At 44.0% G+C, this 72,089-nt stretch overlaps 1 protein-coding gene across 2 annotated transcripts; it reads right to left on the bottom strand.

The window, feature by feature from the left end:
- Window positions 1–6,588: 6,588 nt before the first annotated feature.
- On the bottom strand, window positions 6,589–57,189 carry OLFM1 (olfactomedin 1). 2 transcript variants are annotated; one of them, XM_050926756.1, is made up of 6 exons: window positions 56,663–57,189; window positions 35,394–35,543; window positions 30,321–30,476; window positions 27,140–27,359; window positions 14,815–14,921; window positions 6,589–8,279 (listed from the first exon to the last, which is right to left on the bottom strand). In XM_050926756.1, the coding sequence occupies exons 1-6, from the start codon at window positions 56,756–56,758 to the stop codon at window positions 7,605–7,607; spliced, it is 1,404 nt and encodes a 467-aa protein (XP_050782713.1). In that variant the 5' UTR covers window positions 56,759–57,189; the 3' UTR covers window positions 6,589–7,604. The 2 variants fall into 2 exon arrangements, with proteins under 2 accessions (XP_050782713.1, XP_050782712.1); XM_050926755.1 differs by lacking the exon at window positions 56,663–57,189 and adding an exon at window positions 38,790–39,294.
- Between the last annotated feature and the right edge of the window lie 14,900 nt (window positions 57,190–72,089).

Genomic DNA, 72,089 nt, shown 5'->3' on the forward strand with positions numbered 1-72,089 from the left:
CTTTCACCAGGGACCAGAATTTTCCAGCTGTCTGGAAGAGGAGCCAAGCTGATTTCTGGTCTGGCATCAGCATACATGTTTTCCTAATGTATGTGTGTCCTTGAAAGCTCCTTTATTTACAGTCCCGGGGAGAACCAGATTGCACTGCCTGTGCTGAGAGCAATGCTGTACTAATGATATGGGAAATTCTGCCAATAGCCTCCTTTCCTTTCTTTGATGGGGGAGGCCCCCAGCAAGTGTGATGGAACCTGTTGACTGTTTGAGACCTGACCCCTACCATAGACAGCAAGAAAACTTGTGGGAGACTGGGCTAGTCTGGGGGAAAGATAAATTTCCACCAGAGACCCAGGTGGGAGCAGTGTAAACGGCTGGTGAGTTGCTTTGAAGCATTGGAGGCGCATGCTGGCAAAAGGAGTCCAGGTTGATACAGCAGAAATGACAGGCAAGTTAAACTCCCAGACAGCTCTGCACCCACTCCCCTATGACGTCTCCAAGTATCAAAGCTGGTGGAACGTAAACACCAAGGAGCCTGAAGAAGATATAAGTTAACAGAGGGGAGGTTACTTTAACCTTAACTGTCCACGGGCTCCTCAGTGTATGTTTCCACAATTTGGACTCAGCTGAGTGTGTGAAAATAGATGAAAGAGAGAGTGAGGGGATTTAAACTTGCAAAGATTTACTCCCACACCAGACTCCTTAAATCAAGATTCTTTTGCGTGGGGCTTATTCATTAGCTCTTATTCAAGGTCCAAACTCTTTAGCCCCCTCTTCTTCTGGGATCCCAGGTGTCACTGCCAGCAGCCCTCCCCTGCCCAGTTCAGGAATCCCAGCGCTTCCCCTCGGGCCTGGGTAATAATTCAGGCAGGCTTACCCTCCTTGTATTCAGGAGCATCACAGCACTTTTCCTGGGGCTGGGCTATTACCAGTCATTCTCTCCTTGGCTCAGGAAACCACAGCTTCCTCCTTCTTCTTCCTGGGGCCTATGAGTTTTTCTTTCTCCTAGTGTGTCTAGAAGCACCTCCCTAACTAATCTCTGGTAGCCTTTTAATAGGACCAGGTGCTCAATGATCAATTCAGCTGCCAAGCAGCCACCTAGGCAGTTAATTACTTAACAGGTATGCCAAGGTGGGCTTGATCTCTTGAAGGAAGCCAGTCATGGACAGAGTTGGCCCTGACTTTCCTTTCAGGGGCCAGCCACTCCATGACAGTTACTCAGAATTTTGTTACCTAGACTTTCACACAGCTCCAGCATGCCGCTTTCCTTGAAGAACTTTCAATAAGAGAACATTATCCACAGATGAATTTTTTCTCCCCTTCGCTATCAGACTGGTATTAGAACTGGCGGCAGACATTTCAGAGAAGTATTAGTGAGATATGTGTGAGTTTCATTGCTTCGTAGAGGGAATCCATTTTCCTTTTTAGTAACTATTTGCTCCACTCCGTCAGCTTTCAGCTTGTGCAATACAGCGAATATAATTCATGCCCAGCTGACCATAATTTATTCATAAAAGGCCTGAATCTGCAATGAGCTAGTCATCTCCTGGGAAATGTTGAACACTCTTGATTCCCACGGTCTTTAGTGGGAACTGAAAACACTCAGCGCCTAACACCATCATGCAGGATCAGACCCAAAGTGACATAATGTAAAAAAGGACTGTGTATATTTGTTTTTACTATGTTGTAAAAGTAGATTTATTATGAAATCAGCCTATAATCACACTCTTAATAATTCCTACTCTTTGGCACTCACTCAAAAGAGACTCATCTCTATTGTATCAGCTATAAACAGAGCAGCCACATTGACATACTTTATGACTTTATTAAAAGTGAGGATTTTATATTAATAATTCTAGGAGCCACAGCCATATTTCCCCAGTGAAGGAAATGTGTGCTTTGGGCTAGGTCCAAGGTAATTTGTAAACATAAAGTATTAAAAGGTTCAACAGTTCTAAAAGTTTTAATTGGAAACTCCACAAATTGCTTAGCAACATCTTTATACTTCTGTATGGAGCTTTCAGACAATGCGGAGTTAATTAAGGGGCCAGGATTATTTTTTTTTAATGATATCTGTCTCTATACGGGCTCTGAGTTCATCATGCAAGTAGTGGGAAAGAAAAATGTTTTTTGTGTGTTTGGTTGGTTTTTTAGCTTTTAATGTAATGATGATGCTAGGCATCAGTCTTTGTGTTACCAAGAAACAGACCTCTGGGTCAGAGACAGATGCCTGCATGAACTTTGTTGAAATCAAGTAACTGCTGCCCAACCTAAGGATATAGCATCATTCTCCATAGTTTAGTGTGGAACACACGCCTGAGGAGACACATGCATTTCACTAGACATCATGCATTAAGCATGGACTTGGCAACTTGTGTGTCACATTATCAGCCTTGGCTTCCAAATACATATGCCAGCCTATGACTGAGCCCTCAAAAGGAGTCATGCTCCCCTGTGGATACAAACCCAACCATCTGTACGCACAGATAGGGAGTTTAGAATCAGATGAGCCTTAATCACAAAAGTTCACTTCTGGATTTCATAGTGCGGGGGTGCGCCAATACAGGATTTTAGTTCAGCCCATTATAAAGACAGAAGCTGCTTGAAATCTGAACCAAGCCATGGGCGTACTTTTAACAAACACCTCCAATTTTGGTGGCCAGTTCAAGGCAGTCTCTTGCTTTGTGCCTACATCCTCTCTTCAGATGATGGGATGCTTGAGCCTGCTGGATCACGCCGTCTAAGCAAGGATGATGTGGGAGAAAAAGAGAATTAAACTGGAGAGAGGGAGAGGAAGATAAGAGCTCGGAGGTTGAACAAAGTGGAAAGAGGGGAGTGAATAAAACATAGGGAGGAAGAGTCAAAGGGGGAAATGTAGAAAAGGAATGGGGTAAAAAAAATCAAGGGAGAGAGGGAAAAATAAAAGGGTGAGGTGAAAGAGTAGAAGTAGAGAAAAGAGATACAGACTTGGGCAGGGAGATTTGGGCAGAAGGAAGACGCAGCACAGAAAGTAGTAGGAGATGAGATGTAAGGGAGAAGAGGAGAAATGAAAGAGGTATTGCATGGAGAGAACAGTCAGAGCTGATCTCCCCTGCTTGGTTTATGAGCTTTGGACCATTCTTTAAAAAAAAATGGCTAGGCATGTTCTTCTCTCTCCCTCAACTGCAGCTTTGAAGTAGGCAAGGGCAAAGTGTACTCAAAACCTATTGAAAGAGGGCTGCTAGTGGGAGCTTTCCCTGAGTGGGAGGAGGAGTGATAGATACTCCTGGTCCTGTGTATGTCTGATCATTATGACCCCATAGAAGAGAGTGAGGTAACTTGGTACAGGGTAGTGGAAGTCAATGAATCTACTAAAGGCAGGAAAGCACCGTGGCTTGGTGAAGCCCAAGAATGAAAGAGATCAGAGTCTTGCGAGGTTATTTCTCTTTCCTCTGTAGAATCATCTGATAATCATGTGAATGGCTCTTTTATCTTACCGTTACCTGGTACCCAACACATCCAGAACTACAGATGAACCAGCTGGAGATCAATGGGTCAAATGAATCAAATGACAATGATAGGCCAAGTGCTGACTTGAAATATAGGCAAATTTAAGGCAGTTGAATTTATTGCTCAGCTATAAACCGTCACCTGGGACTAAATATTGCTGTTGTAAGTGAATGCAGAATCTAGGCTCTGGAGTCCACTTAACACAGTGCAGTCTCTGAAACCCACACAAATATTTAGCGAAGTTGTTTTAAAGCAATACCTTCTAAAATATTAACTTTACACACACACACACACACACTCACAGGGCCAACTTTTTCATTACTGCAATTCATTGACTTCCTTGGGGAAGTGCCAGCAGCGGGTTTGGCCCAGTGTACTTCATGCACCAAATAAGTCAATTGTGATAGAAATTAATCCTTCTGGGATACATTTGCCTCAGAATGGCTCATCCACTTGAAAAATAATGCACATCCAAAATATATTACCATATAGTGTCCATTTACAGAATACGCACAACAGGCAAACAGGACAAAAGTGCAGTCACTTTTCTCACCTCATTAACTCTGGCACATGTTATGGGGAAAGCAATTTGGCCTTTGTAATGTTCCAGGACACTAGATTGGTTCCGTTTTGCATTAAATGAATTGGACTAGAAAAAGGAATTTAAATATAGTATCTAAGCAGAGGCAATCCAGTGTATTATGTGTGGTGCTTGAGTAAGGCTGGAGAAATATTCTATAATAAGCCTATGGTAACAACTAGAATTCAAATCTATAAAGGGAATGAGAGAGACAAAGAAAGGTATGTCGCGATACACATAAATACCTGGGCAACTCATGTGCTCTTTATGCAGTGAGGACCTGCTCCAAAGCCTGTTGAAGTTGAAAGGAGTCTTTCGATTGATTTCAATGGGGTTTGGATCCGGCCCTAAATCTTTCAAAGAACAGCTGAGCTCTTCCTAAATGAGTCCCTGCTCACAGAATGCACTTGTTAAGGGCATACAATGCAGGTGCTTTAAAGGCTACCTGCTTAACAGATTTTTTACTGCACATTGAAAATCAATACTGTTGCCAATTATATCATGTTTCTTTCTTCCCTATTTTAGCTTCTAGGAAGGAAAACAGTAGCTATAAATCTATGATACCCATAAATGTAGCAATTCAGCGTATTAGAAATGTGCTGTGTGATATATAATCAAATCCCCAGAAAGCAGTCCCCATTCCCGATATGAGCTCTCCTTTCAATAAGTCATCACCCAGGTGGGATTCCAAGATTTACACAACTGGCTCAGAAATCTAGCTGTGAAGAACCATTCTTTTGCCATGATGCTATTTGTGAGGAAAGAGGGTTCTGTTCATGCTTTATTTTTTCCCCTTCATCTTCTGCTGAAACACTGAGCAGAGATTATGCATTAGGGTCAAGAGGACGAATCCCATATTGTCAATTTGCTATGACTGCACCTCTCATTATGTTCAATTTTCTACGATTGATGAGCCCTTGTTACTTCTGAAGTGGTCAGTACTGACTAACATGGAAATCCCTTTATGGAATTCTCTGCTAGAAGTCTTATTTAGGTGAAAGCAACATATCTGTACTCATCAGCCTTAGCTGAGAAGCCTGATTGCTGGTGCTACAAGACATGTTTATCTGTGCGTCTCTCTTTTTGAAAGAATGCAAGCTTAGTTTATGATAATGAAAGGAAGCATTCTTACAGTCTGTGTCAGGGCAGCCTGGGGATTGAATTCAATGGGGCTCCTCACATGTGTACGAAATGCAAGACTGGTTCTTTAATTGTTACAAGAACACTCTCTCAGCCTGCCCTATATGGATTCAATAAAGGAATCTCAGACGCCAGTGTTGGATCATCTGCGATTTGTCCCTCTCCTGCACTAATCTCCAGTAATTGCAATAAACCTTAATATTATTGCTGATGGTCAGAGGCAACTGGGATGTGGCCTTGGGGAGAAAGTGGCGATGGGGCACCTGAGTTTCACCTGGTGTATTGGATCAGCTGAGCAGTGATCAGTCGGCAGAAGGCAGGAGAGTGAATCTGGTAATGGTGATGGGTCATCGACAGTGCAAGTGTCCTTGGTAGTCAGGAAGGAGTGGGTCAGGGAGGCAGGGTGTCCAAGGATCATAGTTTTACAGGTAGTTAGGGGGTGCAATTGGCAGCACAAGGTGTTAGGGCCCACAGAGCATTAGCAGATTCAGCTGTCCAACACCCTGAGATTATCTGAAGGCAAGGGCTGGTATGCCATGCCATTCCTCAGCCACATGCGCTCTTCACAATGGGCAAAGGCAAGATGAGACAGTCTTATGCTGACTTGAACCTAGTGTCTCTGACACGGGGTCGAGGATGATCAGAGGCAATGGTGAGCTGTTAAGAACATTGGGGTTCTGGGTCTCTCAAGCAGGAGGACAGTTTCATCATTCTAAAATTTTCTCTCAATATTACCAGGGTATGAAAACACTGTAGTTTCAGTCTTCATGTCCAAGGCTCAGTGTCTTCACCTCTGATGAATATGGTGGAGAGAGGCCATGTGTCAAATGCTGCTCTGAAATCCAAAGGGTTTAGTTAGGATGTAGAACAGGAAAGACTCGGCACTGCTGGGCGCAAAAGAGGCCATCTTTGCTGGCAGTGACTCAGTACAGTATCAATGCTTTGCTTCCTTTTGTAGTAGAGACTGTTTATATGAATGAAGTGAGGAATGTAACCCCTTAAAGCAGAAGATACTCAGCCTGCTTTTCACTGCCCAAATCCCAGGGGCTGAGTGAGAGGCAGGTACACATCAGGCAGTGCTCACGGGCAGTGAGGCATACACCATAATCTAAACATATGCATAAGTCCTGCAACTGAGACAGAAGCCACCTGGTTCTTTGAATGATGCACATTGGAAAGCAGACAATCCTCTGCAATTCCTGAAACTGCTGCCTGGTGCCAGCTGTTGTACACAGAAGGCCATTTTTTCCTTTTAGTTATCCCCAACACAAGATGGTTATCTCCAACACAAGATGGTTGAGAATTAGTAACTCTATAATTTACTAATGTTCCACCCCCTACATACACAGAGCCAGTACACAATAAACAAAACAGGAAAGTCTCCTAATATTTTTATTGTTCCTTAGATAACTGTGGATAGTACAAAGTTTTCCTCTTTAAAAAAATTAATTTCCTTCACAAGTCCATCCTCCTAAGACTTCATATGGGAATCTGATGCCACAGAATATCCACAGAAGCTATTTCCATCAATCATAATGCTGCGTAGATATTATAACAGTAAGAGAATATTTTTAAAATTAGCAACATGAAATTGATTACCTGTGTATAAGGGGTGAACACTGATTCATCATCATTTTTTTAAGAAACGAAACCATCATTTATTAATCCAAACTACATCATTGCGTTTACAACATTCATTGCATAAACTAGACATACAAAGTTTTGCCACCTCTGGTAAATAACAGACATACATGATACAGTATATTTGCTGAATACATAAGTTCAAACAATATGGGTACAACAACTTGTTCATAATACATACTTAAACCATCGTGTTTAATAGTTACTAAGACACAGATCCATGAGCTACTTTGGGTCTCAGCACAGTTAATCTAAGAGACAAAAACACAGTTGAGAGACAGTAGCTGCAATGGAATGCAAGTAAAACTAACCAGTGTTAGTCTTAACCAAACACCCCCTGGAGGGGGTCAGCTTTCCCACTTAGAAATACAAATCACACATCCATCATAGCTGACCGTGATGTAGGAAAATGTCCATGCAACTCACATGAGAGAGAGAGAGAGAGAGACTCTCCAGTGATAATTTCCAACAGTCATTGCCTTACTTCTTTTGCATGTACTGGAGATTTGCTATTGGAACCAAAAGCAAAACAAAAACTTCAGTGTTTCTTTAAGTGCAGTTCCAGCTGCAAGTATATGATTATTCTTAAGTCTACAGAACACAGGCTTGGACTTCTAGAAATGCAGAGGTAATGCTGATGTCAGGTGTATGCTGTATAATCCTCTGTCAAGTTGTTCTTTATTTTGGCAGCTGTTTTTTAATAAGTGTGTTTCCTTGATATTAGTATTTTTTTTTAAATTAGTTTCTAGACAAAAGTGGACTACAATTCATCAGACCTGATGACGTGGAAGAGGGTGACGTTGTAAAGTATCTGATGCCCATTGTTCCAAGCATAGAGGGCTCGGTCCTTCGGGTTGTAGTCTAACATGGAAATGTGTGAGTATTTGTTTTGGAACGGGATATCAATGTACTCGTAAGTGGAGGCATTGGTCTGGTAAGCATAGTGCACCTTGGTTCCTCCTGAGTACCCGTTGGTGACGTAGAGCGTACCGCAGATGATAAAGGCCTCGCCGGCGCTGCGTTTCGGGTAGCTGGTGTTCCAGGTCTGCAGGCTCTGCAGGGTGTTGGGGTCCAGCTTGCTAATAACAATGTTCCCCGCGTTTTGATTGGTAGCATAGACAGCCCACAAGCCATTTTCATCCACCATGAGGTCAATGTCAGAATGGCCACCCCAGGCGTAGTGGTACATGTTGTTGTAGCCAGCGTAATCCAGGCTGCGAGTCTTGAGGATGCTTTCTGTTTTCAAATCAAACCTGATGATTATGTGGCTTTGGTATTTGTTGAAATAGATCGAGCCATTGTAGACCACTTGGCCGGTGCCAGACCAGGGGTGAGGGAGACGGTGAGAGGTGAAATTGTCTGTATTCATGAAATCCGACATGCTTTTGTACTCTCGGACAAAGCGGTTGTTGTGGTAGCTATCCATGTACCAGACCTAGGCAAACAATGGAAACACTTCATGTTAGAAGGCAGCAGAGAACCACCATAACAAATGAGTAATAGAGAGAGAGAGAGAGATTCCCCCCCCCCAATTTCTGGACGATATAAAAGGTGGGGGGAGGGATAGCTCAGTTGTTTGAGCATTGGCCTGCTAAACCCAGGGTTGTGAGTTCAACTCTTAAGAGAGCCATTTGGGGATTTAGTTGGGGATCAGTCCTGCTTTGAGCAGGGGGTTGGACTAGATGACCTCCTGAGGTCCCTTCCAACTCTGATATTCTATGATCATAAGTTACCTTAGAAATTAAACTAGATGTTAAAAGGGAACAATCTGAAGACTAAACTAAGGAAGCCTCACTTTGAGGAGAAAAGCCAGTCACTCTTTTCCCATTGTGTCTCATTATACCCACAAGGAATGGATAGACTGTTTCTGGTCTCACTGGTTCTAGACGTGTTGCCCTCTAGCTCATCACCAGAACACGCATTCCAAGACCCTGATTATTCAGAGAATGACATGGAGGCCTACAGCTATTAATAGTAGGTTTTCTCTTGGACAGACATCAAGGGTCACAAGAAATCCAGAGCAAATTGCTAGGAGGAGAGGTTGTAATTGTCAACCTGCTTGAAAACGATTTATTTGGAGGATGCTACCAATGATCAAAAAAATAGGCCCACAATCTAAAAAGCAACTGATTGAATTAACTAGCGCACAAAAGCTTTCCAAGATGGGGAAGCTAACATCTTTCCAGCAGCTCTGTAGTTTAAACTGTTGCCTTGAAGTACCGGGTGGTTGTCTTTGTCCTTTGAAAGGGCAATTAACATCTCAGTCTGCCTGGATAAAAACAATATATTATGTTGATGCCTCTTTTTTGCTTCCTGTAGGCCTCATCAAGGCAGCATGTATTAAATTATATCATCTGCTGCGTGGAACTCCATTAATTTGGCATAGACAAGAATATGAATGCAATCGCTCAGTGTCATGGAAATACATTGGAAAGTCCTTATCCGTTTAAAAATCATGCTCTCCTGCATCAAAAGCTCAAAGCGAGGCTGCTACAAGACAATAGATAAAGACATCAAAATCTCACTATTGTTAGATTATTGGTTGATGGTGGAGATATTTTAGATTATTACTTAAATGCCAGCTCACTAAGGACACTGTCTAGACTCCTTACAAAACCCTTTAGTATCTGCAACCAAGACTGACGCAAATTACAAAGCAATACAGTTAGCGAGGAGAAAAAAAAATCTGTCCTACTGATGACATTTTGTATGCAGCAGCCTAACAATAAGACAGCTGTTTTCTAGATCAGAAATTGTCTGAGCAGGAGGAGAGATAATATATGAAATAGGAGTAGAGATGACTTTTAGGAGGTGTATTTGCACGTCTTAAACAAATACAACTTTTGTCTGTATGGTTGTTGCAAAACCTCCATCAAGTTCTATGCAGGAAGATTGAGCACTTAGGTATCAATGGGAAAATTCATATTAACCGCAGATGTGCATAAGTGAATAAGAACATAATAATGGCTATCCTGAGTCAGACCAAAGGTCCATCTAGCCCAGTTTCCTGTCTTCCAACAGTGGCCAATGCCAGGTGCCCCAGAGGGAATGAACAGAACAGGTAAGTATCAAGTGATCCATCCCCTGTCACCTATTCCCAGCTTCTGGCAAATAGAGGCTAGGGACACCATCTCTGGCCATCCTGGCTAATCACCATTGATGGACCTACCCTCCACGAATTTATCTAGTTCTTTTTTGAAGAACTTGTCAAGGAGACAGTGTTAAAACCCATATCTGGATTAGAGTAGGGTTTGGGATTCAGATTTTACTTTGAGATTCTGGCCCCAGTGAAATCAACAACAGAACTTCCAGGGCAAGGATTCCATCCCAGGAGTTCAGGCTTAAACTGAAGAGCACCGATTGATCTCATGAGATTTTGACTCAATCTAAACTGGAAAACAGATATCTTTTGGTTCTGATCTGCCCTGGAATCAGAACTATAAGGGGTGGAATCAAGCCCAGAGATTTTAATCTAATCTCCATCACCATCTGAAATTTTGAAAGGGTTTGGACTGAAACCCCTGGTTCGAGCCTCTCTCTACTTTGATTAGCTATCCTCAAAAAATGTCCTGGGAAGTATTCGTCAATTTCACACAGCCCTTGTTTTGATCAAAGATGTAAAAGATAATTAAGCTACTTTCAGAAGAAGCTGCACTGCTTTGTGTAACCAAAGACACAGTAGATGTAACTGTAAATGCATAAAACATCCACGGATCAGAACCCCACCATGCCATCATTGCCAGGGTCCTATGAAGTCATCTGCTCTCACATGGCTATAAACATCCACACATTGGGTTTGGTTGTTTATCTTAGAAAGGCAAATTAACTTTAGAGCTCTGCAAAACATCTGCACTGAACTTCAAACACAGCCCAGGTTTGAAACATTCTGCAAACATGGATGAAGGATGTACACACAAATGCAGTGTTCCATGCCCCTCCTTTGATAGGCCTGAGATGGGCATCAGAAGATCCCAGATGGAACAAGACACCGAGCCCTTGGCAGGATGGTAGAGACAGGACATCTTGGGAGAAGGGATGTGGAGTTTCCCCCTTCAAAGGTGGAGTTTATTGAATCAGGGGTTCCAATTTTGGGGTTAAAGACCATTTTACCTTAAACTGAATTTACCCAGGAAATGGAAATGCTTTATAAAAATCAAAACTGAGCCATCGTATTGCTCTGCTGCTCCTGTTTCATTATTTGGCATTAAAAAGTAATACATGCCAAACTTAGTGGGTATTTTAAAAACCATAAAAGCAGAAAACCTTGCTATGATGCTAACATTTTAGGGTGGCTGAATCTGATGAGATTCCTTGCTTCAGAAAACAAGAGATTGATAGCATTGTCTCGAGCCAGGCGTAGTGCAATCTGGCTTTGAGCTACCTTCTTCCACACAGAGCTCTGCCAGCACACATCAATCCCAGCCTTCAACAGCCGCCTGCCCTTTCATCGTCGGACTTCTCCAGAGAGACTCACATCATGCCCAATTGTGTTCAGTGATATTATGACATGAACAAATGACTCATTTAGGGACCTGAACAGAAGAACACCCACCAAACGTATTGTGCGTTGTGATGTAACTCGGAGGTGATCAACACTTTGGTCACCACCCACCATCGACTTCAAACTCTGCCACTTAACCCATGAAATTCACAGATGTGAATGTTTCAGATAAAATCTATTGTAAATAATACATGTACTTCTAAACTTAGAGCTACAGTCCCTAGAAAACCTTGTTGCTCCCTTCCTACCTAAAAATATCATCTACCAGAGAAAAGAAACTATTTGTGACAGCTATTAAAGAGAGGGCTCCTAGATGCTAACATAATACAAATAATTAATAATAACGATAGACAAATAGCTTTCTGAAGATACTAGGAACCACGGAAGGCCCTTATAATGCCATCAGCCAATTAGAGTTTGTTTTGAAGATATAATGGGCCGGATTCTCCTCTTGGACCAGTGTAAACCTGGAGTAGCTAAACTAACATCAATGGACTGAGTAAATACTCCAAAATTTAGCCCAAGCAGAATAATCCTGTGTCTTATTGAGAGTGAAAAGAGAAGTGATATGGGTACAGGGTTCTGGTTCTGCTCCACAATTACATTTTTAATGATGATGAGCATAAAGTTTGGTTTAATTCTCATCAGAAGTCATATCAGACGGATCCTGTGCAGCCAATCCCGTTACTGAACAGCTGACCATAAGCACTTAAATTAACAAGCCAGCCAGACAACTTCATTGATTATGTACTTTAAAAATCCCTGTAAGCTTATGGATAAGGAAGGCATGGCCAGACGGCAGAATACAACAGGTCTGCTCTGAGAACCAAACGGCACATAGCAGAAGAAGAATGAGTAACAAGATACTGCTACTCTGCTGCACCAACCTCCATCAGACAAAGTGATTAAATCTGCATCAGTTAGAAGATACAACAGCAATAAACTTGTAATGAAAGTTTGTCACCAGATCACTGTGTTCCAGCCTTGAAAATAAGCATTTTAGCTTCACTTTGAAATTTATCATTATATGGCAACAGAGGCTTGGGTGTTTTTTGACATAATCTCTCATCATTTCTTAAGGTTTGTACCACTGATGCCTGTAAGAGGGATGCCTGGGACTAAAATAAAACCCCTTTCATCAGGATTTTGGATCTTGCAGTTGACGCAGAGTCTTTTGGGCAAAGCCACTAAGGGGCAGGCAAGGAACTGGGGAGTTTCACAGATGCATAAAAGTTTAAGGCCAGAAGCGATTATTAGGTCATCTAGTCTGACCTACATATCACAGGCCAGTACATTTCACCCAGTTACCCCTATATTGAACTAATAACTTGTTTGTTCATTAAAGCATCTCCTCCAGAAAGGCATCCCAGCTTGTTCTGAAAACATCAAGAGACGCAGAATCCACCACTCCTCTTGGTTAATTACCCTCACTGTTAAAAAACCTCTGCCTTATTTCCAGTTTGACTTTGTCTGGCTTCAGCTTTCAGCCAATGGTTCTTGTTATGCCTCCCACTGCTACAGTAAAGAGCCCTTTAGTATCCAATATTGGCTCTATGTGAAGATAGTTATACACTATAATCAAGTCACCCCTTCTTCTTTTTAATAAACTCAACAGATTAAGTTGGAGAGAGGAAGGGACAGACTGTCTGTTCCTCTGCATAGTGCCCTTGGTTTAATGCACATGTTCAGAACTAAGAAGCGTCTCTGAACTGAAATTGACTTTGGAATCATCAGTAGGTATCTTCTTTCTAGCAGGCTTCCTCCCAGTCTCAGCCAGAGAACCCAGACAAAGGGCGAGCTATTAAATTAATTGCGCTCCCACCCTGCCTTAACGGTGCTGCTGCTCCCCCCCTCTTTTGACTAAGGCTGCATTGAACAATAGTGAATTTCCATTTAGCCAAGCTTTTTTATTTGTTTGTTTTGCATCCTATAATGTCCTCAGCAAATGCCTTCAGATATTTTCCATTCCATCACTCATTGGAAACCTAGACTGATTTTCAGCTAGTTATTGGCTTCGTATCTCCTTGTGAACAGAGCTGCACAGTCTGAATTGAAAAGACCAAAACAGAGCAAAACAAAAACCTCTCTTGATGCAGCAAATTAATTCTACACAACAGTGAAGGTGGAGGAAGGAGGGGAGATGTAGCTTGGTCAGTTGACTTTATCTGAGAGATGAGCAGCAGCGTTATAGAAATTAATGGGACTTTGATGGTCCCTTCCTGTTGGCTAATAACTATCGGCCTGATTCTATACGGACTTGCATTTTGAGCCATCACCTACACCTGTGGGAATTTTGTCAAAGCATGAAAAATAAATCTAGATTTGAACCAAATGCCTAATATTGGACTCTTCCTCTCACCTGCTTTGTGGAGGACACATACCTGTTCATTATGCTTTAGAAAACAGGGACGCTTCAGACAGGGAAGCCTTAAAAAAAAAATCTAAGGGAACATTGATTTTATAGCGAGCGGGCTGTTGCCATTAGCTGGCTAAACAGAAATGTGTACTCATCAGACCAATAAACAGCAAATGGATTTTAACTCAAAGCTGATAACGAGAAGCTCCTAGAGCACGTTTTGCACTTGTAACATACTTGGAATTTGCATTCAGGTATCCAGCCGGAAATAAGGCCACTGTTTTACTGAGCCCCCTAGGAATGTGCTTTTTAAGTTAACAAAAATAATTACAGATGTTGAGTAGCCTGCCTAGAATGAGTTTGATGGGTCTCAGTCCAGTTCCCAGTGCACTCATGTCCTCTCCATTAAGAACTCAATTGTAATTGGCCATTACAGGAAACTTGGTTGGCATTCTCAGCCGACAGGTTGAGGATGGACTGACCCATGGAGATGGTACTATCCTCTCCTCGCCGGGGGCAGTGCCTGCATGCCAGAGTGAGGCAGCCTGTGCTGGGTGGGTGGGTGGAAATTTGACCCATCATTACCAATGGATAAAGAGAGAACTTGAGGTGGCTGTGAGTCTGGAACTTTTCCATGACCAATAAAATTAACATAAAAAATAATGTCAGGAATAAAATAAATAAGTAAACCTCCCCTTCTCCAAAAAACCCCCAACAATAACAAAAACAAAAAACCAACCAAGAGGTAGAGCTTCAAGAAGTGTTACAATGTGTGTGGGTTGCAATGACTTGTGGTCAATCTCTCCAACTCCCTTGCCTTTGGGCCAATCAAAGAAGAGCCTTTAGAGAACCCATTCCAGGTTGACACATAGCCCAGCACCTGCTGAGCAGGACCTTATGAGTTTCATAAGCGCTGTGTGGATATGCATGCAGTTCAGACAGGGACAATAAAGCTCAGACGCATCAAGTCTTTCCTCTGTCTTCAGTTGGCATTGGACTGAAGATTTGATGGTGGACCTCTATTCAGAGTCTCAGTGCTTTGATGCAAAGAGCTCTCAGTAACATGGGACATGCTGTGTGTGGGACGGGGGGAGAGGAACTTTGTAATCTTACCTTGTTTTCACCTTCTGGAGCTAAAGGATCTGTCATCCATGATCCAAACCTTGATCCAGAGGTTTTTATTGTGACTGGGTCACTTATTCCTGTCAGCTTCCCACAAGCTGTAAAAGAGCAGAAAGTCAGTGAGCAATGAAACAAAAGAGTGAATAGGCTTCAGCGTGTGTGGCAGACCTGAGACATTCAGAACTTAATGCCAGTGTCACTCCTCAGAGCGGCTAAGACTCGCCTGCGTTGCTGTGACATTGCCTCTCTCCAGTTGATAGGGAGCTAGTTTAATTAAAGGCAATTAGATTGCGAACAGCTGTCGGATGCTTTTGTTTGTTTCATTCCGCTTAATAACAATTGTCCCTCTCACAGTGCCCCTAAGAAAACGAACTTTCCTGAAAACAGACGGGCTGCGAATGTTGCAGAATAGCAAATGAGGAGACGAGTTAGCCAGCGTCAGACTGAGAAATTAGCCTGAATAGTGACTGCTCAGTTTTGCTGTAACAGACCTGGCGCTGCTCATTCTGAGTCTCCAAACATTCCTCTGACAGGTTAAAAAGGTGGGGCATTATACATAAACATACTTATCTTCCCAGCAAAACTATCTACCTGTACCTATCTGTCATCTTCTCTGGTGCCCAGCACCATAGTATCTAAGCACATCACAAACAGTAATGTCTTTTCCTCACATACAACCCCCTGTGAGGGAATTCTTGCTACCTCATTTGTACAGATGGGGAATTGAAACACAACACGATTAAGGACATGAGTTTTAGAGGCATTGCACCCCTGCCGCTGGCTTTACCTGGAGTTTTGGATGGTCGGCATCTCTGAAAATCTGGTCGTAGTGATCTACCCATGGTCACACAGTGAGTCTGGAGCAGAGCCAGGAATTGTGGACAGATCTCCCGATCACTAGTCTAGTGATATAACCAGTGCCCAAGCTAGTGAGCTTACCAGAACTGGGATTTCAACCTACACGGACACATGTGCATTGGAACTAAAGTCTAAGGGCTAGATTTTTTAAAGGTATTTAGATGCCTCAGGATTTTCCAAAGCACTTAGGCTCCTAACTCCCATTAACTTCAAACCCACCGAATTCAAGGGGAGTTACACGCCTACACCCTTTTGAAAAGGCACCTATCTGTGACTAAATACCTTTAAAATACCGGCTCTGATGTCTTAACCACTCATCCATTCTCCTTGCTCCTTCAATTGTCTGTATCAATCTCTCTCTTTCATGGTACCACATAGTAAAATACAATCTTGTATCTTTCTCAGGATTCACACAAATAAATGTCTTCCGTGCTTCATTTTTAGTGTCTAAACTATAGCCATATGGTGATTTCACATTTACAATAATACCCAAAAGTTTCAGTAACACTGCCAACCCAGGCTGTTGAAACGCTCACATATACGCACTAAAGAACGACAAGGGGAAAGTCAACGTAAGATGCAGCAGAAGAAACTGAACGTACTGTTGCTACAGGAGCAGTTGTCTAAAACCCTCGCACCGGTTCTGCAAAGCAGCTCTTACAGAACCAAGTCCTTTATAAGCTGACATAAGGGTAGAAGAACATGGATAACAATGCAAACTAAACTCGGGAAGGTGTTCGCTGGCTCTTATCTTTAGGTTTTTAAACTTGTGACACTTCACTCAAGGAGAAGGTCTCAGTAGTAAAGTGGAGTGTATGCTATTGTCAGTGGATTTTGATGCTTGAACTGAACTGCAGCGAACATGGTTTCTTTAGACAAAACTGGAAATCAGGGGCCAGATCCCTCAGGTGTAAGTTGGCTGTAGCTCCGCTGAAGTAAATGAAGCTGTGCTAGTTTACAGCAGTTCAAATCAGGTCCTTGATTTTAAGCTGTTATTAAGTACATGCCTAAGATTTCTGGGATATCTATTCTTTGAGTTTCCACTTGGTTTGTTCTAATTAGCCAACTGGATGGCTTCTTAGCTATTCAGTAGTGGGTGAGATAGTTACCTCTGCTCCAGCCCTTTTACACTGGGTAAAAGCACCAGAACAGTGAAAAAGGCCCCTAAATTTTCCCTAAAGCCCTGTATGTGGCTGAGAGAGCTGTGAAAGAGAGCCGTAAAGCGGGCTTCTGAGGCCCCCCTCCCAAGCCCTGGCATGAGGGACATGCTGTGGGTGTGGCTGAAGGTGGGAGGAACGCATCAGGGACAGGGGCACAGACACATCATGCAGCTCTGTGGAAATTCTGGGCCGCCCTGTAGCCCATCGGCCAGCCCAGCGAGGCTGTGGTAATTTAGGCCTCTAGGGCTGTCTAAGTTACTCCAGAGACCCCAACACCACCTAGAATCAGGAAGGCAAAAGGTGCCTGGAAGCCATGTCAGCTATCTCATGGTAAAAAGACACTGGAGGCAATGCACTTTCCTGTTACAAGGTAAACTAGGGTAAGTCGCCCCTGGGTGGGTGATGTAGCACTGACCTCGCCTAGCTACCTGGCAGTAAACACTACAAGTGCCTTGTCCCACGTTAAGATTTTACAGGGACATAGCTATTGGTGTTTCTTAACTTGCTGTCAAAACAAACAAGAAAAACCCTCATTGTATCAATGAAGACAAAGCCTCAGACAATAAAAAAATACCTCCATCCTAGTGTGTGCCCCTGAACCCCACCAATAACAATATCATGCAGCCCAAAACGTAGGTTGAACGATGAACACTTTTTGACATGGACTGAATTCAGCCTAAATCCCTCTCAGCCACGGATGAGGATGAGGTATTGGTGAAAGAATACAAAGAGTTAAAAGAATACACGGGTAATTGCTTGCAAATTTTCCTGCACAGGACCAGCCTTTGTCCACTGAGGTTCCAAATGCGCCCTGCCATTCTCATACCTCTACATTGCTGTCAATTTATTGACTATCCCTCTATTTTCCTGGAAAAAAATACTTTTATCAAGCCCACTGACTTTTTTTTTTTTACACTGATACCCATAAACTGGTGTTGTTTGCAAGTAGTTAGGCTACAGCTCACTATGCATTTAGCTGGAGACACATTTATAACAGTTTCCCAGTGGGGCACTAGGGCTGATCGTATTTCAGGCTAGAAGTCTCTTTCATGGTTTAAATCTGTCATGAGCCTCAGGTGCCAGTGGGCAAAATCTAAAAAGTTGGAGCTACACTGCCAGGATTTAGAAACATAGGACTGGAAGGAAGTTTCTGGGTCTTTGAGTCCAGGCCCTGCTATCACAGGTAACCCAATCACACAATCCTATTCATAAATTTATCATGTTGATTAAGAACCTACTACTTGAACAAGACTTCTACCCTGGATCCTCAGATTAAAAGTCAGATGCATTATCGATATAGCCACCTGAGTTCCATCTAAGGTAAGACAACATCAGTCATTAGGTGTTATTGTTCTGGATGGGCAGCTACAATCCTAGCATTGCATTGGGAATTTTTAGTGGCATTTGTTCATTCCAGCTAAGAGGCAACTACAGACATTACACAATGGTCCTTTTCATACCATGTGCTTAGTGATTGCTGGATATAAGCTGTGAAGAACTGTGTGTTGTGAAAAACTCTCTGAGGTGCTGAATTCTTTCTGCTAGGCATGGAGACCCCACAATGTGACTCCAGCTCAGCATCTCACAGGATAGGATCCTTCTATAGCCCCTCTATTATAAATAATTTGCACATATACTGCCTCGAATCTCAAACTGCTTTGTATACATTAAAGAGTTATACCTCAAAATGCCCTGGTGATTGAAGGTTAGGGTGACCAGACAGCAAGTGTGAAAAATCAGAACAGGGGTGGGGGGGGGAATAGGAGCCAATATAAGAAAAAGCCCCAAATATTGGGACTGTTCCTACAAAATTGGGACATCTGGTCACCCTATTTAAGGTTCTTGATTGTCGTCCCGTTTTACATCTTGGGAAGTTGAGGCACAAAGAAATTATCTGATTTGTTAAGGAGATACCGTGCAATGAGTCAGCGGCGGAGCTGGGACTAAAATCCAAAATTCCTGACTCTGCAGCCCCTGATTTAACAATACTGCCTGTCATAAAGTCTTTTAATTTTTAACTCCTCATTGAATGGGCCTTCTTTCTGGAACTCCTAAATTATGCTCCTTAATCACACCCAAGGGCTCACTCTTAGCAACAAAGAGCAACCCTTTCAAACTCTTAGGTGCTGAGTATTTGCCTACGTAGCAAACTCAGCCCTTCTGGGCTCAGAAAATATGAATAGCAGGGATATGTGGACAGCCCCTTTGTTCTGTGTTCATACAGCACCTAGCGCAACGGAGTCCTACCCAGGGCTCCTGCGTGCTACCACAATAGAAATAATTAATAATAATATGTACAGGGCTCAGACACGATCTTTATGCTTCTTTATACTCAGACTCATGTTTTTCATACTGAATATCCCCATATTTGGGTAAAGCCGAATAACCCCCAAATAGCTCGGTGTTTCTGCTTGTTTTTCTTATCACTCTTTTCGTGCTTCAATTATGCAAGTTCAGATATTTGGAGGGTATTTCAAGTCCCTGGGTGGTCAGACTAGCATAAGATGACTTGGGTTTGCTTTATGTTGTCTCCATAAATTATTCCCGGATGCAGGGGGGAAAAAAGGAGGGGCTTGAAAAAAACAAACACGACTGCACAACTGCTATGGAATAGCAGGTTTTTAAGGACAGGTGAGACAAACATCTGTCAGGCAGGGTCTAAGCATATTTAGTCCAGCCTCAGCCTAGGGGAATGGACTAGGTGACCTTTTGAGGGCCCTTCCAGCCCTACATTTCCCCAAGTATCATGTCAGAATTATTTGGGGTCCTGTAGAGCCCGACTGCACAGGGCTAGAAAATTACAGTCACACTCGTGCCAAACACTGGGCTCTCTTAGCAAATATGGTTTGAGGCTGAGATTTTCAAGGCTCAGTTCACTGGTGTTCCACATGATCCCTTCTTTTGACCCTGCCTTCACTAAATCACCCTCGAGGGAGGTGAGGGGATACCTCAGCCATCTAACATGGGTTCCAGCTACGGCTGTCATGTCTTCACCAGTCTTGTAATAGGGGTTAAAACACCTCTTTTTATACAGCCAGTGCATGAGGTGTGGTGTCCGAGCAGCCATTTTAAAGCCATAGGATCTTTAGATTCATGGCAAAGGTCTTGCTTGATTTTGGACTCAACGGTTACTGTGAGTTGACAGCATGACAGGTCAAGTTCGGGCTTTGCTTCATTGCTGGGGATAGATTCCCCAGCCCCCAGACAGAAGGAATCCCTTGGAAGTCAAGGGAAATTATTTGTATCCTGCAGCAGGACAGTGACAGGGCTCTACTAGGGGGGTGGAGCAATCACCACAGGCACACTGCTGGCGTGGCCTGAGTGAGCGTGTAATGCTGACAGACCCCGGTCGCCAGCAGGCAGAATTGAACCGGAGACCTCTGGAGCTTAGTGTATGAGCCTCTATCACACAAGCTAAAAGCCTCACATCCCTTAGCTAAGGCTGTGGCAGACTCATTAATTTCTAAGTGGTCTTGGTGCCACTGAATGGGACAGAGCACCACACCCCGGAGGTGTGTGAGTTACAAGTGCTTCGAACTGTGAGCTCTTTACAGCTGCTTTTAAAGCAATAATATGAACTCACTCAGATGCTAGCAGGCAGCTCAGAGCACGGAGGTGGCAGTGGGGGAAGGGTTACGCCCCTTTGAGCCAGGGAGCGGATTCGCAGGCTGCAGCGCCTGTGTGGAAGCATAAGGAGAAGCCCACTTTGTCTTCATCCCCACTACCCAATCCATCCCAAGGCCGTCAGACTTTCACCCTGAATTTGTTAATCCAGCAATGCACCTCCATTTGCACTCAATGGGGACGCATCTAGTCCAGTGTGATTTCACACACCTCTGTTGTAACACTGGGGGCGTTGGGATTGACTCTTCCTTTGCAAGGACAGTTCTGAATGTGGAAATGGACTTAAGCAACTAGAAAGCTCAGCACTGATCCTGCCTTTGTCTTCTGGCTGGGAAACCACTAATCTGACTGCTAATCGAAATGGAGCTAGGATGGATGAATGCATGTGTAGTGAGGGGAGGGGAGAACACACTCCTCCAGTCCCTAAATTGTACGATTGTGGGGCGGAGTTTTGATGCCGTTGTTTTGTTTTAGGGATCAGCTCCCTACTCTGTGCCCAGCCTCATTTCCCTTGTAAAGGGAGTGCTTCAAGAATCAAGGGGAAGCCTGAAAGGGAGAGAATTCCAAACCTGCAGCGAGCAGCTGCTATCTCACACTTGCCCTCTAATTCAAGGAGCAATTCTGAATGATATTCTCGCTGCTTCTGCAAGAGTTCTCTTTGGCGCCTGCATGGAAACCTTCACATCGCCATAGAAAGAGCGATCTTTACAAAATGTGACCAGAACAACAAACTGAACCTGCCTTTGGATAGATAGACAGACAGACAGAGACACACACACACACACACACACCCCAGGGTCAGGAAATGTTCTCAGTATTGATTCTTCAGTAAAGCTTAGGTGAAATAAAAAAGCATAGGGGAGGGGACTTTGTCTAAAACAAATCATTTTGCAAAAGTGTGGAGCTCAAAGCAATGGGGGTTATGGGAGGAAAACCACCAAGGAACTGGGAAGGGGCCCTCAGACGCTGTGAGATGTCTCTGTCACGAGTCCAGCACCTTCAAGCTGGCCAGGCTCATGTGGGCCAGGCATTTGGTAGCTTTTTAAGTTAGTAATACTGTAAATACCCTCTAGACTGTGAACACGGCTTGGACAGAGACTATTTTCTTTGTTATTGTCTGTACAATGCCTAGCACAACAGAGCCCTGATCCTTCACTGAGGTTCCTTTGCACGTCTCCAATACAATTTTTTTTCCAGTTATAGAGCTGAGCAAATAACTAACAACTAACTTAGTCAGCAAATTTGGGTTCATTTTGTGCCGGAGGAAAATCGGTGAGCAGATCAAAATTTCCTTGATTTTTTTGCTATGATTTTAATCAATTAATTCTATTCAGTTCACATTTTATATACTCTGAAGTAGCAAGGAACCTTAGGAATTTAATCCATGTTGGTTAGCTGCAGTTTACCCATTAAACTACATGACAGGGCAAGCATAGAAGCATTTCCAGTGCAAATACTTGCAAGCACAAACTGCAAAATCTATTCCCACAAACGCTTGCTGTAGAATTCACTTCCTGCAAATATCTGAGCCAGTAACACTCAGATGCATGAATGGCGACAGAAAGCAAAACACAAAGAGAGTGAGGATGGCCAACGCAAACCTACTTAAAATATACCAATACTTAGTTGCAGAAGGTTGCCTGCATGATTTGCCCGGCTGGGCTGGTCAACATGGGATTTTTTATCCCAAAGTGTTCTGTAAATTACTGGGCTATCAGCCCAGGAAGGAATCAGGGCCATGCCTAAGTTGGTTTCAGGTGCTTGCCTCTGAGCCCATTTATCATTCAAGCACAAAACTCAGGAGACGACACCAAAATAAATCAGTTCCCCAGACCAAGAGAGAATCTTTTCCCCTTGCCTGTCTCATCTCCCCCTAAAAGAGCCCTTAAAGTCCCTGCTGAGTCCCGTGACTGGCAGGGAGCCCTTAACCCTTTCCCAACTGTTTTACCCTGTTGCAGATCCCAAAACCTTTATAACCTATGTAGAAGAATTATTTCATCCATCGCTGCAGTGCAACCACTTCTGAGATGGAACATGTTAAACAACACACACCACCACTCGACAACAGTTTGGGCTAGATAGCGAAGAGCGCAGGGCCAGAGTGTTAGCTTTGAGATGACAAAGATTTTCAGCGCCAGAGGATCTGAGCACATGTAGGGAGAATGCAATTACCCAACATAGAGCTGAGCCAGTGGGGGGATAATTGGTGTAGATTGTGGGAAGGACCTGCCATTCTTAACATCCACCTTAGTGCTCATTTTACAGCACTAATTCCCCAGCAGCAAAATACCTGCTGGTGCTGCAATAGCCTGATTTTCAGAGGTGCTGAAATGAAGTGAACTACAGCTGCCAGAATCTTGACAACCATTCCTTTAGCTTTCCAAACACATTCCTAATCAGCCGCATTCCGACGGGAATACAATGGGTTTGACTGAACCCAGCTCCGAAATGCACCAGAAGTCCTGCATGTTCAGGGCTTGAAATCAAAAGGCCCACTCCACTGCTGAGCAGCTCCACTTCTGCAGCAGCCTATCACAAGTGAAATCAATGGAGTCACAATGGCGTAAAACTGATGTAACCTAGTGGAGAATGGGACTCCAACACTTGGACAGAGACTGGGGCTGTGCACAAAGGAATTCTTTGTTACCCCAGGAGCTGAGTACTAATAAACTCCACCGACAGCCAGGCTGCCATGCTCTTACGTATGTTGAGTAGTACCTTACTCAGTAAATAGTTCCAGTGGTATCAGTGGGTGGAGTTACATACGGAGTCGGGTGCTACTCAATTTGAGTGAGTGTCTCACAGTCTCGTTCTAAAGAGGTGATAATGGTGAGATCGGAAGCAGAATTAGCAGCATGCGAAGAGGCTTATTTTCAAAAGACCCAGATTCTCTCCCTCAGAGAACCCGAGATCAGTGATATACTGGGATGGATCTGGAGCCACTTGTTAAAGTTCTGCCACCAAACTCAAGGGAAGGTCAACATGGGCTCCCTGCATCTGATGGAGTCAACTTGGGACACATCCTCAGTTGGTGGCAGCCACCACAGCTCCACTGAAATGAGCCGGCCCCTTCTCTCTGGGTCCTGTTGCATCATATCCCTGGAGCCATTTTCAGCAATGGCGCTCTCTCACTTTCTCCTTCAAAGGAGCAGTACACACGCTGTTGCAGTCTCAGTGTGCCCAGGGCGGTTCTCAGGAAAAAGGTGCAAATGCTTCCGCAAATGCACTTCACATTTGTCTGCCAAGTGCTGCAGACATCCTCCTGGAGGAGAGCTGTGAATACAGCAGTCTGCAAATATGCACTCACCTCGGCCATGTTCAATGTCCCTTTCTCTGTCTCCTTGAGGCCCAAATCCTCAGCTAACAGTATAGCTCCACACAAGTCAGTGACACAGCTGATTCACACCAGTTGAGGAAGCCGACCTTGAATATTTAAAATTAGGTTTCTAAAACCCTATCAGGCACCTAAATACAAGCAGCCTGACAATCAAAGATGCTGAGCTTCTATACATACCATCCACTCCAACGGGATTTGTATATGCTCAGTATCTGTGATGCTAAGTCCATGTGCATTTAGGTTCCCAAACAGGGATTTAGGAGACTAGCACTGAGCATCAAGGTGTGAAAATGTTGGTCCTAATGAAACAATTAATTTCAAAATTACATGACTGAGTTTTCATGCAAACTGAATTTTACATTCATGCACACAAGCATTCCTGCTAAGAAGTGCTTGCATACAGGATTACACCTGGTCATGCTGTCAAAGAAGAGGAACAATGTGATGTGATACCTCTGACCAATCCCAACTAAGCAACTGAATTCCTCAATTGAGCCTTTGTGGTCAAGTTACAAAAAAAAACAAAAATTAGGTAAGTTATTTAGCTAATGAAACGTGAACAAACACACACATTAGGGTAACGACTGGCTCTAAAGAATTTTTGCAATGAGGGCTGTGTTGTTTAAATAATTATTCACTGCAAATTATTTGCTTAGCTCAAATTATCAGTGGGGTAGCCGTGTTAGTCTGAATCTGTAAAAAGCAACAAAGAGTCCTGTGGCACCTTATAGACTAACAGACGTATTGGAGCATAAGCTTTTGTGGGTGATATTCAACCACGAAAGCTGATGCTCCAATACGTCTGTTAGTCCATAAGGTGCCACAGGACTCTTTGTTGCTCTTAGCTCAAATTAGATTCCCCAGTTCCTCCATTCTTCTCCTTGAAATCACACACACCTTTGGTCCAGGTGGTATTTATCACATGTTCTGGGTGCATCTCTACAGAAGCCCTTGGTTAAAACATTGACAGCACAATACTGCTCCGCCTTCAGGTACAGCTGTGATGTTTTTCTTTCTGCTCTAGAATGTTAGTTTTTCTTACTATGCCCTCTCTTCGGTTCCTACAGCTAAAGTGACTAAAGGTCAGCAGACAGCTGGCAGTGGAAAACAGAAAGAGTCTCTTATTTCTCAAGAGACAGGATGGGAACATAAGAGACAACCAAAAACGGTAGACTTGAAGAGACGCTCTCTACGGTGGGACAGAAAATAGATCACTGCTCTCCATTTGTCACCTCATGTGAAACCCCATCTCTTCCATCAAAAGAGAAGAAGTAAAGACAGCGGCTTCCTCACAACAGACGTCTCTTGTGACTAAGGCACTTGACTGGGCCTCTGGAGACCTGCGTTTAATTCCAGGCTCTGCCACAGACTTGCTAGGTAACTTTGGACAAAACGCTTAATCTTTCTGTCTCTCAGTTCCTCATCTTTAAAATGGGGATGATACTGCCTTCCTCATGCTCTATCCCTCTCTTGCCTGTCCAGATGGTAAATTCTTGGGGGCAAGGACTGGGCCCAATCCTATCTGAAGCCTGTAGCTACTACCATAATAATAACCAGGTTCCATCTTTCTTTCAAACATTTAGAATGAAACTCAGAGGGCCCAGGACAAGGTTTGTGCACCGCTGATTTGCCACTGAAGCCATACTTTGAGGTCTTAAATGGGGCACAGACCTCTGTGCTGTGAATTTCACCATTATAGCACAGAGGTGGAGAATTTTTCTTTACAATCCAAAAACCCACTGCAATATTGTACCTGGTAAATAACAAGGAGCAGCAGCGGCATGCCTTGCATGCGTCTCTTCAGCAGGGGGTGGGGGAGAAAGAAGCTTTTCAAGTTCTTTTATTTTTAAATCAGAGGCCAGATCCTCAGTTGGTGTAAATCAACCTAGCTTCATTCCTTTAGACTAAGTTGATGTCTGAGGACCTGGCAAATCTCGTTATGTTTCCTTTGGACATGGACTTTTCCCTTCCCCAACAGACAGAGATAGCAGCATTTTCAAAAGTATGTACGTAACTTACGAGCCCAAGTTTCATTTTCAAAATGAGTTAGGCACGGAAGAGCCCAAGTCCCTTTGACTTTTAATTAGACTTATACTCTAGAGACTGTGTGTTAACAACTTGAGTAGCAAACACTTTTGCAAATTTTACCCACAGCTCCCATAGAAATTTGTCTGTGCATATATAATATTCTAAATGAATTCATTTTCCTCTGTGGGCTTTTAGCTGACAGGTGGGTTACAAGGTAACAGATAACAAGCTAAAATAATAACAGCAATCAGTTTCTAAAGGGAGGAAGCTTCCTAACAAAGGTGGAAAGGTCTAAAAACAAACAGAAACAATCCCAATAGCATCGACAGTAGAAAAATAAAATGGTACCTTGCCAAAAATATACAGTGATGAGAAGGCAGCTGATCTCTTCTGAAGTTACATGAGAGTATAATTTCAAATGTGCTACCGAAATAGACTGTGTTCAGAAGACTTAAATTGCTTAACAAGCAAGTCAATAATGTAAGTGGAAATTCAATCAGGAGGGAGCTAGGTCAACAAATGTTGGGGAAATGTCTTGCAACAAGTACACAGAATGCAGAATCCCCTCTTTTTGTCAAAGGGCCAACATTTTCACCCTCTACCTGGGGCCACATTCTGATTTGAGTTACAGTGGTGTATTCTCCAGAATAAATCTACTGACTTCAGTGGGGTTCTGGCCAATTGATAACAGCTGCAATGAGATCAGAATTGGGCCACCTGTGCTTTACAGCTTCTATTTACTTAGCCTGATTGATAGGGATCTACTCCTTCACTGAAGGGAAGTGATGGGTTGGGGTGGGGAGGGGGTTATATTCTTTAGAGAGCTGCAGCCCACATGCAAACATGAGCAAATACTGGTGAGGGTGTGCTCTTTTCTGGTAAAAAGTCATGCCCCACATATATATTATTTAAAATGGTATGTCCCAATTTTAGCTAGCAGAAAGACTGGACATTGATACACCATTTAAATGGAGACCCAGTGTTTGCATCGCATAAGCAGTATTTAAAATAGCCTATTTACCATATTTCACTGTTAACTTTGCAAAGTCTCATGTCCAACTAAGGATATGATCCTGCATGCACTTGCACCACGAGTAACTTTACTCAGGTGAGTAGCTGCTCATGGTAGTAAAGTTACTCGTGTGCATATGTGTTTACAGGATCGGGCCCTGCTTTGTGAGCTCATTTCTTATAGCAAGTGCAGTGAAGGCACAAGGAGATGTCCAGGTCAGCACCGCTATCTCCAGAAGTTATATGTACTTTACATTGCTGGTGTTTTGCCAGTGCCACCATATTGTTCTGAGCCTACCTAATTTTTGCATGCATGCACGGAGCCTTTCTTCAAGATTTGACACTCTGTTCTGAAGCTCTTCGTAGTCATAGGCGCCAATCTCCTCCTGGAGTTCGTTTAGAACTGACGTCAGATTCTGGACCTCCTCTTTAAACTGCAATACCAATTTTGCATCGGCTTTGTACTCTTCCAACACTGGTATCAAAGGCCTAAGTTCCTCCATTTTCGCTTTTATTGCCTGCAAGGTTAAAATAAGCTTGGTTCAGTGCTATGCGTGCAAAAATCTGCAACACTCTGCCTTGATCTGGCTGCTTCCTACGTGAGTGCAATGTTCTTATCCCCACAATTATTCTTATCATTATTATTTTTTTGGTTCAAATGATGTATTAGAAAGAGTATATTAAACAGTCTGCAGAACACCAAAATATTTGGGAAAGGCCTTTATTTGTCATTTTTAGAATGCAACATCTTACGGTTACATGCTTCAGATCACATACACAAAGAGTTCTGGTTTTTTTTCTTTAAAAAAAAATATGTATATATATGCATTGACAAGGGTTTCAAACTATTCATGAAATGCATCTACAATTGCATGCAAAGGAAGATCTCAGTTGAGGTTCAAGGTTCCTTAGTGAGATATGGTACTAATTTGGAAAATAATAAATAACGAAATAAATGCATGGTGCAAAATGCTCTGTGACCCTCTTTTCATGGTTACATGGGAGTGAACTGCTTCTTCAGTCACTGCAGCATTGAAAAAACTTTCTTTTAAGTTAGCCCTGTAAGCAAGAAAACGAAATACTGTTGAGGAGCTAGCTCACTAACCTGCCTTACACAGACATCCATTCAGAAACAAATAGTCTTATGGTAAGAAAAAAACCCAAACCAACTCCAAACCACTCACATTGTAACGCCGGAGTTGGCACAAACAAAATGCTGTGACTGTGATTTAAAATCATGCCTGGGCAGGGCCAGCTCCAGGCACCAGCGAAGAAAGCAGGTGCTTGGGGCGGCCAATAGAAAGGGGCAGCACGTCTGGGTCTTCAGCGGCAATTCAGTGGCGGGTCCCTCAGTCCCTGGGAGCGAAGGACCCGCTGCCGAATTGCCGCAGAAGAATGATGCGGCACGATTGAGCTGCTGCCGAAATGCCGCTGATCAGTTTTTTTTGGTTTTTTTCCCCCCTGCTTCGCCACTTGGGGCAGCAAAAAAGCTGGAGCCGGCCCTATGTCCGGGCAGCAATTTATACAAACAATACTTTAATGATATTTTATCATGCTAAAATTATTATTTTTTAATTTGTTTCTCCAGAAACACAGCCATTATTTTGCCAAACTGTTTTTGTTTTTTAATGAAAAGAAAGGCTGTCTTTAAAGGCATAATACACAACATTTTGTTGAAGATGCTGAGATCCCTTACACAACAGTGCACATGTAAATATGCACACCCTTACCATTTAATGAAGCATTGGATAGTATTCATAATAGGTAAGCTTGGAAGGATTAGATTTTTCTCGATAAAAGTTGATAAACATCAATTTCACCATACACACAGAAACCGAGGAAAAAATATTTCCATCAGTAATAATTGAAATTTACAGATAGGGAAAGTAAGAAAAATTCAACCTGAGAACAGTTTGGGTTAAAGGTATTCATTTTGTACGTTTTGTACATTTCAATATATGATGGTGGCAATTTGTGTTTTAACAGTTATAGAGCTTTAACTTTCTGATTCTCAGTGTCTACTGTCACTAAATAATGATTAGCTTTGTGTCCCCCATTGTCCGACACCTCATCCTTTCCCTCAACTGTGAAAATTTAAATTGATAAACTGGGGGGGGGGGAGATTAAAAATAAACATTTCTATTATCTGTCAAAATTATTTAAAAAAAATAAAAATCGTATTCTACCAAGCCTAATAATAGGCCAGATTCTGATCTCAGTTAAACCAATGTAAATCCAGAATAGCACTAGTGACAGTACCATTTCAGATTCTTATATAATGCCTAGGAGCAGGGCATCTGAGTGTCTTGTGGAATTATTCTGGATTTATACTGGCATGAATGAGATTGGAAACTAGCCCATGTAGTGAAGCGTTATTTGTTTTCCATGCTCCTCTATTTCAGGTAATGAGTTCCCCTCCAATGTTTTTATTTGTACTCTCTAGTGAATGCATCACCATGGTGTGCGTGCAGGTGTGTGTGCGGGGGGTGGTGGTGGTATAAAATCACATTGTTAGAGCTGAAAGTTGTCTCAGTCTAGCAGGTCCTAACCTTAGATCTAAGCTGAAGAACTGAACTTGAGGATCAGAGTTAGTTGAAAAAATGAGGGTGAAATTGACAATTTTCACAAATATTCTTTCCCTTTTTTTTTTTTTAATTCAGAATTTTGGTATTTCAAAATTCAAAACATCATTTAAATCTTGAAATGATTCAAGAAAATGTAATCAAAATATTTCTCCCAGAATGTGAAGGGGAAATTCTCTGGTGCCACTGTAGTATTGTATTCCATTTGCTACTTAAATGGTAGCAATGCTACTCATGAGTTGTTTCAGAGGAGAAAAAATGGGTTCACGATGTCAGTCTGGATGGGATCTTTCCCCAAACCCAGTGAAAGACAGTAGTGGAATCCTGACCCCATTGAAGTCAGCAGGAAAATTCCTATTGACTTCAGTGGCACCAAGATTTCATCCCAAATCCTTTCCTGCTCCTTGGTCCATGAGTGATCTGTTTCACTCACTGAGAACACTAATGCTCAAATATAGGAATTGCCGACCTGTTTACTGAGACTACTTAACACCAGGGCTTTGGGCTAATTACTGAAAAATAAGCAACGTATACATTTACCAGCATTTTTTCCTCCTCATTGTTGCCATATGACTCTGGTCATTTGGTCTTATGTTTACAAAGTAAGAGTGTACATTAGGAGACCAATTTCAATGCATGCTCGAAAATTCCTTCCTGGAAATTCAGTGCATTCAAGATATGATTCTGTGCAGGCAAAACTCTTTTAGATGTCAATGTTTGCTGAGTAAGGCCCAGAATGCAGTGGCAATAGAACCCTGGGGTGGTGCCACACAATAGGTTCATCTACATAGAAGTTTGGAGAATTGTTTTTGTCTTCTCTGATCATTTGGCCCACGGTATATTGGGGCAGAGGAAGAGACACTGCAGCCTCATTAGCAGGCTGGAGGATGTACATACCTTAAACTGTCTTGCCAGGTGTTGTTTGTGACTCTCTTCCACTTGCTTGAATTTCGATTCTAACCCCTTCATCTGGTTCTCCATCTTCTCTACATATTGTAAGTCTCTTTGAGTTCGCCTGTCCAATACCTCTATTGACTGAGACATATTCTGCACCTGTCCAAAGAAATAAAAAAATAAAAAGAGGCAACGCAATGAAAGGAGGAAGTTTTCATAGGAGCTAGGCAGCATCATTCGCCTCATAATACAAAACGTTGACCTTTTCCCACTCAGTCAACAAAGCTAAAGAGGAATCAGCAGCTGCATTATTTACTAGTTAATCAGCAGCACCTGATGGTATTACGACCATGTGCTCCAAAACAGAGCAAATTGGTTTCATAAACATTTATTCTGCCATGCGCCAGAAAATAATCCAACAATCATGAATGCAAATAAGGATTGTAGTCAAGTATAAAATGTATGAGTCTTAATGGACTCCTGAGATGTTACCACAATACAAAAATAATAACAACAACTATTATTAGAACCCTATTGATTTCAGTTTGGAATACTCCAGTTCTTAAAGTGAAGTGTGTGCTTAAATGCTTTGCTGAACTAGGGACTTAGTTAGGTCACTGAAAGCCTGGGTCGCCTTCCACTGAAATTAACGGAATTCTTACCAGAACACAAATCTTAAGGAAATATTACTCTTTGTACCTTGTCCATAACTTCCTCTGCAAGCACATTCCACGAAGCTCTGAGTTCCATGCCACCACAATTAGCTCCTGTTTCCACATTCAATGCTCAGTGAAGCTAAGTGTAATCATATTGGACTTGGGGGATGGGGAAGAGATGACTGGCATTCAGTATTTCCTCCAGGGAGCTTCACGGAGCCAGTCTAACTCCTCTTGAAAATGGCTGTGGGAAATGCGTGCGGTACCAGAAGCACGGGCCTCTTGGACTTCGCTGGAACCAGCCAAGGGACAAATGTCAGCTTTTCTCTAAGTTTTGTGAAATGATTGAGGTTGCCCATAATTAACATTTGATGACAAGGACAATATGAAAAGTAACATTCAAATAGTTAAGGGGGACCCATGCATCAAGGTCTGATGGCTTATGACGTGCTAAGGTGGAGAAGCTCATTGTCCAACCAGTGTAAATGGTTTCATGGCTAGTAAATTTCTCTCAGCTCTGGTCAGGGGACTGTGATGAGAAGAAAGAATTTTCAGTACCTAATTCCAGCCGTACCACCCATCCACACCCAGCAACAAACTGACCCAGCCCCACCCGGGCCATTGCCGAGAATCAGGCCTTTAGGTAGACTGCACTGAAAAGGGAGGAGGAGAAAAAGAGATGAGTATTTTTCTGTGCTGGTGAACAGTAAGGCAGTAATTTGCCTGCAGTGGATGGGGAGGAATCTAAGGAGCTCTGCCTGCACTGGGTGGCATGTCTGTTACAGCCTGGACTTGTACGACATTTTTATTGTGTTGAGCCAGCCAGTCCTTCCCTGATAAAACCTGCCTCCACCAATTGGGATCGCTTTGTACATCTGCCAATGGGAATGAGGATTAAGTTTGAAGTTGCCCAAAACTGGGTCAATTAATTCTGCCAGTACTCACTCCCGATAAAAAGCCCAACTGTGCACCAATTAATTTACAGCAAATAAGGAAGGGTGCTTATGTGAGGACATACAGTGAAACAATTTATTTTCAGTGATATGCTTGGTGTAAAGTTCAAATCCATTCCATTCATTGCTAATAAGGATTTTTTTTAATTAAGTAGCAACCTATGGTGGACATTTTAAAATATCAATTACTTTTATTCCTGATCTTTGACAATAATGTCAAATTCATCATTTAAAGATCTACATCTTTTATTTTCATTAGCATTTTAAGGCCTTGATCCAGCAAACCACTTAAGCACATGATTAAACTTAAATGAGACTGCTCATAGACTTAAGGTAAAGCATTTACGCACATGCTTGAATGGACCTGAGGCCAAAATACATTTTCTGTCTTAAATTTCCCTCCGTTTCTTCCAATCACTTACAACCCCTGAAGAACCTTAATTAAGAGTATTTTTTCACATATTCCGAGTGCTCATAAAACCTCATTTTGCAGCTATCTAATGGCACAGACAAGCGAACGGTTGCCAAGGGGAAAAATAGTTGATTTTACCTTAGGGAAGCAAAAAATTAATAAGATGGAATTTAAATTCTGCTTCCAGTTATGCCAGCTCCTTTGACACTGATGGAGTTACCCTGGATTTATACCTGCGTAACTGGGAGCAGAATTTGGCCTGGTGACTCTAGCAAACCACATCTGCTAGATACTATCTCCTAGACCCCGACCATCCCAGTCTGTGGGTGCTATCCTTCTAGGGTAGCGTCTATGAGCAATACCCCTGCCTGGGCCATCTGGAGCTAAATGCATGTGCCTCCACTGCTTTCATTCACTTGAAGGCGGTAGGACTCATAATCCTCCATCAGTGGTCTAGCCACTAGAGGGAGATAGGGAGCTATATGGTGGTAGCATGGGGCACACCCAGATTTTTTCCAAGTTTTATTGTAACTTTGCCCTTAAAAGGGGTTAAAAAACATGAGGTGCCAAGTGATGACAATGGCGTTTGAAGCAGAATGAGATGAGGATACTCACTGGCCCCCCTAATGTAATTAAGGCCCTAATTTAATTTCCATATGTTGGTGTCAATGTGTTTTAGAATAGATTGGCTTTTTACAACTTTGAAGCTGATCTTTTGCTTAACTCCCAAAACCTCTATGCAAAGCCTATAGAACCAATTTCTAAGGAAGAAATTTCTTCTACTTTTCAAAAAGAAAAAAAAGGAAAGAATTACTCACTCAAAAAATGCAGCTTTGCTCAAACCAGTTATGGGAACATTTTATCATCTCCAAAGGTGAACAATAGGTTATGGTTGCTTTCCTCCTTGGAAAATCCAAACACAATTACATCTTTGACATGTTATGTTTCTTCTGCTATTTGTGGTGAAAAAAATGTAAGGCTAGTTCTCATCACAAAACTAGGGGAGTTAAGATGTCAGATTCTTGAAAGGGGCAGGAATGCTTTCAGCCAGCACCAGATCTTTCTTGTGAGCTTGGAGGTTTTCCAAAAAAGTGTCTGCAGTTACATTTTACTAAAAGGATTTTGTTTCAATGGAGATCCAGATCAGAAGCCATCAGGAAGTTTAGACTTGAAATTAGATGAAGGTTTCTAACCATCAGAGGAGTGAAGTTCTGGAACAGCCTTCCAAGGGGAGCAGTGGGGGCAAAAGATATATCTGGTTTCAAGACTAAGCTTGACGAGTTTATGGAGGGGATGGTAGGATGGGATGGCCTAATTTTGGCAATTAATTGATTTTTTACTATTAGCAGTAAATATGCCCAGTGGCCTGTAATGGGGTGGGATCTGAGTTACTACAGAGAATTCTTTCCTGGGTGTCTGGCTGGTGAGTCTTGCCCACATGCTTGGGGTTTAGTTGATCACCATATTTGGGATTGGGAAGAAATTTTCCTCCAGGGCAGACTGGCAGAGGCCCTGGGGGATTTTCGCCTTCCTCTGCAGCGTGGGACATGGGTCACTTGCTGGAGGATTCTCTGCACCTTGAAGTCTTTAAACTACGATTTGAGGACTTCAGTAACTCAGACACAGGTTAAGCGTTTGATACAGAAATGGGTGAGATTCTGTGGCCTGCGTTGTGACTAGATGATCATAATGGTCCCTCCTGACCTTAAAATCTATGAGTCTATGGTGACTGCTAACACTCACACCTTTATTTCGGGTTTCTCTTACACGATGGTGTATTTGTAGAGCTAGATAGGTTAACACACATGTGAGCATCTGACTTTGCACATCATTCTTCCCTTACTTTATACCCTGGCATCCCAAAAGCAGCTTGCTGTCTAAGAAAAACAATGAACATTTATATTTCTGCACCCTCTGCATTGGAAACAATCACATTTTTGGTCTTTCGCCCCACACCCATTGTTCACATTTGAACAGGACTTTGGGTCAAAACCTGCTTGTCTTATTCAGGTGAGTAGTTATACAAAGCCAATGGGTCTTAGATACTAGTGCTGCCCCAGTTGCTACTTCAGATTTTGTTCTGTTGGGCACGTTCTCTTTACTATGTGAGGAAACAAAAGCCAGAAGCTTATGCTACAAACCAAGGAGAAATGTCTCATGTCTCTGTTTATAGTACTCAGAGCACAGTATAACACATTAAGTGCAGGTTTATGAATGTTTTGAGTGACTAACATGTCAATTTTCTCCAGGTATCAGGATAAAAATGATTGTGTTATATACTTCAGATGCTGGCATAGTACAGTATTTAGACACGAGGGATAATTACATGCCCCAATACAAGAGTCTACTTAGATTTAGAAAAGAATGGCACTATTTCACAAGAAATGGTGTTTCTTCAATGGGATCCATTATCCAGAGAATTTCCTGATATAAGGGATGTGTCTTCTGATCTCTCCGGACAGCAGACTATTAGAAACGAACCATGTGAATGTCAATGTTAAGAAGAAAACCACAAGCCCTCACGACCATGTTATTTGATGTCGATGGCTCATGCTGCTTTATCCAACTTTTTTTTAATATCAATACAGCTAAACGAGCCTGGGCTTCATTTTTAATTGGGCTTCTCTCTTGCCTTTTCGAGACTCACCCTTTGAAAATATTTAAGTGTTAATTCAATGAAAACCAATGTGATTAGAGTTAACTGCAGAATTTCCCCCCTACTGAATTACATGGGCAATATCATGTATCTTTGATCTTATTACATTTCACAAGCCTCCCTCTATCTAGATACTTATAAGTATCTATCTAGATACTTATACTTCATAGCCATAACATCAAAGCACCTTACAAACATGAATGAATTGATCCTCACATCTTGTGAGGTAGGAAGGTATTATCATCATCCCCATTTTACAGATGGGGAAATGAGGGACAGAATGAATTGCTCAAGGAGTCCATAGGAGAACCACAAATTGCAGCCAGATCTCTTGAATCCCACCTGCCTTAACTACGAGACCATCCTCCCTCCTTCCCACAGGATGGTTCAGTCCATTACCTTTTCTAAGAGCTGCCTCAGCTGCTTTGTCCTGGCATCACGTGAGCACATTGTCTGTTGGGGAGCCACCACTGTGCATATACACCGTCCCTCGCTGTCTTGGGCAGAGCTGTAGACCTGCCAGCTTTCCTCTGGGTTGGTAGGCAACACCTGATTGATACATGGAAAAGGGTGTGGGTTAAGTAAGACAGGGGGACACTTAGAGGGATAGTGAGAGTGTAGGGAAATGGGTTCATGGGAAGTATTCAGTGCAACCAAAAAAAAAATTCTTTTTTTTTTTAAAGCAGCAATAGAGCAACACCACAGAAACATAATGGAACCATGGAATAAATAAAGGAAAGGTTCCTCCGGGGGCCCAGGAAATATGAAGGATAGGATGCACTTTTAATATAAAAATATGGATTGGGGACAGGTAAACAAAGAGTCTTATGGCATGAAAAGGAGAGTGAGAGCTGAAGCAGATAATATGGACACAATGGGGAAGATTGGGGATATGTGGGAGGAAAATCAAGGGGTAGTAGGGTCGGTTGGCATCATTCGTTCAAGTGAGTTCTGATGCACACCCAGCCTATGTGAAACTTGACACCATGCTATTATTAAGACACACACTCAATTTCTCCTTGACACACAGAGAATGAAGTGCATCCTGATGTACTAGTTAGTGTTCTCCTGACTCCAGGAACTGAGCAGCAATCAATGGGAATCTGCAGGAAACAGGAATTCGCTCTTATGAGGAAAAGGCAACCATTTTTACTGGTTTCCCCCCTCCGCTATTCAAAGTGTCCCAGGAGATTTTCAGGAACGCTGCAATATTTCTTAAACTGTTCTGTTAACCCAAGGAGGAGAGAGAACCCAGAATAACTGTGAGACAGCATGCCAGCTAACGAGGAATACAACCTTGAAGATGTAATCAGCACTATGATCTGGGCTTCCATAATGCATATGTGAAAAGAGAGTCCAGCAATGAAGTTAAACACGTTCCCCACCCCCTGCAGAATCTCTGACCTTCATTTCCCTTTAATCACACAACATTTGCAAAATACATTATTTAATCACTGTCTCTGATCATTTTGAAGAGACCAGTATTTCACCAGCTAGAAGGAAAGATGCTGGTTTAGTGCTTAAATATGCAATAAATAACCTTGCAAACAACCAGACAGCTAGATAGCTAGATTAGATAGAAAGCATATGGAGATAGACCAACGGACGGAGTGTATGGGGATAGATAGACAGACAGACTCCAGCTAAAATGATTTTTGGGTCACATCACATTCTTGTAACACGGAACAAACTAACAAATCCACTCATAATTAACAGAGACACTATATCAAATACTCTTCATCTTGCAACAGTGAGGTTGCAAAATGCTAATTTTTTTTAAGACAGAAGCATACAGCCTGGAGGTGAAAGGTGTCAATTCTTTCCTGCTAAGGGAAGAAAGAAGGACTGTTATACTCAGCTATTTCCAATAGATAAGAATCCAGTCTATATTATCCTTTCAGAAAAGGCAAGGGGCACCATAAGGCATGACTAAAATGCACTTGCAACTTCTCTGATGCATTTTCCATCCCGATAATGACTATTGATTCCAGGTATCTGAGTGCATCCGTTCTTGTGGGTCTTACACCTGACAGCAAACTATAGTGAAATGGCGAAATGTCATGACACAGGAACTTTTGATGTTTTTTCAGTCAGGGAAATGCAAAGGAGAAGCCAGCCCCAGTCCCAACCCCTCCCCAAGACACCCACTTTCCACCCACAGGATGCTCCCCAGACTCCTGGCTAACAAGTTGTTATGTAACAGGACAGCAGTCTGAGAGGGCACCTTAGCTGCCCTGCTGAAGCACAAAGGCAGCTTTGCAAAGAGAGGAGTGGCAGGACCCATGAGCTCTGTGCCTTTCCTTCCAAGCAATCCACCATGCTGGGAACTTGCCTTTACCATGCCCTGCTTCTAACCAGGGCAATATTGCCCCACTGCAATGCAAATGAAGCTGTAGCTCCATCTTGACAACCTATTTAATGAGAACCCAAAAGATTCCTGGATTAACCCAGAAACACCCAGTCACATGAAAGAGAGAGGGAGAAAGAAGGAGGGGTGGGGGAAGGGAATGGGACAAGTCACTATGGCACAATTAGATTTTCTAAGACCAAATCCTCTGCCAGCACAACTGCAAAATATCTTCATCTCCTCCCCACCTACCCCCCCCAACACACAGCTACCGCCCCCGCCTAAAAAGAAACCTCTGGGATTTTCCACCCGGCCCATTCCTGAGGCTCTACAAGATGAGAGAGCTGCCCTTGGGACACCTCTGAGAACAGCATTTAAACACATACACCCTCTCACGGTCAGTTGCAGGACACGGCCACCCAAAAATGGGAGCAAAGCTACTCCCTTCCCTCCCCACCCCAATGACTGGCCTCTGCCACCCACTTAGCTTCCCTGGACTCTGAGGATCAGGACAGAGCTTTCGACTTTACAAAACAAAGCCAAGCCAAGCCAACCAAACCAACCATGAAAGTGATCAGCCGTGCTACCCGCACCTCCGCTAACAGGACACGCCCCTGGCACAGGAAATAAGGGCCAGCAGCATCCAGCCCTGATCCAGAGCAAAGTCTACGCCTCTCCTGCAAATTAAGGATCTGTGCTTCCAGGCCTCTCCCTTCCCATCCTGACACACACACAAAGTGCACAGGCGTGCCCTGCACACCAATTCTCTGGCACACACACAAAGTGCATAGACGTGCCTTGCACACCAGCCCCCCCGACACACACACAAAGTGCACAGACGTGCCTTGCACACCAGCCCCCGACACACACACACAAAGTGCACAGACGTGCCTTGCACACCAGCCCCCGACACACACACACAAAGTGCACAGACGTGCCTTGCACACCAGCCCCCCCGACACACACACACAAAGTGCACAGACGTGCCTTGCACACCAGCCCCCCCGACACACACACACAAAGTGCACAGACGTGCCTTGCACACCAGCCCCCCCGACACACACACACAAAGTGCACAGACGGGCCCCGCACACCAGCCCCCCGACACACACACACAAAGTGCACAGACGGGCCCCGCACACCAGCCCCCCGACACACACACACAAAGTGCACAGACGGGCCCCGCACACCAGCCCCCCGACACACACACACAAAGTGCACAGACGTGCCTTGCACACCAGCCCCCAGGCACACACACACAAAGTGCACAGACGTGCCTTGCACACCAGCCCCCAGGCACACACACACAAAGTGCACAGACGTGCCTTGCACACCAGCCCCCAGGCACACACACACAAAGTGCACAGACGTGCCCCGCACACCAGCCCCCCCGACACGCACACACAAAGTGCACAGACCTGCCCCGCACACCAGCCCCCCGCACTTACCCCCGTGCTCCTGTCCAAGGTGCCCCCCGAGGCTGCGGTTAGCTTGGTGGTGTTCAGCCCCACCAGGGAGGGCAGCGTCTGCGACATCCAGTTGGTGATCATGGCCATGGTGCTCAGGACGACTCCGATCTTGAGCAAAGGCACCGACATCTCGGCGGGGCTCGGCTGCAGCCGCCCTTCATTCTGAACCGGCTCGGGGCTGCCCGCGGCTCACCGGCCCCCGCTGCACCGCCCCGCCGGCCAAGCGCTTCCTCGCCATCTCGGCTGGCCCCCCACCCGGGGTCTCCGCGCTGCCTGGCTCCCCCTTCCCCCCCGCAGAGCCACCTTCCCGGGGGGCGCCGCTTTGCGCACCGGGCAGGGGGCGCGGATCGCAGCGCCCCGCCGGCCGGACTGCGAGGGGATTTGGGTGGGGGCAGAGGGAGGGGTGCTGGGCGCTGCTTCCCAATGTGGAAGGAGCCGGTTCTCCAAACCCCCGCGTCTCCCTGGGACGGGCAATGCACATGCCTGAAACCGACCACGGGGCGGGATGAAATGGATGGGGGCGGGGGGCGGGGACCAGCGGCTAGTGGGAAAATACAACGCGCTCTGATGTCAAACTGCTGGGGAGAGGGGCGGGGGGGGGCGGCATTTTTTGTGTTTGTTTTAGTTTCTCTCGCGCGCCCCCCCCTGGCCGCCGTTCGCACAGACCGGCAAAGCCTTTGTGGGCTTCAATCTCACAAAGGCCAGGTGGGTGAGTGCACAAGGGGGTGTCTCTCCCCCTTTAATAGCAGTTTGCATCAGCACCACACCCAGGCCGGGGGCTGAGGCGTCGGTGACCCCCAGGAAGGGTGGTTAGGGGAGCTGCCAAGGAGCTAAAGTGTGGCAGAAACCTGCGGTGCTCTCTTTTACCAGCCTCTGTTGGCGACAGAGAGAAGCGGGGCTACCCCCCAACGCTGCATTAACAAATATGAGGAAGAACCCAAACAATTAGGTGAAAAGAAAATAAGGGGGATGAGGAAGTGGATTATAATCAGAGCCGTGGGCTGGCACAGCCTTCCCCTAGCAAAGCTCTCTGTCTGCCTGCACCATATTTTCCCTTGTACAGTTCTGAAGCCAGACAATAATTGTCTGCACTATTGTAGTAGCATGTTGGGCCTAGGATATGAGAGGAATGAGGTGGGTGAGGCTATATCAAACTGGGGTACCTGTACGCTTGGGGCATGCGAGAATAATCCCGTCCCGGCAGACAACACATTGTGTTACCCCTTACAAAGACCATCTTTTTCCCTGTTTTCATTGGTATATTCTGACCCTGTCTCAGATGGGGGCATGGGGTAGATTACATTGTCTGGAAAGGGGTACGCAGCCTAAAAAGTTTGAAAACCACGGCTTTATTGGACCAACTTCGGCTGGCGGAAAGGACAAGCTTTCCAACTTCACAGAGCTCTTCTTCAGACACTCTGGTTACCTTCCCCAGGTATTAACTGTCCTTTTCGCAGGGCACTCCATCTGCTCTCATTTTAACTGGAGCTCTTCCCCGTCCCCTACGCCCCTTAAGAGAGGCTAATGCCAAATGTATCTATCTACTTTTCTGCAAGACGATGTGTTTTCCATTGACCCAGCCTTACATGCAATGGCTATACAGTCAAAGTGGGGGATCTGTGGCTGTTATTCTTGTCACTGTCTCTCTCCTCTGACCCAGCTGTGGTGTGATGTGCCGAGCCACTGTCACTTAGGGTCTATCTGCACTGCGATAACAGACCCGTGGCACAGCCGCAGCTGGCCCGCCTCACTCGTCTTGGGCTGCAAGGCTGTAAAACAGCAGTGTGGACGTTTTGGCTTGGGCTGGAGCCTGAGACTCTCTGCCTCAGGTTTTTTATCGCAGTGTAGACACAGGCTTAGATTGACTCTGACCCTCAGCACTCCCATCCTAAGATGGTGGCTCTTTCTCCACCTGCCCTGGCTGGCAAATGAAAACAAATTAAATAGAAAAGTCCCTCATATTTCCTTGCCTCGTTTATAGCCCTGCCCGCAAGCAGGCAGCGGAATCAAAATCTTATTCACATCAGGTAGACTTCTCCTTCCTTAACCTTTAGTTGCTCCAGTTCCAAAGGAAGCCCATCCCCACCCTAATGGAGAACAATCCAGCAGTGGCAGACTTCAAAGAACCCTCCCTGATTCTCTCTAGAATGGTCAAGACAGCAGGATGGCACAAGGTGGAAGATGTGATGGAGAACAAGCATCTTCCAAGGAGGAGCTGTGATTCATGGGGAGGCAAATTAGGGGCATCAACTGGAGAGAGATGATCCTCCATGTCTGAACGGGGAGCTTGCTACATTCTGAACAAGTCTGTTTCGTTGTCTTAAGTTTGGGAGAGATATTCTCCAGCACTGAGGAAATGAACTTCCCTCTCTACCTCAGCCCCAGCAAATCCGATGTCTTCCATGGTTGGTGAATAAGGTACCTCAGTTTTAATCATCATTATTAGTTGTGTTACAGTAGCTCCCCCGTCAAGGATTGTGTTAGTCATTGCACAAATAAATCACAAAAAGACCGCCACTGCCCCAACCAGATGACAGTCTAAATATAAGACAAGACAGACCACTAGATACAACAGACTGATGGGGGAACAAAAGATAAGCACCTCACCTCCCCCCTCAGCTTTCTGTAACAGCTGGGGAGTGGTTGAAGGTCACGCATTTCAGATAACGTCTGTCCCATTAGTCTGGGGTTGTATGATCTAGATCAAACGAGTGGATCACTATATGCCCTCAGATGTGACCTCTGGGACTTCAGACCTAAATGATGAAGAGGCATCAGTTTTTACATAGCTGAGGCTGCAGCTAAGTTTCTGTTTAAAGGAGATTTTGCAGCCTCTGCCAAAAACCCCGATCAGCCAAAAGTTGGCAGGTTAAATCATATAATACACATCGGGCCAGATCCTCATCTGGTGCAAATCACTGAACTCAGTGGAGCTACATTGGTTTATGCCAGCAGAGGATCTGGCTTCTTGGTTTCTTTTTCAGAAAAATCTCACATTGCAATTGCTTGCCCTGCAGTGAACCAAACTGTAAGTAGGAAGCCGCATGGCCATTTCATTGCAAACCGTGCTGATGGCTTTGTCAAAACATTTTCACTGAAAGTGGCTTCTCCATAAGGAAACAGTTCTCATTCAAGATTAAAAAAAAATTCCTTAAGGGGCTTATATAACTTTCCCAATGACTTCAGAAAGGAAGCGTTCCTCTGATCGAAATTCACGAGTCCATCTTATCTTTTTCTAGGTTAACATTTAAATACCACATGCAGAAGAGAGATTACAAAATTAATCCTCTAGTCATGTGCAGGATTCCCTAAAGAATAAAAATCACATCTCTTGCTCCACAGTAATAAAGGCGGCCTCGGGGGAATCAGAGGCTTATCCCACTGCTTCCTGAGATTTCAAGAGGAACAAGGAGTAATCACAGCATTTAAAAAAATAATACAAACTCTTTCCTCCTCTCAAGATTTGAAACAGCAAGACAATTAAGGTAAGATGGAGAGTTATATGCAATTGTCTGTAACTTCTTTCAAGGATCTGCAGTGCATACGTTTTATTACTGCAACACTGGTTTTCATCTTTGTTTGTGTGTGGAGGGGATTTAACAGTGTTTAACTTTGTATTTGCAAAAAGGTCTAATTTCTTGCTGAAGTGCAATTGCAAAACAGTGACTGACATGCATATTATGCAACGCTGCTGCCAGAGAGCCTCTGCAATTGTTGGATTTGAGTGCCACCTTCTAGTGTAGATTGGTATTGCAGGCTCCCCTTCGAAAAGATGCTTTATAATACAGTGGCTCATCAGTGATAATAAATATAGTGGCTCAATGAATCATCCTATTCCCAGTCCTCTTTGATAACTCATTGCCCCCTCAGGGAATTTCTAAATAGCTCTGAAATGGATTTGTTAAGAGACAACTCCCACTCTGCCTTTGTCACTGTGAGAGCAGACGTTGGCAGTGGAATATAGACTAACAGAGAAAGTTTGGTGATGTCATCCAAATTTTTGATATCTCATAGGTCAGATTTACACTGGTGAAAACAAGGATCTGTTTCGGCAAGTAGGAATAACTTGCTGCTACGTAACTTTTTAGCTAACTAATCTTTCACAAATTCACTATCTACCATTCTCATCAGCCTCCTGTTACTGTTGTATCTGAGCACCTCACAATCTTTAATGGATATATCCTGTGAGGTACGGCAGTGCCGTTATCATGGTTTCAAAGATGGGGAACTGAGGCACACAGGCTAACGTCACACAGAGCAGGGAACTGAGGCAGATCTTATGAGTTGCAGATTAGCATCCTAATCACCGGACCTTATTTCCATCCTTCTCATAATGGGATAACCTGTCCCATATGCCATAGAATCCTAGAAATGTTGGGCTGGAAGGGACCTTGAGAAGTCATCTAATCCAGCCCACTGCACTGAGGCAGGACCAAGTAAGTCTAGACCAGGGGTCGGCAACCCTTGGTATGCAGCTTGCCAGGGTAAGCACCTGGCAGGCTGGGCCAGTTTGTTTACCTGCCGCGTCCGCAGGTTCAGCCAAACGTGGCTCCCACTGGCCACAGTTGCAGTCCCAGGTTGCCAAAGGTCGCAGACCCCTGGACTAGACCATTCCTGACAGGTGTTCGTTCAACCTGTTCTTAAAAACCTCCAGTGATGGGGATCAGCCCGGGCTGAGTACGGGGGCTTTGCCCAGGAAAACTCCATTGAGTGGGCATTTAGAGTCCTCCCCCAGCTGCTAAAAGGATCTATTTCATGGTAATAACCTCTACCCTGCCTGCAACCTGCTCCTATTAGATGACTGGAAAAACTCCCATTGACTTCACCGGTGCTGGATCAAAGTCTCAAAAGACGTACAGACAGTGGGGTGCCTCTACCTTGCCCTGAGCCATGTTTGCAGAAGCATCCCTCACAGAGCTGGTCTACACATGTGCACAATCCCACCACCTATAACCATAACCCTAGCCCTAACTTTGGATCCTTCCGGGATCCCCACCACTCTTGCTGTGGGCAGGGGAGCAGAAGCAGGACGTGCCCTTCAATGAGATATGGGGAGTTTTAAGAAACAGAGCAAAGCCAAGCAGATGCTTCACAAGACCCCCCTAAGAGGAGAGAGGCGAGGCCGTGTGCAAGTGCAGACTCCAGGCTTGCCGCCTCTCCCTTTGACGGCAGTGGGAGCTTTCAGTGGGATTGGAGCATGATTGAGTTCAATCTCTGGATACACCCAATGGCTGCAGATTGAAAGCGTTTAAACACGATTTTCTTCCCACAGCTAGTAGGACCCTCTCAGAGTAGAAGCGCGTCATTGTCGTTCATGATGGGCCATATCCAATGCAAAAATTCCCACTATGCTTTGCTTCCCAATAACCCTGGCAAGCCTAAAACTAGCTAAAGTTTCTCTGTCACTCTTGACCTCTTTCACTGCACCAAATCCCAAGCTCATTGCTCGTTTGTCACTCAGTCCTCAACGGAGGCAAAACCGTAATCGACTGTCATGCACGCCGTGTTGTTGCAGCCACATTACTCCCAGGATATTGGGGAGACAAGTTGGACGAGGTAAAATACATTTTTCTTCAGAAGAAGAGCTCTGTGTAAGCTCAGAAGCTTATCTCTCGCCAACGGAAGCTGGTCCAATACAATATAGTACCTCACCCACCTCATTTCTCTAATTGACTTTGATGGCACTTTGCCCAAGTACGAACTGAATTAAAATGAGAATATGGCCCTGCGTGTGCACACCATGATTTGTTATGACAGGGTTGCTCATGTTGCAGGGCCGCTGCCATTAGAAGACTTTGACTAAGGGAGGGAGGGGAAATTATCCCAAACCCTAGTGTCCAATCCTACTGATATTTCTTATACTGAATTTCCATGATTCATTAATTCCCATGGAAGGCTGCCATAAGTACTGGTGGATGGTAGAATATTTTTCCTTTGGTGCAAATATCCAACAAATAATTAGATATAAATGTGTGGCTTCATTGGAACAACTCAGATATACATTGGTGTCACTGAGAGCAAAATCTGTCCCGGATTCTTACCAGGATGGTAGCAGTGAATGCTTATGTCTAAGGTAAAACTCCATCTGCAGACAGCTCTTAAAGGAAATCACATCCTTCTGTTCTATCCTAGTTTGTTCAGGTTCTTATTCTGTGCTCATCACCACAGTATCTGAGTGTCTAATCTCGTACACCACTTACCAGTGCAGTATTTATATCATTTCAATGCTCATTTGGAAAGCAGGGAATGATCTAAAGCTCACCTCTCATGCTAGTCTTCAACAAATATATAGACGAAGAATTAGTTCAGAAGCATAAAGAAATCATCATCTTTTTTAGGCCTTCACCTTCTACCCACATAGCATTTTAAACATACTTTCTTATATAAAAACTATAACAAAAATGCCTTCTGTAGCTTTTATTCCACCAGGCATGTATAAAGATTCATTCCCCCTCAGTACACATAGGTACTTTTATTGGTATTCAGTAGTGGTAATAGTACTATACAGAACCATTCCTCCAAGGACTGAAAAATGTTTTCCAAATGTTAAGCTTTGTAACACCTTTGAGCTTGACCCTACTCTTGTGGAAGCCAATGGCAAAGCTCTGCTTTAATGGCGCAGGATCAGGGCCTCGGTGAGGTAGAAGTTTATTAGACTTATTTTAGAGATTGAGCAAATGAGGCACGGGGACCTGACGTGCTTGCCTGTAGTCACACAAAGACAGACTCCCATAGTCTGGGCTCTCAATCTATTCCCTCTCCTAGATCCCTATTCTAACCATCTTCCCTTTATGAAAATTATGGGCCAGAGCCTCACCTGGTGTAAATCAGCATAGCTGTACTGCCTACACTGATTTACAACAGCTGAGGAAGTGGCAATGCATAGGCTAATCAAGGGAAGAATAAACCTATTTGAATTTTTAGGCTCCTTTGCTTCCATATGCTTCAGCGTATCTATTCTCTTCTTTCAAGCGCCTGTTAACATAAGGGGAGTTATGCACGGACATCCAGGAACAATGACTCTCTGAAATCATCATGGACAATTCAATGACTTGATGCATTTACTGTCTTTCCAGATCCCTAGATTGGAGCCTTCCTTATCAGACCCTAATTCCATTATTTATAGCTCAACCTCACATGGCAACAAATCGCTACACCACTTTCTCCAAACAGTCAGTCCCACCTGGATGTAATAGAAAGGGGCACACACAGATACATCAATTCCAGCCCCAAATGGAGGCTTTGCAAAATCCATGATCAATAGTAATGTCTCTATTCTATTTTTAAATGGCAATTATTAAGCGAGAAGAGGGTTTTTTTGGGGGGAGGGTCAGATTTAAATACTGGCACGCAAGGTTAGAAACCCCAACACTGCAGCTTTATGCTAAGGCCTGAGTCCCAAGAAGTGAAAATGACCAGTGTATTGACCTTGCCCACGCTAAGTGAAATGCAAAAATGAAACCCTCATTGTTACTGCCCAAGTGGACATTAGAGGCAGGTTCTTTCAACTGTTATGGTCTAAAAGGTGAGAGTAAAAAAAGCCACAGGGACATATGTTTAAATACATTGGGCCTGAACCAACATTCACTTAAACTAAGTTAAATCAGGAGTAATGCCACTGAAGTCAATGGAGATACCGTGGTGTAAGTGCGAGAAGAATCAAGCCCATTGTTTTTAACCTGACAGCATCCTCTTAGGGACGCTTTCCAGTGCAATGCAGGATCTGGCCCTTAAAGAGAAACTGGCACCTCTTCGAATTTTTGACAAAACCTCTCAGTCTCAGGTTTGCCTCGATGTCTCAGATCACCTCCCTTCTGACTGCTTCCTTATTTATCACACAGGTTATCTGGCTTGAATAGAGGCTCCTTATGTCTCTGAGTTTATCAGTTCCCACTATGTATTCTACACCTGATGTCTCCATGACATCAATCATTTCCAGAGCAGCCAATTCTGATGTCTCAATGAGTGAATTACTGCTGTAATGAGATAATAAGCAGCAGGGAAAGATGAACTGTTAGGGAACAAAAGATCTCATTTGCATGCATATATCCTTAATAATAAAGGATGAGGCAAGAAAGATATATAAATATATGGTATAGAATTGATTCCACTTAATAGCAAACTGCTTAATGGAAAATTTCACTAATGAAAAAGTTGTTTGTGCATGCATAATGTAAAATGAACCCAGCTGACGGCAATTGATCTGAGAGGCCAGCATTCTCAAATGTGGTCAATAAATTTGTGTCTGTATTTATGCATGACATGCTAATAAAATAGATCTTTGTCCCCCTCTAGTGGATGGTCCACTCACGTAAGAGGTTATGAAGTTGCCACAGCTACCAGGTGGAGACTTGGGGTCCTAGCCAAATCCTCTTGACCACAGTAGAAAGACTCCTGTTGATTCAGAGGGATTTTTAGCTCTGTTCTTTAGCTTAAGAGATACAAGCTCATCCTTTTATCAGGGAAGGTTCTAGGTTACCCAAGCTGTGTTAGTTACACATGCAGAGCCTAACGTGTATTTATGTCAATGGCAGCGTAATGTGTCAGTTCAGCAACTGCCTGACTGGCAAGCACAACTGTTATTTTCACATACTATTTTCATTCTTCCTTGCATTCACAAACAAGTGCATGCACATAAATGCAGGGGCAGATTTGGAGGCGGGGTTGAAGTCAGCAGTGATAATGCCCTATGGATTCATAGGCTATAAGGACCATTGTGATCATCTTGTCTCACCTCCTGTATAACACAGGCCATAGGACTCCCTTGTTTGAACTAAACATCTCTTTGAGGTATGTTTTGTAGAGTTCTTGAGCACCAAAACCAGGATGGCAGTGGGTGGCAGCTGTGCTCTGGAAAAGCTCTGTGACATCCCACATCAGTGCTCCTTTGGAAGAGAGAAACCTGAGAATGATTCCTCCTGCCTGCTCCACACAACCATTAGGTGAAATTCACCACTGTGCAAAGGGCCAGCATGAGACATATGCACCATTTAAGTCTCACTCAGTATCTCAGAATGAGGCTTATGACATACCTATAGGCCTCGTGCACCAGGGAGAACTTGCCCCATAAGACAAATCCTGTCCAAACAGCACAGCCCAGAGTAATCAGGCTGGGTGGCTGGGTAGCCTACTGAGGCTGGGAGAATGAATCTTAGGGTACATCTATACTATCCCCCGTATCAGCGGGTAGTGTTTGATGTATTGGGGATCGATTTAGCGCGTTTTGTCTAGATGCGCTAAATCGATCCCCGAATCGATGCCCGTACTCCACCTCGGCAGGAGGAGTAAGCAGAGGCGATGGGGGAGTTGCGGTGGTGGACTCGCCACCGTGAGAACGGCCAGGTAAGTCGAACTAAGATACTTTGACTTCAGCTATGTGACACCTCCCCCTCCCCCCCGGCTAGTGTAGCTCAGACCTTATACTCCTAGACCACTGAGCAGCAGCCAAGTCATTTTATGGTGCCTCGGGGCTGCAATAATGCCTCCTCTGAGGGGCAGTGTCTGATGGGTTCATGTAGCAATAGATCCATCAGCATTACGCCCATGTGTCCCTCCCTCCACACCTCAATCAACTTCCTGCAAGCTGGGGAGTCCCAAGATCCTGGAGGGACTGTGTTCTGTGGCACAGTAAGGACCACACAGCCTGTGTGTGTTTCCAGAACACTTGCCTCACCCCTAGTCTTTGGGCAACACACCCGCACAAAACTTGCACTGTGTGCAGTGCCTCTGGGCCTGGGGAGCGGAGAAAAGGATCTTTCCCTTAGTGTCATTTATCACAGGAGTTATTTGCTTTTAAAGTGACACTGACTAGCTGTTATCAGTCTAGCTCAGGGGTAGGCAACCTATGGCACACGTGCCAAAGGCGGCATGCGAGCTGAATTTCAGCGGCACTCACACTGCCTGGGTCCTGGCCACCGATCCGGGGGGGCTCTGCATTTTAATTTAATTTTAAAAGAAACTTCTTAAACATTTTAAAAACCTTATTTACTTTACATACAACAATAGTTTAGTTATATATTGTAGACTTAGAGAAAGAGACCTTCTAAAAACATTAAAATGTATCACTGGCTCGCAAAACCTTAAATCAGAGTGAATAAATGAAGACTCGGCACACTGCTTCTGAAAGGTTGCCGACCCCTGGTCTAGCTGTAGGTGCAGAAAGTTCACAAGGAGGCTTTGAGAACTGGAAGTCAGGGGGACTGGCCTCTGCTTTGGGAAATCCCAGCGAATGGGAAAAATGCGGTGGGAAGCCGATGTTCACATTAAACAGACTGGACTGCACTGGGCACATGGGTTCATAATAGTGTACTGCAGATGGTCTAGACAGATGCAAGGGACACCATTCTAATGCAGATCAGTCTTCAGGGGCTCTTTGCTTGTGGGGTTTTGGTTCCATCTGTGACACAGACAAGAGACCACTTGCAAAGCACAGTTCTGGCCCTGGATTCAAACCCTTCCATGGGTGAGATGTTCATGTCCAGGATTCTACCATGGGCACCTCTCTAATGTGATAAGTACATGGCAGTATATTGTACATCAGCGTCCACTGGTGTGTGGCTAGACAGAGATGCACGTGAATGTGGGGTGGAGGGTTGGGCAGCAAATTTACTCTTAGAATATTTTTGCAAAGTTTCCGCTCAGTTCTCCCAGATTCCCTCTGGGTTATGAGCCCTTTGAGGCAGTGGGGACAGAAGGGGGAATTCTGTGCTTCTCCCCTCAATAGTGCAATATAACCAGGGCTGGCAGTCATAGGAAAGGGACCACAATGCCCCACTTAGTGGCTAATAGCAGAAGGGAGCTCCCCCGCTTCCATCCATGAGTGTGAGAGCAGTTCTCCCCTCTAGCTCCCCCTCCTCCTTGGCTGTGGCAGGGAGAGCACCCCGTCCTGCCTCAATTGACTGTGACCCCTGTGCATGGCCCCCTTAGAATGCAAGGGAGGTGAATAAACTGAGAAGAGACTCCAGGAACTGGGAGGGTGGGGGATTGACAGGGAGCAAGGAGCATTATTTCCTCCATAGTCCTTGAGCACCAAAAGCAATACAAAGTTCATGGCCTCATTCTGCTGTCTCTGTGTTCCATAGCTGAAGTCAGGAGAGCCCAGATCCCCAGAAGGTATTTCGGGGATCAACGGACGTTAGACACCTCGGTACCTTTGAGGAGCTGAGCCTAATAGCTTTCACAGCACTAGGAACGCCTCAATAGAGCAGGACTGCACTGAAGCAATAGAAATGTTACTAGCTTCCTTTCACCTCTAATAGAGACTCCTGCTTTATACTTACCCTGCACCTCCCTATCCTGAAAGATCCCAATGTGCTGCACAAACCATGGGCCTAATTCAGCAGAGCTTACCCCCCTGAACTCCCATTGATTTCAATGGGAGTTCTGCATAAGGTATGCATGACTGGCGCTAGCCACATACAGCAGCACTGAAATGCAGCCACTTCTGGGGCGAGGCGCAGCATGCTGCACAGCAGTTATGAGGATGTTAAATTTTAGCTATGAACATGGGACACTTCCTTGCACATGGTAAGTGCCGTGTGAGTTTTACTTTCATCACACAGTGCAGAAGGCCCTAAATTTTGCAGCAGAAGGCTCATGCTCTCAGTATTACATTTGAACAGAATAATCCCCCTTTACAGATCTTTGCTTTGTACTAAATCTGTGTTCAGCTAAAGCTGCTCTTGACACTAAACCTACAATCTCATAGCAAATGCCAATATATGTCAGCAGTCTGCGAGCCCGGTACAGCAGCATTACAGTTAATGGGAGTTTTGCAACAATTTCAATAGATGAGGTTTGTATTAGGCGCAATTTGCAGCATATCTTTTACGAGCATGTCTCCTTAAGGTCAATACTGGGGTGTGGAGGGGGAAATATTTCCATAGGTCGGTTTGGAATTACTGTCCAGAAAGTCTTTTTAAATGAATAAATAAGTATATCCCATTGTTGAGTGTGTCCATTGCTTTATACTATCGTAATTAGTACTGAAGTCTGGCAAAGCACCTGCTTTAATCTCCCTGCTCTTGTCCTTCCCACAATGTCTCCTGTGATCTCATTAGATTTAGAGTATTGTCTATTGATCGGAGCAGAAGGGATTGAGAGTCAGAACTCCTGGATTCTACTTCCAGTTCTGAAAGGGGTGTGAAGTTTAGTAGTGAGAAGATGCAGGAGACTGGTAGTCAGCGCTCCTGGACTCTGCTCTGAAAAGGAAGGGAGGTATAATAGTTAAAGCGTGTAAGAGATTAGAAATCACTATTCCCAGCTTTGTCACTGACTTGCTGTGCTACCTGGGACTCATCATGGCCTGCCTCTCTGTGGCTCAGTTTACCCGTGCATAAAAAACCCCTACTTCCTTCAAAAGTAATGATACTTAATTTCATTGATATTTGCAGATCTCTCCGAGATCCTCAGATGAAAGGTTGTGTGCAAAAACAAAGTGCAAACTTCTTCCCTTTCACAATGGTTCATGCACCCCACTTGCCTCATGAAAAGCTTAGCTTAATAATTATTCAATAACAAATCTGAAAAGAAACATTTTCCTTTCCTTCCCTGCCTCTACATCTCTACAGCCATGTTAGTGTTTGTCTCGAGCATTACTATGGCCCTATGGTTCATGGTTTCATAATAGCAAGCAAAAGCCGCAGCTTATCACTCATAACTGAGAATTGGCTTCTTCCATTGTCAATGCAGTTTTACAGTCCTCATCTACCTAATTCAGTTAGATAGTAATTAGTTTTGTATTACTTTACACAGTGATGCTAATACTGATTACAAGGACTGATAACTTGAGTAATAAATATAACCTGAGGCTGACAATTACCTCTCTTTTTTACTGGTGAAAGCTGAAGTTAGCGAAACGAGACGCTAATTGGTTTATGAAATGAGGCATCTGCCTCATGTTACGGGCTGCAGATTTGCAGCCTCATTCTACCAATGTGGCGCCACAATAGGGGATGAAGGAGCCTAGCAATCAGTGTGAACGTTTGAAAATTACCTCGACAGCTACAGCTAAACTAGCACAGTCTAAGGTCTGATGTTAAAGTGAGTTAGAACTGAGCTGCATGGGTATCAATGTGCAGGGGGAGTCACAGAAGTGCTATCTTCCTTCCCTGCTCTCTGGCTCCAGAATCTAAGGGCCACATTTTCAACTGCAAAGCAACTTTTGCACCAGCAGTGTAACTCCATTGACCTGAATGAAGTTATTCCTGTTTGACTCCAGTGTCAATGAACCAGAAAACCCCCAGCTTTGGACACTTGGAAAATTGTGCAAGGGGTGCAAACTGATAGGTAGACAGTGCATTTGCACTCACAATTATGGGGTTTTACAGATCTATTGGAAGTGCACACTTTTTTGCCAGGGCACTCAGGGATGAAAACAGTATAATAATGAATCAGATATGCTATTTTGAAAATCTGACACAAAGTTCCTTTTAGACCCTTAAATGGGAGCCCTAAATATTTAATAACTTCCCTGCCCCAGGGAAGGTATATTTCTTCTGTGGATTTAATTATGACTGGTTAAATAAATATCGAAGTGTTTCTTACATCCCTTTGTACCCTCAAAACTTCTGAAAAAAGCTATGCCAATTTCATAAGTACCTCAGTGTGAAATTAACAGTCCTGTTTTAAGAGAGACTGAATATCTTACAAACCAGGATTGGGGATGGTGTTGGGGAGAGTCTGTAATCCTGATTGTGATCTGACACCTGTTTTCCATTCATCTAACTCCACTGGTTTAGATGGAGTTACTTCTGATTTACACCAGTGCAAGAATCAGGGCCTATATTTAAATCTGCATCTATAGCCAATATAACAAACCTTTTGAAGTAGATCCTCAGGTGGTACAAATTGCCATCGCTTTACTGAAGTCATCTGAGGATGCAGCAAAGAGTCCTGTGGCACCTTATAGACTAACAGACGTTTTGGAGCAGAGCTTTCGCTGGCGAATACCCACTTCGTCAGATGCATGCGAAAGCTCTGCTCCAAAACGTCTGTTAGTCTATAAGGTGCCACAGGACTCTTTGCTGCTTTTACAGATCCAGACTAACACGGCTACCCCTCTGATACTTGACATCTGAGGATGTATCCCTTTATCTTTCTGGGGTTTCAAATGCCAAAGAGAGAAAACTCTTTCTGAGCTCAGAAGAACTTTGGCTAAACTTGCATGCATGTAGATGGAAGAATTGGGGTTTTGCCTGCCAATGGCAACAGGTACCAGTGACTGCCCTCCTGCCTAAACCCTAGAGGCACTGTTTAGTAGCTGCTGTAAAATCCAGTCCATTCAAATTCAACTGAAATATTCATCATTTCATGATCTGGATCACTGGCCTGTAAAAATGCAAAATGCAATTTAAAGACTTGGGCTAGCATAACCCTCGGACTCTAATATTCTGAATATTTCCATATGGAAATAACTCTGAAATTAAAAAGACATCAACATGTAAGTCTAAAGGGATATAACGACAAGTGGGGAATCAAAGGGCAAGCTGAAGTTAGAACAGTGACAAGACTCTGTGACACAGACGTTTGGCCAGCTCCTGTTATTTTGACTTGGATTCCCATTAACTTTTAGTCAGGACTTGATTCCAAGCATGTGCTACTTTTTCAGGATTTAATCCACAGCGTCCATTTGCAATGTCCCGCATGCACCAGGAGAGAATTCAGGGTTGGGGCACAGCTAACCCTACTGTTCAGAAGCCAGCTGTGACTGAGAATTCAGCTCCAGTTTAGAGTGCTCAGATATGATTAGTTGGAAACAACTCTCTCCCTTCCCACCAGGAGATGGTTACCCTTCTGTACACAGAGCAGCAGCAGTTATTCACTGAAAGGAAAGCAATGTACTCATCACCTTATCATGGCAAAGTCTGTGCTAGCACCCCTTATGGGGAGTATTTTGGGGGCTGATGTGCATGCTTCTTATTATTAAAGGGAGGAAAAACCGCTTTTGCATTGTCACTGAAAGCTGCCTAATCAGAAATGAATCTTCCCTTAACCATGACCCCCCATTGAGCTCTCTGGAGGGGGCAGCGGATTGTGCAGGAGAGCGTGACTCCAGCGCATGTGATAGAGATGTTAATTTGGCACCAAATTAAACGTGGGAGGCACGAAACTGGGCGGCGTCAGGGATGAAAGGCCTATTTGGGGATTGCATCTGGCAGCTGCACTACAGAAATGAGATGCAAAAACTCCAAAACGGATCTGCAGAGCCAAACAATTCCGCAGCTCCGCTGGAGAGCTTTCCATTCCCAGAGAACAGGAAGGCAGTTTGGAGAAAGAAGCCTAAATCAGTGTTGCCAGCTCCAGGTGTGCAAGGTAGACAGTGAAAGAAAGCAAGGAGGGTACTTACTCAGCTCTGATCTGGGGGCTGGAGCACATGACTTATGAGGAGAGGCTGAGGGAACTGGGATTGTTTAGTCTGCAGAAGAGAAGAATGGGGCGGGGGATTTGATAGTTGCTTTCAACTACCAGAAGGGAGGGTTCCAAAGAGGATGGATCTAGACTGTTCTCAGTGGTACCTGATGACAGAACAAGGAGCAATGATCTCAAGTTGCAGTGGGGGAGGTTTAGGTTGGATATTAGGAAAAGCTTTTTCACTAGGAGGGTGGTGAACCACTGGAATGGGTTACCTAGGGAGGTGGTGGAATCTCCTTCCTTAGAGGTTTTTAAGGTCAGGCTTGACAAAGCCCTGGCTGGGATGATTTAAGTTGGGAATTGGTCCTGCTTTGAGCAGGTGGTTGGACTAGATGACCTCCTGAGGTCCCTTCCAACCCTGATATTCTATTATTCTATGATTTTTGCTAAAATCTAGCCAAGGTTTATGTGTTTTTATTTAAAACCAGTGGGCTAAACACTGCTCTGGGATAGCTCCACTGAAGTCAGCCAGGGATTATTTTGGCCCAAAACTTGTCGCTGGAGTGGGCTGATTTAGTTTCCCCAAACTAAAGTTGGGACAAAAGTTCTTACACACCCACAAAAGAGAATCTGATACTTCACCAACACCAGCAGCTGCCTCCAGCACAAGGAGATGCAATTGCTAAGGTGTCCTTGCAGGAAAATGCCAAGGCAGAGAAGGTGGGTGCTGAAAGACAGAAAGAAGCCATTAAGCAGCTGGGGGAAAGAGTCTGATGCAGTCAAGAAATTCAAATTCCCCATGAAACAGATACTCTCATGCTTGCCTGGGGGCAACCAAGAAGGGGGAGAAGAGGAAAGATACAAACTTGCAGAGAAGGCAGCCCAAGATCACTGGTGTTTATCATGCCAAAGGAGGATGGCGGGTGCTTCATCAGGGAGCACTATTTGTTTGTTTCTTGTCCGTTTCATCCTGTTTTGCCCCGTTTGGCGCATGCGGGTGTATGTGAGCGAGTATATACCCTGGTGTATTTACTCTCTCAGTGCACACAAGAGATTTTCATTGGTCAGTCTCTTTAGCTATAATTCCTTCCCAGCCCTTTCACTTTACAGGCAACTTGGAATTGTTGTTAACAAGCCCCTCCCTTGGTTCCAACGTTTTAAGACTTTGCTTTGGAGATTTCTTCCTATCAGCAGCAGCTCAGAAATATTCTGTAGGTGAAACATGCTTTCTCCACTAAATTTCAGTACCCGGGACAGTGACTTCAGAGGCTACTGTATATGTGTGTGTGTAATAATAAAAAAAAACATAAAATATCTAGAATGAGAGTCCAGCTGTTAACTGGTTCCATATCCGAGAGCCTCTAAGGGAGGCTCCGTTCCTATTTATTTATTGCTTACAGGCAAAGTTACAATTAACACGCCCCCGCCACATGGAGTATCCCCCTTGTGATCACTTTTTTCCTTTTTTGCCTGATTAAGAAAAAGCAAAACCACCTTCGTTTCTCAAAGAAGTGGAATGGACTTTTATTTCCACCCCCACAAAAAAAAACCCAACACTCCGCCCCCCCACAACACAACAATAAGTGGGCTTGGAAGTACCGAAAGGCAATCAAAGAAACAGCCTCCAAGCATGCCACAAATGGAAACACCGAGGGACATTTAAATGTCATCCTAAATCAGGAAAGCTACCGCCACCAGATAAAGGGGAGGAGGTGAACGGGAATGAAACAGAAGCGATTCCAGGTGGAAATTACATGTTTTACAAGGGAAAATAGAACTCAGACAAGTAGACAGACTAACTGACCAACCCTGGGCTTACCAATAACAGAATGTGCTTTTCAAGCTACTTATACTATTGCATTTTTAAGGATATCACATACACCCCCAATTCCTGTCCATTTACCAGCTGAGAATTGCATTGAGATGGTAGCAACCTCATCTTTCACTGAGGACTTCTCAAAGAAGAAGGAGGAATTAAAAAAAAAAAGGCAGGATAACAAGTCCCCCAGTGATTAAATGTTGTGGTAGATGATGATGAATTCCCTTCCTCCCGTCGCGAAACAAAAGGCAGTCACATTACAGAGCCACCAGTTTCACCTTACCTGAATTTCAACTTTTAATTGGGGAGGGAGAGTTGAATTCAACCACCCTACCCCATTCCAAATCTGGCTGCAATAAAAATCTACAGCAGATCTGAAGGCACAAAGGCAACCTTAAAAAAAAAAATCCCCCTTTAAGTACGATCTCTTCACCAGACACACATACACCTTTCTCCCTCCACCCTGGTTCTCCCTATGCCCTGCGCTCCCCCTCGCTGCTCGCCCGCATCGCAGGAGAGGAATTTGATGAATGACCTCTACTGCATGTTCCAAAACGAAGAAAGGGGGAGGGATGGGGGGGGGAGTGAAATTGACAGAAAGCTGCAATTTCCTACTCTAGTTTCTTTTGTGTTCTACAGCTTTAGGAGAAAATGGCGTTTGGAGAGAGAGAGAGAAACCTACTTGAGTTAGTTCTGTTCCCATCAGCAGAAGAAAGAAGAGACTCAGAAGCTTGCTTGTAGGTTGCATCTCTTGCACACAGTTCCAGGTACCTGGCATGCAGATTTCCCCCTTTCCTCCTGGGTTATTTTCTTTTGCTGCGTTGCTCACCGTCTCCCCTTTCTTGCTTTTAAGTCCTTAGATTTTTTTTTTAAATTATGATTCTCTCAGTACCCCGGGAAGGCAATGCAAGAAATCTGCTTAGCACAGCCTTCACTTTGCATATTTAGTGAGCGCCCCGTTTCTCCTCTTCTCTCTGATCTGACTCCCCCTGGCTTTTTTTTTGTTTGTTTTATTGTTATTATTATTATTTAATGGCTCCCCCGATCGAAAGACATTGGCGAAGAGAAATTCAGCCGAGCACGAAATGATTATCTCTGCAATTGCCAAAAGTTTGCCTTGAAAAGGGGGGCTGATGGAGGGAGGACAGGGATTTAAAAAAAAAAAAAAGGAAAAGAATTGGAAGGCAGGGGCTACTAGCAGGGATGGATGTTTGAAACAGGATGTGACATCAACAAAGGCGGGGGAAATTTAACTAGACACGAAGAAGGGAATGGGGAGGGGAGAAGGGAGGTAAAGCAGCAGGATCACAAATGCAGCCAGATGCAAAAGGAGGAGGGGTCAGATTTGGTACTGGGGGGAGGGGGGCTGAGGACAGCAGACAAAAGGGACTGAGGCTGAATGTGGGAGGGTCCCTCTGCAGAAAATTGAAGGCAAGCCCTGGCCCAGTTGCAGCAGGCTTCGAAGTGAGAAACTCCCGTGCATGGACGCAAGAGAAAGGAAAAGCTGCAAATAGGAGCCAGGTGCTGTATTTTAAAGGCAAAGAGGAGGAGGGGGGATTTAACAGCACCCCTCTACACACACCCCTCATTCGTTCCCTGTTCAGGAGACTCAGGATTGCAGGTATATGAAGGACCTGAATTCATTTAAACGTCAACATCTGTATATTGCCCCTCATTGGCATTCAGCCATACCCCATGCACCTTCCATTGGTGTCAAAGATTAAAATATAATTCACAGCATTGGCAGGCTAGGCCTACTGGCCATTGAGGACTTTGCTTTGTTGGATCAGTGCTCATGAAAGGTGCTGGATCAACTGCCCAACCCTGGACACAAAGATCTTTTATTCACCTACAAAGCTGACAGTGGTGGCAGATTGCTCCGCTCTTTACTTGAGTGTCTTGAGGGACAAGGGGGTAGCTCGGGTTTCAATAATTCCTTAGCATCTCTAATCAGCCTGTCAATTAGTACCAATGATGATAGTGCTACCCCCTTCTGCTGGGAACTAGAGCACCCAATTCATTTCACGTCGGCCACCAAGCAGCTGCAAGAGGGAAAAATCTTTCAGTCCTGACCTGGCAGTCCTGTGGCATAAGTAAGAGCAGCCCCAAGGCTCCTCTAATTTTATTTCTTTCAAGTGAGGGCCCATGCTGGGCTGGATTCAAAATAGCATCTAATAGGTAAAAAACTCTCTACTGCATTACCAGTGCCTGACCCATTCAGTACTCCTGCATACTGAATGTAAGCTGCAGCATATGTGAACCAATCTTGCTCCTCTTAAAGGACTGAGAGTAGTCACATCTACTGGTATGAGCATTTCTCCAGTTGGCCACATGGCTGCTGTTAATTCATGTGGTCTAGTTTTCTTTCCCCGTTGCTACTTGTGTTTTAGACAAAATAAATAAAACTCTCCATTTTCCTCTCAAGGAATAGACTGACTGCTTCCCTCAAAACTGGTCCTGCAGTCTCCTTTAGCTGCCTATTATGCCTCTCCAACAGCCTCTCCACGCAGCCAAGTGGCTGCTGCTAACTAGCAGATTTTGGTTCTCTTCTCCCATTGAGAGTAAGAATATTCCAGGCATGGTGATAACCACCTCTCCAAGGCTTTGCTACCTACAGAGCTGAAAAAAAAATGCAAAAACCTTTCTATGGCCATTTGTATATGTTTTTATGCAAATTCGCTTCTGCTGTGTTCACGCCCCTTTTGTGTTCACTTTTCCCCAAAGATCCTGCGGTCATGTTTTACCCTCATGAATGTCTAGGGAGGCCAAATTTTAAGCTCGCATATTGGAACACTCACACAGAGCAAATTTTAAATTCACGTCCCACAAGGATTTGCATCAAGACCCACCCAATTGTAAGATCAGGGTAACAAGAAAAATACCATCTGATCAATCACAACCCTTTGACTTGTGAGTTGGATGAAACAGAGGCTAACAAAGCCATTTGCAAAACATCCATGAGATGAACATAAGAACAGCCATACTGGGTCAGACCAAAGGTCCATCCAGCCCAGTGTCCTGTCTACCAACAGTGACCAATGCCAGGTGTCCCAGAGGGAATGAACAGAACAGGTCATCATCAAGTGATCCACCCCCTGTCGTCCATTCCCAGCTTCTGGCAAACAGAGGCTAGGGACACCATTCCTTAGATGACACCAACTTTTACTCTCTCTGGGCTTGGGTTGGATTCAAGCAATCAACCTAGAGATAAAAGGTTCTATATAGTCACTTGCTATTTCCTCAAGCCGTCCACCCCCCCCCCAAAGAAGTTCTGTCCTATTCACAAAGCAGCAAGAACCATCTTGTATGCTGAAAAATATTTCTGACTGGTATGGGAATACATCTGAACTACTCTATAAGATATTGCTGGTTGCATCACAGGGGCACTGATGAACAAAAAGCCAAGAAGATTGATTATTGGACCCACCTCAGAATTGGAGTTTATAAACCCTACTCATCTTATCCCTGGCTCACAACCCTCATATATTAAGCAACCCCAGATACTTACGAGCCCCTCTGGAGGTTTATTATTTATGCTGACATTTCTTAGGCTGTCTGCTAAGGGTTGTCCAGAGAGCGATTGACTTTCCAAGCTGACCCATATTATTGATCTCCTATCTGAAAAGTGTCAAGAGACAGGAGAAAGGTTCCTGGCAAGAGCAGAGCTGTCATGGGTTCCTCATGCTCCGTGACAGGATAATTGAGCACTCCCATGGAAACGTAGGGCTTGATACCACTCTGTGTGTGGTGACATTCATAGAACTGCAGAGGATCTAACCTGGGGTAGACTCATATAGGATATCCCATTATAAGTATCCCATTATGTGCAAACCGGACGGAGAAAGCATATTCTCTTCCTGTTGGGGGGTAGATACTAATTGCATTTCCTGTGCAGTGCTAGACACTCTTTTTCTTTTGGGTTACAGATGGTCTCAAGATTCAAGTCAAAAATTTTGGATCTGAACTTCTCCAAAGGATGGGGGAAGGTGGTGTTTGCATATGAGACATTGACAGAGATAGCTGACAGCTGTCAAGTTTGGAGTTAGTTCCTGATCCAAATTTCTTGGCTATTTGGACGTGCAGTTTCAGCTGAGATGCTGTGTAGTAGCATCATGTCCAACCTAGCTGTAGGTGTAAAGCCTCAGTTTCCCAGTGGCAGCCGCAGGGATTGTCCAGGACTCTTATTTTGTTGGAGTGTATGGAATGACCTCCTAGGCTCTCTTCCTGACTTTGCCACTGGTTCATTGTATGGCCTTTGGCAAGTCACTTACAACTAGAACTAGCATTAACCCCAAAGCAAAACTGTTCTTTAGAAAAACCTTCTCACTTGGGAAAAACTAAAATTACAAGTGAAGGCATAAAACTGGCCATAATACCCCCAAAATGGGCAAGACACCACAGCAAGTAGAGAAAGGAATCCTGCTCTGAAGAGCCTCCAATCTAAATTCCACATGACAATCTCTGCTGCCAATCCAGTTGTCATTTTAAGATGAAGGCTCCAACCCACTCAAAGATCATGACCTTGGAAACTCCTGATGATCAGTCCCCAGTGGAGGTAGCAGTGGCAAGGATCCATTCTACTTTGGGGCGGGGGCAGGAAAAGAGATCTGTGGTTTGGTCCAGTATTCCATAAACATTCGTCCAATGCACGGAGGACAAGACAGGAGGATATAAGGGCAATGGCCACAGGTCACTGAAGGAGTGGAGAAAAGTTCTTGAGGTCAAAAAGATCATTTTCAATGGTGACTTTTTGTGGCCTTTCTTTGGTTCAGAAGGAGTTCATTCTGGGCTCTTTAGATTCCTAGTCTCCCTACGTTCCATCATTACATGTGGAGGTGTTTAAGGTTTCCACAATGCAGTCTTCCTGCAACAGTAACTCAGTTAGTTGCAAAGGTATCGAACCCGTTCTCATGTCAAGGCTTCTCATATAGATACAACTATACCATCCTTCAGCACCAGCCAAGATCACTGCCCTGTCGCTGTTGTAAGCGGGAGTGTTGTTTGGAACATTCATGCAGGACTTTTCAGTAAGGGTGATAGGCACAAGGGCAATAGAGCAGAGTGCACAAACCTCCAGATTGCACGATAAACCCAAAACTCAGAGCATCTTCTCCAGCAGGACCTACAGACCTGTTATGACCCCAGGCCAAGTCTGGAGGGAAACTACAGTGGTTTATGAGCTTCATTGTAATCCACAGACCACCACGCCATGGGGTATGTTCTTTTCTTTTGTGTATTGGTACGGTAATGACCTGAAAGCTAGCAAACAGTGGTGATTCCAGGAGTATCACCCAGCACTATTCATGGGCTATTATTCCCAGCAGCTTAGCAGTGAGCCCACCACCTATCACACTGACCAATATTGTCTCACTGTTCCCTTGCACTCGCCCAGCTCTCTGTTTCCACTTCTTATCATTTATCTTACAGTTAGATTGTAAGCTCTTTGGGGTGAGGACCGTCTTGTTGTTCTGTCTTTGTACAGCACCTAGCGCCAGAGGGTCCAGATTGTTGCCTAGCAATCCTGGGGCTATGGTAATACAAATAATAAACGTGAATAATTAATAATTGCATTTCCTGCTGTTTCATTACTAGAATGTGTACATGTGCCACTGATGAGGCATTATCAACTTTTAGCACATTGTCAAGGAAAAAAGAAATCAATAAATAAGTGCATGTTTTTTTAAGAAAAGACTTCCTGTACCTCGGGCAGAACATCACCAAAATAGGATGCAGCAGTTGCTAAGGTAACAGCACCAACATTTTTTTTTCATAAATAGTAAAGTAAATTGGCATGGAGCAATAAAATCCACATACGTTACCAGCGTATATGTTAGTGCTGCCCCAGGGTTGCAATCATTGATGGGCTCTTTTCCCTTGAAAAACAATTGTGTGTGTGTGTGTGTGTGTGTGTATATCATTTAGATACAAAATATTTTATATCTACATGATAGAACACCAGAGAAACTGGACTGATTCTTTGAGCCAGAGCTTTTCATGAGAAATGCCTTAATTCTGATCTTCAGAAATTCCGGACACCTGATCCCGCTATCTTTGCTTTGGCCTTTGGCTGCCTAGATTAACGACTTGTCAGCTAATGCATTTTGACAGGTTTCAGCACCGTTCATAGTTGGACTCAAGATACAAATAGTTCCTGCAGTTTTCCTACTGCTCCCGTCTTTCAAATCTGGAACACGGAAAATGAGGACAGAACTTACAAACAATAAGGGTAACAGAGCGACTGTACAGTGGGGCCATTTAATTAGTGCGTTAAAAAACCCAGAGCAGCAGATTCTGTGCTAGGCCTTCAGAGAAAGATGTAGCACAAATTCCTAGAGCGACACACTCTGGTTAATTACACCAGTGGCTACTCCAGCCAAGTCAATGGGTGCCTGGTGACGGCAGGATTTGTCATTTGGGTTCTATTTTGTATGAACTTAATGCTAGTGAAAGATCCTCTGTTTATTTATAGTGACTTTTGTACAGGTTTCCCCATCCCTGCCTTTCCAGTGTCAGTCGTCCCCAGGCCTGCGGGAAGTTTGGGATCTGATCCAAAGACCATTCAAGTCAGTAGGAGTCTTTCCGTTGCAGTCTTTATTTATTATAATAATAGCTAGATGCCCCAACAAAGGTGCCACCAGCCTCTTCTTTGTTTTTCCAACAAAGTTTGGGGCCATATTGTGCTAGGTGCTGTACAAACACATGAGACAATCCCTGCCCCAAAGAGCTCGCAGTCCAAGTAGACAAGACACACAAAAGTGACAGGGGAGACTGAGGCACAGTGGCAGAGCTGGGAATCAAATCCAAGTCTCCTGAATTTCAGTCCAGTGCCGTATCCCTGACATCACCCTGCCTCCCTTCCATTGACTTTGATGGGCTTGGCATCAAGCTCATTAACTCACATCACAGAGCAGCTGTCTGTGATAGTGACTTTCAGGACCCAGAAGAACAAAGGAAGCCAATTAGGGCTGGCTTTAGTGGGTTCAATTGCACCCACAGAAATCAGGAAATCAAGCGTGCAAAAACACCCTGCAGAGGGTGTGGGGGGGAGCTGCATTAGCTCTTTTGCACAAGAAACTGCCTGTGGCTCCAGAACCCGGGCCCCATGTCAGAGTCGCAGCCCACTACAGAGGCCCAAAGGCAAAGGGTTCCCAGGGAGTGGGCAGGGCAATGGTGCCACGTGTCCCTGTCTCTGGGCACGGCCCTGGCCTCATGGCAGGACCTCTCCCCACTCTGAGCAGCCAGGTCCGGATTCTGAGCAGAGCCGCCTCTCCCACCACCTCCCAGGCTACCTCAGACACTGATGGTGGTCCCACGGATGAATGTCATTACATCAGTAAGGAGGAGGCTGCAGAGATTAACACATACAGGGACATTAGGGAAGATGCATATCCCATTGTTACAACATTTAGGGCCAAAACCTGAATTTCCACTAATTGGCACAGGGCCACTGACTTCAGCCAACCTGCACGGATTCACATCACCTGAGGATCTCGCCCTTTGATGCAATAGATACTAGGCTGAACAGGGATATTTTCCGTGTTTTCTTGCCTGCTGCTGAGCTTTGCCAACTACGTGTGTGGAATGCAGCCAGAGGATAAAAGAGACAGGAGAAAGGAACCATGTGTGCTCACTTGTGGAAAGATGTCTTGCTTATATTTTTAGAAAACATGTCTTTTTTTTCTCTGCAGCACATCACCTTTCTTTCTGGACGGGAGTGGCGGGGCTGCCGCAAGATTTCAGTCCATTCACTAATGCTTTAGGGAGACCAAGAAAGAGCAGATCAGAGCCCTGGAAGGACTCAGAGGACTGACGAGACTCATCCTCTTCTCTCAGAAAGAACAAATATTAAAGCACCGGAAGGAATGAGGAAGTGGATAGGCCAATAACAAAAGGTACCTGGAAAAGGCAGCTCTAATGGCATAGAGAGGATTCCCATCTGATGGCGATTACTGGATGTGGCTGGTGACTGAGCCACTGAGTTTCAATGTTAAGCCTGTGGCTGACCAGATGAGAGAAAGATTTTCAGTCATGCCACTTTGCCAGACTTCATAAGCTAAGCAAAGTTGGACTTGGCCCATACGTTGACAGGAGACCTCCCTCCCTTGGAACATTGAACTGCTACAAGCAAGCAACATGTTGATGAGAAATATACTTTCCACGAATACTCTGCAGCAGGGGTCCCCAACGTGGTGCCTACCGGGGCGTCTAAATGTGCCCGCGTACTGGCCAGCAGACAAGCATCCGCTGAAATGCCGCTGACAAGCTGAGTCATCCAGAGGTGTTGCTGCCAAAATGCTGCCGATTTTCAGCAGTATTTCAGCGGCGATGCCTCTGGATGATGCTACTTGTCGGCGGCATTTTGGCAGCGACGTCTATTGATGTTGCCGTTTGTCGGCAAAATTTTGGCGGATGCTCGTCCGTTGCCATGGTCCTCCATGGTTCGTCGTCTGGCACCCACCAGACAAAAAAGGTTGGGGACCACTGCTCTGCAGTGTTTAACTATGACTTACTGATTTGGCCAACATTCCTGAAATCAATTCACTTGAAAGGAGAAAAGGTCCTGTAATGGAGACTGAGGGGATCTGACTTTGCTTCTTAGCTCTGCCAGAGACTTCCCATGTGACTTTGGGCATACCACTTATCTCTGTGTGCCTTAGCTCCCCATCTGTAAAATGGGATTAATAATACTCTCTTTCTCCTACCCAACATGTTGTCTACTTAGACTGTAAGCGTTCAGGGCGCTAAATGTCTCTTATTATCTGCATCTACAGCACTTGGTACAATGACAGGTTGATCTCAGTTGGGGCCTTTAATGACAACTTTAATACCAATAATACTAATAATTGATAGAACATCAGTGGGCATGAGGTCTAAGAAAAGTTGAAGCAAATTTAATTTTAAAAAGTATCAGGAATTTTTTTTTTTTTGGCGTTAATCAACCACCTCTTCTACTGACGATGTTCGAAAGAACTGGATGGTGGATCTTTAGAACCTACTGCCCACTAATGGATGGAATCAGAACTGCAACATGTCTCTCAGACCTGATACCGCTGAGGACTGAAGGAAACTCTAAATAGTAGAAGCCTGTTATTTCCAGAAGGTTGCAGTTCTTTCCCCACAGCTACATAAAGTCCTAAATGAACGTAGTGTGCAGCATTCTGTCAACTGTGATGTCTTAGGCACATACAATTTTGTTACAATACTATTCTCCATAATTCTTCCCCTGAATTTCATTTTCATGGTGCAAATGGCCTGCAAATTCAGTGTAAATGGTCTTTCTTACTAAGTAACTTCCTAAAGGTTTTACAGGCGTATCAAAGTTTGCAGACAGATGCACGGATAGTTGCATGAGCAGACATTGCATTTCCCTTCGCTTTCTATTGAGGTTGTGTTTTTATTCATCAGATGCTTCAGTCCACGCTGCACAGTTGGTGAGTCTATCTCATCGCTTTTAAATAGCACAATGGTGCCATCTCTAGCATCTTCATTATTCAAATGATTAGGATGCGAGCGAGCAGAGTAAAACGACAGACTAGGCAATTCTGGTTTGGGAGGGCATATTTACCTGAGCCATCAAGACACGAAGTATTATGCAAAACAAGCGCCACTATTTATTGCTATTTCAATGTGGCTTTTCCCTCCCTTCCTTTTCACAACCTGATACATCCCGTTAAAAAGAAAACAATATACAACATTAGCACTTTTTAAAAGACTCACAAGCTCTCAGTGGCTTTGAACTCACACAAGGATCAGTGCTTCTGGTTTCCAGCAACGGAGAGGCGCCTGCAACTTCTTAAATCTTTGTACGTCACATCAAAGTCAAACAAGTGGAGGTCAGGAAGAATCACTGCTTATGCTACGGACTGAGTGAGCTAGACTCATGCGGGAAGGATTCTTCTTTGCCGCTTTAGACTGAGCTCTTAAAGGAATAACACCTGGCTGTTCAAAAATGTTGGTCTCTTAATAATCCTTTTCCTTTAAGAGGTATTTGTTTCAGAGGGCGGGAATTTGGGCAGGGTGGCAGCCAGATATTTTTCAGATGTCTTTGTCTATTTCAATTTATCTCTAGGTACATTAGCAATGTATTTTCTTAACAGGTTTATTTCTTCCCTGGGTGTTCTTTGGGAAAATTTCCATTGTATTTGTGTCGTGGCAGTTGGTTAAATAGAAAATGTATTATCTTAGCAGGTGCATTCATTGAATTGGGGCTCCATTTGCAAATCTTTTGCAGCAAATGGAAATTTGTAATCAGCCTGGTGCAAAAATATGGAGAGAAATAAAAAAGACGATAAATTAAAACAATACGTGCCTGAATTGCCAGTGCTAATGCCACACGGAGATGGAATGCGCAGATGACAGCTTATGTTGCTAAAAGTGGAATGTGTTTGTGTTGTTGCAAGTTCAACACTTTAGCCAACTGCTAGCAACTATAGCACAAAGCTCAGCATTTTCCAAGCCCCGGATTGCATATTGGACCATATACCCTGAAATGTTTTTGTTTAATTTGGGTCCACATTATGCTGCCTACATATGGTAACTCATTCATTTCATTTTATGTAGCAGATGCTACTTTGCAACTGAAGATGTAATATACCAAGTACATTATAGTATCATTTGCTTTAATGTAACTAGAATGTTTGTTTTTTTTTAAACTCTGATTAGCCTTAATTTTTTTTTAAATGCACTTCAATACATTCTTTTTCTTAACTTCATATCCTACTTCCTTATGTGGCCATTTATCCACACTGGAATTTTTACTGTGATGCTTTAGGGTACATCGACACTTCAGTAAGAGATCTGCAGCATAGCCACAGCTGGCCCTGGCTCTCAGGGTGAAAAAGAGCTTGTAGACATTCCAGCTTGGGCTGGAGCACAGGCTCTGAAATCCTCCCCTTTCCGGGGGTCTCAGACCCTGGGCTCCAGAGTGAGAATGAACATTTACATTGCAGTCAACTGACACAGGCTTTGAGTCTTGTCCTGGGTTCTTTATTGCAGTGTAGATATACCCTTTAGTTATCAACACACATTTGATTTTATGACTGGCATAATCAATGTCGAATGATGGAAGGGTGTCCAGGAAGCGGGGGGCCATTTGTTTTATCTGGAGTTAAGAACAACTGTCAGAGGCAGAAATGACCAGGCCTGGGAAGGAGAACTCACCTAGCACTTTCCCAAAGAACCACAAGTGATTTTACACACAAACATTGCAAAGAAAGAGATAATAAAACCATTCTTCAAGTAGCATCTGGAAAAAGAGATCAGCCAGCCTGCATTATACAGTTCTGCATGGAGACAAAAGCCCATCTCTGCATTAATTAGAAGTCGTTGAGAGTACACAAGTGATTTCAGCTTTGTTGGCCTTTCTGCCAGCTTCTTTCAGTATCCCTGTGTTTGAGTGACACCAATCAATTTCCCGTTCACAACAACAATGGGAATCATTCTGAGCTGGTGTAAGTCTGTGATGCTGTGTTAAAAGGGGTGATATCTGGCAGCAACACTAACTCTCTCCAGCTGGCTGTATCCAAAACATTTCTTCTCATTCTCACTTTTGGAAGCACTTTTAGAGCCTTTTTCTAGAAATAACACTCTATGCTGGGGTTTTTTTTTAAAGGTGGCATGCTATAAGGTGACAAGTATATTACATTGTAAAGGCTGGACAACATGTTTTTACACAGTTACAGAATAATACTTTGCATATCTCTACCAGCTTTTATCTGAAGGTCTTAAAACATTTTACCAGCTGGCTAATTATGCATTTCAGACCCCCCAGTGAGGTCCTTGACATATGGAATTACTGTCTACCTTAAACAGGAGGTGTTTATTGAAAGAAACAGATACATCTATTGACACAAACCAACAAGATTCCACACAGTTTGAGTCCCAGCTTTGTCTCTCTTGTTTACCAGGGACCATGCCCTGCTTGGAATTCTGTACAGCACACACAGAAAGCTAGTCACTGGACAATATTCTGCAAATAAATATATCATCAGAGTGAAGTTAATAAATATTTTATACCTACTTTAGAGACAAGTTAATGGAGCTGTTTAGTGACTTCCTCGATCAGCAATGGTATAATATTAGGCATAGAATCCAGGAGTGCTGAGTTCTGTTCCCCTGCTCCAACCACTGGAAGTGATTCACATTATCTTTTGATGAGTGTTTGGTGCCCTGTGGGGAAAGGGTGGGTGGCCTCAGACCAATATCTAATAAATGGGGTGCCCATAGCACGTCATCATCATCTTTATTGGTCTCCTCACCAGTAAGCCATAGGACTGTAGAGGTACAAGGACTACATTGTCCTTTCACCATGGAGGTGCTCCTAAGTCCCTCGACAACAAGATGCAGGCAAACTGGTGAGGGTGGTGTAGAGAGGCTTGCATTGTCCCTGCCACTCTTATACGATACCTCATCTGTCCTGCAGAGAACCAGACAGCTTCCGTTTCCAGTGCTTTTAGATTGGTTCTTCACAGGCCTGATTCAAAGCCCATTTGGATCAGTGTATGTTTTTGCATTAACCTCAATGAGCTTTTGGACCAGGCCCTAGCGAGCCGTACATCACACAATGGGAGCTTTGCCTTTGGCTTTAGTTGGACTAATATTTTGGGTCATTTTCCTTGGAACAGCAAACATTTAAAGAAAACATTGCAGGAATGACAGCAGGTTCCAGACCGGAAGCAGCTTTGAAACAGAGGGGAAACTGGAGCATGAGCACTGGGGTTCTGATTGCATTTCTAAAGAGTGAGAGTCAGCATCTCGACTCAGATTCTGAGCTGGTTTACAACTGGTGAGAGTCAAAAGCATTGCACGGGTGAAGGAGAGTGTAGAATTTGGCCCTAAAGACCTCACCTCCTTAGCTCTTCCCAACCGTGGAATTGTAATGGAGTAAGTGCCAGAGCCCCCCAGGAGGCATGGGCAACCCACCATGTAATGGCATGACAGGCATATCGACACGTGAGCCCATGCACAGAGCTGCACACAGTACATTGCCTAAAAATTAGCAACACACTAGCGAGAGGAGCTTAAGCCAACTGCCAGGGTTGCTCATTATTACACATGGTGGTAGATTCCTTCTGTTGCTAAATGTACACGAGCCTTTTATGAATGTTAACACACATCATCGCTGGGAGCCTTCTAGCTGGAGAGTAGCTGAAACCCAGGTATCCTGAGGGAATGCCAGCTGCAGAGTAGTCAGCAGTCCTTCCATGGCTGTTTACTGGTTGGTTCTTATGTAGCACTTTCCCTCAGCAGGTCTGAAAAAAGCGCTTTGCAATTTTTAATGGAGTCAAGTATCAGAGGGGTAGTCATGTTAGTCTGGATCTGTAAAAAGCGACAGAGTCCTGTGGCACCTTATAGACTAACAGACGTATTGGAGCATGAGCTTTCCTGGGTGAATACCCACTTCCTCAGACATCTCATGCGTCTGACGAGGTGGATATTCACCCATGAAAGCTCATGCTCCAGTACGTCTGTAGGTCTATAAGGTGCCACAGGACTCTTTGTCAATCTTTAATGGATTTATCCTCACTACACTCTATGAGGCAGAGGAGTAATTCAGGCCAGGATTTAGGGGGATCTTGTGTTCAGAGCAGGAGAACCACTGGGTCTGTCTGCGCCCAGCGGTTTCATTCAAGAATCCTCCTCCTTTATATTCATTTCAGTCGAGCCCTGTCTCCTCTCTACTATGGGGACACGATACCAACTTAACACAGTGCATTTGCAAAGGCCCTACCTCTAATTGACTGCCCTTCACTCCACAGGCCCAGGGGAGGGAATGGGAGCCGTGTCTTTATTGACAATGGCGCTGCTTGACACTGCAAAGCGACTCCAGCACAGGCTCTGCAGCATCCCACTCGCAGCAGATTCCGACTCAAGTGGGGAGCGAAAGGGCTTGTTACGGTGACAATGCTGAGCTCGCTGGAGAAGCCAGTTCTGGGCACATTCCAGCAGCAACTGCCAACAGGCTGGCCTGACACTTGACCCATCCCCCATTTGCTAAACAAGAGTGCTGGGCCATGGCTGGAGGACACCTCCTGGCCCTTTCTTGCATGCCAAACGAACATACTCACACGTAACGCTGCAGACACCCACCTCCCCTCAAAGCTCAAAATTCATGAACTCTAGCTTGTTACCATATAAACGCTGCTGAAGATGGCCATAAACAGCACTTAGTGATGCATAATATATGGAAATGGCTCACACTGAGCTTTCAGATACAGAAGGATTTTTTTTTAAATAACATTACAAGATTCTCCAGTAGCCGCAGAGCATAGTCATAAATATTTAAAAGGAGGTTTAAAAGGCCCAGTTTGTGTGCATGGAATATTTATGGCCACCAACACCTGACCTTTGGATTTGGGGTATAGCATACATAAAATAGGCTTACAGAATGGCATAGCAGAGGTCAGGCTAGGGATGAAATGAGCACTGAAACCTCCTGCTAAACATGTAGCAATTTTGAAAGCTTCCTTGCAGTAAATAAACAGAGTGCAATAAATGGAAACTTCAATTAATTTCCAAGGCTCAGTCACCTGTTAATGTATATTCTAGGATTGAAAGCAAAAGGTTTGCAAATCAAGACCAAAAAATTGGGGATGAGTGATTGGAGGGATGCATTGGAAGCCAGGACTTTTAGATCTACCGTGACTCACTGTGTAACCTGCGCACCTCATTAATCCTTATTTGTGCCTCAGTTTACCCCCCCCTGTAAAATAGGAACAACAATACTTATTACACAGTGGTATTGTAAGCAGTAATGAAAGTTTGGGAAAGGGCTTTGAGAAAATACATATTTGCTACTCTTAAAGTGACACTAATAATGATTATGTCTTTGTAAAGTTTGTTTTCGTCAACTTTACTGACTGCTACTAGTAAGTCCTTATCTCCTGGGATTACTCACAGTAATAGAGTTAAATATGAGTGTAGGTGTTTGCCGAATTGGGGCCTTATTGACTTTAACTGGAGTATCTTTAGACAACCCTCTATAGCTAAGTTCTTTGAGCAGAGCTGGTAAAAAAATTCAAATATTTGATATTCTTGATGACATTTTTGTTAAAATTTTGATTCTTGTTTGACATGTTCTGTTTATTCAGAAAATAAATGAAAAACAAATCAGTAATATTTCTTGGTTTCCACCACAAAACTTGGTTTTCAGTAACATTTGTGGGGTTTCAGTACAAATATTTGTTTTTTGAAAACTGAACATTTTTCCAAAACCTGGCATTTTTATTTTTTGTTGCTGTTGTTAAGAAAACTGAGTTTATTTCGGGTGTTTATAAAAATTGTGGAACATTTTGAGGGACAATGTTTTAAAAAAACTTTCCCTTGAGAAATAAGTGCTGTTTTCCAAACAGCTCTGCTAGTGAAATCGGAAAGGGAATAGGTGAAACTGACACACAAAACTGAGATCAGTTACTGCAGTTGTTAAGGATCACTTGGCAGAGCAGAGACTATTGCATGCCCTGCTTTTTCCGATGAGATGTCACTGGCTTTCACACCACTGGACTGCATGTTGCTCTAGCTAATTTACTGGATTTTTTATGCATCTTCTGCACAACTTTCATCAGTGTCACCTGTGCCATATCTGTTCAGTGGCTGGGTAGAGGATTTTGTTCACCAGGGCCATCAATCCAACAACTTTCACCAACACTAACAATGACTTTAAAGGAACAGCGATGATGAAAGGAGCAGCTAGCAAACTTTATGTACAACTGAAGGGAATAGTATTCTGCACTTACAGTTGTCAAGAAACCTCTCATCCTGGCAGTCACGCAGCAGTGCCAGATAGACTCTGGGCCAGACAGAGAGCACATCTGTTGCGGGGTGTCATGGGTCAGACTTCACACTGGATTCTGAGCTGAAGAATGGCAAAGGGAATACACAGCATCCAAATTAAAACAAAGAGGCAGGAGCCTTTCAAGGTCTCAAAGGCCCTTCAGATCGGCTTGTGGTCAGGAGTTTTAAAACACCTCTCTGATGAAGTTGCGTATTAAAAAAAGAAAGAAAAAGGGAAATTTTTCCATGCAGTGAAAGCAGTGACACCCCTTCCCACCCCAAAGCTCAAAGTGCACCAACACCACAAAAGGTGGCACTTTGCAAAATCCCCTGAAGTG

This window comes from Gopherus flavomarginatus, chromosome 17, assembly GCF_025201925.1.
Source record: "Gopherus flavomarginatus isolate rGopFla2 chromosome 17, rGopFla2.mat.asm, whole genome shotgun sequence".
Taxonomy (NCBI): domain Eukaryota; kingdom Metazoa; phylum Chordata; order Testudines; family Testudinidae; genus Gopherus; species Gopherus flavomarginatus.

Excerpts from the sequence above, each read along its gene's own strand:
- OLFM1 (XM_050926755.1), bottom strand. The coding sequence starts at position 38,939 with ATGTCGGTGCCTTTGCTCAAGATCGGAGTCGTCCTGAGCACCATGGCC. Across the intron at positions 30,477-35,393 it reads TGAGGCAGCTCTTAGAAAAG|GTGCAGAATATGTCTCAGTC; the intron begins GTAATGGACTGA and ends TTCTTTGGACAG. Across the intron at positions 8,280-14,814 it reads CTCCAGAAGGTGAAAACAAG|GTCTGGTACATGGATAGCTA; the intron begins GTAAGATTACAA and ends TTGTTTGCCTAG.